Below are 72,089 nucleotides of genomic sequence, written 5' to 3'. Positions count from 1 at the left end.
TTGGCAAGCTGTTAAGCCAATGCCGAGCTGGTCCTTTAAGCTTGAGTGGGAGGTATTTGATGGCGTGGAAATCATCGTCGCGGGCCATGTGGATATGAAGGAGATAATCCTCGATCCATACCGCAGGATCTGTTGTGCCATCATATGATTCGATGTTTACGGGTTTGAAACCCTCGGGGATTTAATGATCCATTATTTTGTCTATAAAGCAGAGTGGGCATGCAGCGCCTCTGTACTGGGCTATATCGTGACATAGCTCCAATGAGCCTTGTCTGCTGTGTTCGGCCCCGCCGACTTTGAGGTCGGCGTGATGGTTACAGTCTCGAGCCGTGGGGCGCCCACACGATCCGTAGATCGATCTTGTTTGCCTTGACTTGTCCTCCAACATGTCTCGTAAGTCTGACGCATATTCCCGTGCCTTGGTACGGGGTGCGGCTTGAGTGGAGGGCCGAGAGGCCTCTCTGTCGCGACCACGAGGTGGTCGGTCGGCCGCATCAAGTGCTTCCTCCTCTAATTGGGGTAGAAACCTGCGCTTTGGGTAGCTCTTGGAGGGGCGTTCGAGTTTATGCTCTTCGGCCGCAAGGACTTCAGTCCATCTGTCGACTAGCAAATCTTGATCAGCCCTGAGCTGTTGCTGTTTTTTCTTGAGGCTTCTTGTCGTGGCCATAAGCCTGCGTTGAAAACGCTTTTGCTCGATGGGATCCTCTGGCACGATGAATTCATCGTCGTCGAGGCTTGCCTCGTCTTCGGAGGGAGGCATATAATTATCATCCTCGACCTCTCTGTCTGCCGCTCTCTCGTGAGGGCTGGTTTCTCCATCCTCCTGCGCTAAATCTTGCTGGAGGGGGTTTTCTTCGGTGCTTTCCGGAGTATTATTATCTCCCGTGCCGGAATCACCTTGTTTGTTTTGGCGGGATTTTGAGCGGCGCCGCTGACGCCGGCGCTTAGGCTGTTTCTTGGAGGGGTCATCCTCCGCTGTTCCATCGCCATCTCCCTCTTTTGGGGTGTCCACCATGTATATGTCATATGACGAGGTAGCTTTCCAGGGCCTAGTAGGCGCTGGTTCTTCATCATCTCCTTCATCGGCGTCCATACCGTCGATGTCTTCGGAGTCGAAGTCGAGCATGTCGGTTAAGTCGTCGACAGTGGCTACAAAGTGGGTGGTGGGTGGGATTTGAATTTCTTCATCATCCGTACCCCAACCTTGCTGACCGTAGTTCGGCCAGGGCTCTCCTGATAAAGAGAGAGACTTCAGTGACTTCAGGATATCGCTGAAAGGCGAATGCTGAAAGATGTCCGCGGCGGTGAACTCCATGATCGGCGCCCAATCGGATTCGATTGGGAGGGGCGCGGAGGGTTCAGAGTCCGGAGAGGAGTCCGGCTCCTTGGAGTCACGAGCCTCGCAGAGTACGGGGCTGGTGTTTGGCTCAATCGCCGTTGGGGTTGCAGCCCCCGAGGTGGCGTCCAACTGCCCATCCTCGATCGGCGCAGTTGGCTCCGAATTAAGGATCGGAGCCGATGCGGATGCGGCCTCCAGGGCACTGTTCGGCGGCAGAGCTAGATCATGCTCGTTGTGACAGTGCGGCGCGCTCGGTAGTGGCTCGAATCCGTCGAAGATCAAGTCCCCGCGAATGTCAGCCGTGTAGTTTAAACTTCCAAATCTGACTTGACGGCCAGGGGCGTAGCTTTCGATCTGCTCTAGACGGCCAAGTGAATGGGCCCGCAGTGCGAAGCCGCCGAAGACGAAGATCTGTCCGGGGAGGAAGGTCTCACCCTAGACTGCATCGCTATTGATGATCGTCGGAGCCATCGAGCCTGACGGCGACGACACAGAGGAACTCTCAATGAAAGCACCAATGTCAGTGTGAAAACCGGCGGATCTCGGGTAGGGGGTCCCGAATTGTGCGTCTAGGCCGGATGGTAACAGGAGACAAGGGACACGAAGTTTTACCCAGGTTCGGGCCCTCTCGATGGAGGTAAAACCCTACGTCCTGCTTGATTAATATTTATGATATGGGTAGTACAAGAGTAGATCTACCACAAGATCGAGGAGGCTAAACCCTAGAAGCTAGCCTATGGTATGATTGTTGATGTGTATGTTGTCCTACGGACTAAAACCCTCCGGTTTATATAGACACCGGATAGGGTTAGGGTTACATAGAGTCGGTTACAATGGTAGGAGATCTTCATATCCGTATCGCCAAGCTTGCCTTCCACGCCAAGGAAAGTCCCTTCCGGACACGGGACGGAGTCTTCAATCTTGTATCTTCATAGTCCAAGAGTCCGGCTGAAGGTATAGTCCGGCCATCCGGACACCCCCTAATCCAGGACTCCCTCAATGGGCCAAGGCCCATTCGGTGGTGAGGTGGACCGGTTGGGCTGCGATCTGGCATGGGAGGAGGCGCGCTGGGCCGGCCTGCCTTGGTTCAATCAGGGAAGGGTCAACGCGGCCCCGATGCAGCGGTTCGAGGTGAAGCACGACGCGGCTGGAGACGAAGCCTACAGGTGAAACAAACTCGATGCAGGTGAGCGACAGCGTCAACGCGAGCGGGAGGCAAGCGGTTGGGCGCCGAGCCGCCTACATCCGCGCAACGAGGAGGAGGGCGGGGCGTGGGCAAGCTCGTGCCCGAGCGCCTGAAGATGGCGCGGCGGCGAAGCTGCAAGGCCATGGCGCAGGGGACGATGGCGACAGGGGCTCGGCGAAGGACCTACAGGGTCACGGCGAGGAAAAATATTCAGAGAAGCCGTAGAGAAAGAGAGAAACACGGGAAGGGAAGCAGTGACAGGACTCCTGTGGCCTCGGACGAAAGCGACTGCCGGCGGCCGGACTCGTCCCAGAGACAGAGGAGGTGGAGGCGCTGGGCAAGAGTTGAGACACGGCGAGGTCAAGCTCGGGGATGAACCGCTCCGGTGATGAGGCAGGTCAGCAGGAGGAGGCGGTCCGGCGTGGTTCCGAAGGGCGGCGACGAGGACAAACGATGGTCGTGGTGTGGTGCTCCCTAAGGTGCTCCCATGGCCGTCCTGCACGCGAAAGAGAGAGGGCACTGAGAGATGAGCGGGGCAGGGGAAAAAGGAGCAGGGGTGCAAGACGACCTGCGAGAGGCGGCACCGCTTGCTGGTCTTCGGGTGGCACCTCCGGCCACGACAAGCACAGACGACGAGGGAGGTGAGGGCGAGCGAGGCTGAGGAAGAAGGAGGCGCTTGGCAGAAGAGCTCGTGGACGAGCTGCTCGCTGGGGTGAGGCCTTGGCTTCGAGCGGCTTGGGCCTGCCAGGATTTGTGTGGCGCGGAAAACACGGGAGGCGGTCAGGGAGATTAGATTGGGAGGAGGTCGCTAGTTGGATCGATGGGGATCCCGAGGTGGGAGTTGGTGAAGTGGTGGCGGCGGCGATGGGTGGATGGAACAGGGGCCTAAAATTTAGGGTTAGGGGCTATATATAGCAAGTAGGTGAAAGGAGAGGGAATTGGATCATCAGATCGAAATCCAACGGATGAGAATAAATGGGTTAGGAAAACCAAATGAGAAAACGGTGATGTTTTGTAGACGTTTGGGGATGATCCGGACCCAACGGTGACGACTGTTCGGGTCGGGTCCGGGACAACTCTCGGACGCGCGCAAGGGGCCGATGCACTGTGCAAGGAGGGGGTTTCGGGGCCTGGAGGTTGGTAGCGGACTGTGTAGAAAGCTTTGGGCTGAGAGAAGAGAAGAGAGAGAGACCCGGCGACTGTTTCCGGAGACCGAAAACGTCCAACGAAAAGACCGGTTATAATGCTGCTATAGTTATCCGTTGGGGCGTCAAACGGACTCCAAATGCGACGAAACTTGACAGGAGGTCTATCTACACTATAATAAGAGCACACGCCAACTTTCATCGCATTCTGAGAACATTTTTCGGCCACTTATAAAATAATATTTTGGACGTGCCGCGGGCGCGTGCAAGTGTGTCTGGGCTCGGAACGGACAACAGAAAGAATGGGGCGGCCGGGGCGGATGCAAGTTTTAAAAAAACATGATGATGCAATGCACATGATGACATGGCAAGATGCAACACGCAAGCAAAATACAAGGCAACAACAGAAAATAACTGGAAGACACCTGGCACAATGGTCTCAGGGCGTCACAGCGTTCCCTTTTTTTATTTGGCCTTTCTCTTTTTTTATTGGGACAATACTCTATGAATGATGATCATCACACTTCTATTTATTTACAACTCAATGATTACAACTCGATACTAGAACAAAGTATGACTCTATATGAATGCCTCCGGCGGTATACCGGGATAGCAATGATGCATGAGTGACTTATATGAAAGAATTATGAACGGTGGCTTTGCCACAACTAAAATGTCAACTACATGATCATGCGAAGTAATATGATAATGATGGAGCGTGTTATAGTAAACGGAACCATGGAAAGTTGCATGGAAATATATCTCGGAATGGCTATGGAAATGCCATGATAGGTAGCTATGGTGGCTGTTTTGAGGAAGGTATACGGTGGGTGTATGATACCGGCGAAAGGTGCGCGGTATTAGAGAGGCTAGCAATGGTGGAAGGGTGCGAGTGCGTATAATCCATGGACTCAACATTAGTCATAAAGAACTCACATACTTATTGCAAAAATCTATTAGTTATCAAAGAAAAGTACTACGTGCATGCTCCTAGGGGGATAGATTGGTAGGAAAAGACCATCGCTCGTCCCCGACCGCCACTCATAAGGAGGACAATCAATAAATACATCATGCTCCGACTTCTTAACATAACGGTTCACCATACGTGCATGCTACGAGAATCACAAACTTCAACACAAGCATTTTTCTCAAATTCACAACTACTCAACTAGCACGACTCTAATATCACCATCTCCATATCTCAAAACAATTATCAAGTTTCAAACTTCTCATAGTATTCAACACACTCATAAGAAAATTTTATTATTAATCTTGAATGCCTAACATAATTAAAGCAAATTACCATGCTGTTTTGTAGGACTCTAAAAATAATCTAAGTGAAGCATGAGAGAATAATGGTTTCTATAAAACAAACCTACCAACATGCTCTAAAAGATATAAGTGAAGCACTAGAGCAAAAACTATATAACTCAAAAGATATAAGTGAAGCACATAGAGTATTCTAACAATTTCCGAATCATGTGTGTCTATCTCTCAAAAAGTTGTGTGCAGCAAGGGATTGTGGAAAACTAACAAATAAAGACTCAAATAATACAAGACGCTCCAAACAAAACACATATCATGTGGTAAATAAAAATATAGCTCCAAGTAAAGTTACCGATAGAAGTAGACGAAAGAGGGGATGCCTTCCGGGGCATCCCCAAGCTTTGGCTTTTAGGTGTCCTTAGATTATCTTGGGGGTGCCATGGGCATCCCCAAGCTTAGGCTCTTGCCACTCCTTGTTCCATAATCCATCAAATCTTTTACCCAAAACTTGAAAACTTCAGAACACAAAACTTAAAGTAGAAAATCTCGTGAGCTCCGTTAGCGAAAGAAAACAAAACACCACTTCAAGGTACTGTAATGAACTTATTATTTATTTATATTGGTGTTAAACCTACTGTATTCCAACTTCTCTATGGTTTATAAACTATTTTACTAGCCATAGATTCATCAAAATAAGCAAACAACAGACGGAAAACAGAATCTGTCAAAAACAGAACAGTCTGTAGTAATCTGTAGCTAACGCAAGATCTGGAACCCCAAAAATTCTAAAATAAATTTCTTGACGTGAGGAATTTACCTATTAATCATCTGCAAAAATAATTAAATAAATATCATTTTCCAAATAAAAATGGCAGCAGTTCTCGTGAGCGATAAAGTTTCTGTTTTTTACAGCAAGATTAAAAAGACTTTCCCCAAGTCTTCCCAACGGTTCTACTTGGCACAAACACTAATTAAACACAAAAACACAACCAAAACATAGGCTAGGTAAATTATTTATTACTAATCAGGAGCAAAAATCAAGGAATAAAAATAAAATTGGGTTGCCTGCCAACAAGCGCCATCATTTAACACCCCTAGCTAGGCATAAAAGCGAAGATAGATCTAGGTATCTTTAGTTGGTAATTCTTTAATGAGACATCTATCACCCTTAAGAGTTTCTTTCCTTTTATCAACAATCAAACTTCTAGGCACAAAATCGAAACAATCATTAGTAGCAAACGGTTCCTTAATGATAGTAAAAAGACTAGGATGAATACTTATAGATTTGAGATCCGCAGTTTCTTTGCTAGAGGATTCACCCTTATTTTTAGGAACATACATAAGCTTGGAAATTTTAGTTGGAGGACTTGGGGTATTCTTTACGGAAGAAAAAGCGGTTCCCAAGTTGGTAATGATACCCTCAAGTTTATCGATTCTAGTGGAATCATGATTTATTCTTTCATTAACTATGGGTTCCTTCTCCTTAATATTTTTCAAAGTGACTCCTACTTTAGATCCATATTGACTAATTTGGTTGTGGATCTTTTTATCGAAATTTTCAATTAACTCTATGGTAGCAACTTTATTTTCAATAATTTCAAGCTTTTGCATTACATGCTCCAAAGTTAACATAGTTCCATTAACCAAAAGAGGGGTTGAGCCAAACAAATCTATCATAGCATTATAGGAATCAAAAGTTTGGCTACCCAATAAGTTCCCTCCGGTAATGGTATCAAGGACATATCAATGCTAAGGAATAGCACCTACATAAAAATTGCGAAGAAGAATAGTAGTAGATTGCTTCCTGGTGGATCTATTTTGAGCATTGCAAATTCTATACCAAGCGTATTTTAGGTTTTCTCCTTACCTTTGCTTAAAATTAAGAACTGCATTTTCGGGAGACAACGGAGAAGATAGGGGACTAGTCATAACGACAAGCAAGCAAACTAACACACAAGAAAATAAGAAACGGGCAAAAAGAGGCGAATAGAGAAAGAGAGGGAGGAAGGAGAGAGAGAGGGCGAATAAAATGGCAAGGGTGAAGTAGGGGAGAGGAAAACGAGAGGCAAATGGCAAATAACGTAATGCGGGAGATAAGGGTTTGTGATGGGTACTTGGTATGTTGACTTTTGCGTAGACTCCCTGGCAACGGCGCCAGAAATGGCTCATTGTCGGCAGTCCAAATCTTGACTTGACCTTGCGTAAGCCTCCCCGGCAATGGCGCCAGAAATCCTTCTTGCTACCTCTTGAGCACTGCGTTGGTTTTCCCTTGAAGAGGAAATGGTGATGCAGCAGAGTAGCGTAAGTATTTCCCTCAGTTTTTGAGAACCAAGGTATCAATCCAGTAGGAGGCCACACACGAGTCCCTCGCACATACACAAACAAATAAACTCCTCGCAACCAACGTGATAAAGGGGTTGTCAATCCCTTCACGGTCACCTACGAGAGTGAGATCTGATAGATATGATAAGATAATATTTTTGGTATTTTTATGATAAAGAGAAATAAAGATGCAAGTAAAATAAATGGCAAAGGAAATAACTAAGTATTGGAAGATTAATATGATGGAAAATAGACCCGGGGGCTATAGGTTTCACTAGAGGCTTCTCTCGAGAGCATAAGTATTATGGTGGGTGAACAAATTAATGTTGAGAAATTGACAGAATTGAGCATAGTTATGAGAATGTCTAGGTATGATCATGTATATAGGCATCATGTCCGAGAAAAGTAGACCAACTCCTGCCAGCATCTACTACTATTACTCCACACATCGACCGCTATCCAACATGCATCTAGAGTATTAAGTTCAAGAGAACAGAGTAATGCTTTAAGCAAGATGACATGATGTAGAGGGATAAACTCATGCAATATGATATAAACCCCATCTTGTTATCCTCGATGGCAACAATACAATATGTGCCTTGCTGCCCCTACTGTCACGGGGAAAGAACACCGCAAGATTGAACCCAAAGCTAAGCACTTCTCCCATTGCAAGAAAGATCAATCTAGTAGGCCAAACCAAACTGATAATTCGAAGAGACTTCCAAAGATAACCAATCATACATGAAAGAATTCAGAGAAGATTCAAATATTGTTCATAGATAAACATGATCATAAACCCACAATTCATCGATCTCAACAAACACACCGCAAAAGAAGATTACATTGAATAGATCTTCACAAGAGAGGGGAGAACTTTGTGTTTAGATCCAAAAAGAGAGAAGAAGCCATCAAGCTAATAACTATGGACCCGTAGGTCTGAAGTAAACTACTCACACTTCATCGGAGAGGCTATGGTGTTGATGTAGAAGCCCTCCGTGATCGATACCCCCTCTGGCGGAACTCCGGAAAAGGCTCCAAGATGGGATCTCGTGGATACAGAAAGTTACGACGATGGAATTAGGGTTTTGGCTCTGTATCTGGTAGTTTGGGGGTACGTAGGTATATATAGGAGGAAGGAGTACGTCGGTGGAGCAACGTGGGCCCCACGAGGGTGGAGGGCGTGATGTCTACTACACAACCTTCTTCTTGTAGATGTTGTTGGGCCTCCAAGTGCAGAGGTTTGTAGGACAATAACAAATTTCCCTCAAGTGGATGACCTAAGGTTTATCAATCGGTAGGAGGCGTAGGATGAAGATGGTCTCTCTCAAGCAACCCTGCAACCAAATAACAAAGAGTCTCTTGTGTCCCCAACACACCCAATACAATGGTAAGTTGTATAGGTGCACTAGTTCGGCGAAGAGATGGTGATACAAGTGGTATATGGATAGTAGATAATAGTTTTTGTAATCTGAAAATATAAAAACAGCAAGGTAACTAATGATAAAAGTGAGCGTAAACAGTATTGCAATGCGATGAAACAAGGCCTAGGGTTCATACTTTCACTAGTGCAAGTCCTCTAAACAATAATAACATAATTGGATCACATAACTATCCCTCAACATGCAACAAAGAGTCACTCCAAGGTCACTAATAGCGGAGAATGAATGAAGAGATTATGGTAGGGTACGAAACCACCTCAAAGTTATTCTTTCCAATCAATCCGTTGGGCTATTCCTATAAGTGTCACAAACAGCCCTTGAGTTCGTACTAGAATAACACCTTAATACACAAATCAACCAAAACCCTAATGTCATCTAGATACTCCAATGTCACCTCAAGTATCCGTGGGTATGATTATATGATATGCATCACACAATCTCAGATTCATCTATTCACCTAACACATAGAACCTCAAAGAGTGCCCCAAAGTTTCTACCGAAGAATCACGACCAAAACGTGTGCCAACCCCTATGCATAGGTTCATGGGCGGAACCCGCAAGTTGATCACCAAAACATACATCAAGTGAATCACGTGATATCCCATTGTCACCACAGATACGAACGGCAAGATATACATCAAGTATTCTCAAATCTTTAAAGACTCAATCCGATAAGATAACTTCGAAGGGGAAACTCAATCCATTACAAGAGAGTAGAGGGGGGAGAAAACATCATCAGATCCAACTATAATAGCAAAGCTCGCGATACATCAAGATCGTATCACCTCAAGAACACGAGAAAGAGAGATCAAACACATAGCTACTGGTACATACCCTCAGCCCCGAGGGAGAACTCCTCCCTCCCCGTCATGGAGAGCACCGGGATGATGAAGATGGCCACTGGAGAGGGATTCCCCCTCCAGCAGGGTGCCGGAACGGGTCTAGATTGGCTTTCGGTAGCTACGGAGGCTTCTGGCGGCGAAACTCCCGATCTATTGTGCTCCCGGATGTTTTTAGGGTATATGGAGATATATAGGCGGAAGAAGTACGTCAGGGGAGCCACGAGGGGCCCATGAGGGTGGAGGGCACGCCCCCCTACCTCGTGGCCTCCTCGAAGCTTCCCTTACGTGGACTCCAAGTCTTCTGGGCTTCTTCTGATCCAAAAATAAGTTCCGTGAAGTTTCAGGTCAATTGGACTCCGTTTGATTTTCCTTTTCTGTGATACTCTAAAACAAGGAAAAAACAGAAACTGGCACTAGGCTCTAGGTTAATAGGTTAGTCCCAAAAATCATATAAAATGGCATATAAATGCATATAAAACATCCAAGGTTGATAATATAATAGCATGGAACAATAAAAAATTGTAGATACGTTGGAGACGTATCAGCATCCCCAAGCTTAATTCCTGCTCGTCCTCGAGTAGGTAATGATAAAAATAGAATTTTTGATGTGGAATGCTACCTAACATATTTATCCATGTAGTTCTCTTTATTGTGGCAAGAATATTCACATCCATAAGATTCAAGACAAAAGTTTAATATTGACATAAAAACAATAATACTTAAAGCATACTAACTAAGCAATCATGTCTTCTCAAAATAACATGACCAAATAAAGCTATCCCTACAAAATCATATAGTCTGGCTATGCTCTATCTTCATCACACAAAATATTTAAATCATGCACAACCCCGATGACAAGCCAAGAAATTGTTTCATAATTTTGATGTTCTCAAACTTCTTCAATCTTCACGCAATACATGAGCGTGAGCCATGGATATAGCACTATATGTGGAATAGAAGGGTTGTTGTGGAGAAGACAACAAGGGAGAAGATAGTCTCACATAAACTAGGCGTATCAACGGGCTATGGAGATGCCCATCAATAGATATCAATGTGAGTGAGTAGGGATTGCCATGCAACGGATGCACTAGAGCTATAAATGTATGAAAGCTCAACAAAAGAAACTAAGTGGGTGTGCATCCAACTTGCTTGCTCACAAAGACCTAGGGCATTTTGAGGAAGCCCATAATTGGGATATACAAGCCAAGTTCAATAATGAAATATTCCCACTAGTATATGAAAGTGACAACATAGGAGACTCTCTATCATGAAGATCATGGTGATACTTTGAAGCACAAGTGTGGTAAAAGGATAGTAGCATTGCCCCTTCTCTCTTTTTCTCTCATTTTTTATTTATTTTTATTTTTTTATTTGGGCCTTTCTCTTTTTTTATGGCCTCTTTTATTTTTTTATTTGGGCTTCTTTGGCCTCTTTTATTTATTTATTTATTTTCGTCCGGAGTCTCATCCCGACTTGTGGGGGAGTCATAGTCTCCATCATCCTTTCCTCACTGGGGACAATGCTCTAATAGTGAAGATCATCACACTTTTATTTACTTACAACTCAAGAATTACAACTCGATACTTAGAACAAGATATGACTCTATATGAATGCCTCCGGAGGTGTACCGGGATGTGCAATGATGCATGAGTGACATGTTTGAAAGAATTATGAACGGTGGCTTTGCCACAAATACGATGTCAACTACATGATCATGCAAGCAATATGGCAATGATGGAGTGTGTCATAATAAACGGAACGGTGGAAAGTTGCATGGCAATATATCTCGGAATGGCTATGGAAATGCCATAATAGGTAGGTATAGTGGCTGTTTTGAGGAAGGTATATGGTGGGTGTATGATACCGGTGAAAGGTGCGCGGCATTAGAGAGGCTAGCAAAGGTGGAAGGGTGAGAGTGCGTATAATCCATGGACTCAACATTAGTCATAAAGAACTCACATACTTATTGCAAAAATCTATTAGTTATTGAAACAAAGTACTACGCGCATGCTCCTAGGGGGATAGATTGGTAGGAAAAGACCATCGCTCGTCCCCGACAGTCACTCATAAGGAAGACAATCAATAAATAATCATGCTCCGACTTCATCACATAATGATTCACCATACGTGCATGCTACGGGAATCACAAACTTTAACACAAGTATCTCTCAAATTCACAACTACTCAACTAGCATGACTCTAATATCACCATCTCCATAACTCAAAACAATCATAAGGAATCAAACTTCTCATAGTATTCAATGCACTTTATATGAAAGCTTTTATTATATCCCTCTTGGATGCCCATCATATTACGACTAGTTTCATAACCAAAGCAAACTACAATGATGTTCTAAAGACTCTCAAAATAATATAAGTGAAGCACAAGAGTTCATCTATTTCTGTAAAATAAAACCACCACCGTGCTCTAAAAAGATATAAGTGAAGCACTAGAGCAAACGACAAACTACTCCAAAAGATATAAGTGAAGATCAATGAGTAGTCGAATAATTATGCAACTATGTGAAGACTCTCTAACATTTAATAATTTAAGATCTTGGTATTTTATTCAAACATCAAGAAAAACTAAATAAAATAAAATGACGCTCCAAGCAAAACACATATCATGTGGCGAATAAAAATATAGCTCCAAGTAAAGTTACCGATGAACGAAGACGAAAGAGGGGATGCCTTCCGGGGCATCCCCAAGCTTAGGCTTTTGGTTGTCCTTGAATATTACCTTGGGGTGCCTTGGGCATCCCCAAGCTTAGGCTCTTGCCACTCCTTATTCCATAGTCCATCGAATCTTTACCCAAAACTTGAAAACTTCACAACACAGAACTTAAGAGAAAACTCGTAAGCTCCGTTAGTATAAGAAAACAAATCACCACTTAGGTACTGTTGTGAACTCATTATTTATTTATATTGGTGTTATATCTACTGTATTCCAACTTCTCTATGGTTCATACCCTCCGATACTACTCATAGATTCATCGAAATAAGCAAACAACACATGGAAAACAGAATCTGTCAAAAACAGAATAGTCTGTAGTAATCTGTATCAAACGTATACTTCTGGAACTCATAAAATTATAAAATAAATTTTTGGACCTGAGTAATTTGTCTATTAATCATTTTCAAAAATAATTAACTAAATATCACTCTCCAATAAAAAATGGCAGCAATTCTCGTGAGCGCTAAAGTTTCTATTTTTTACAGCATGATCGCAAAGACTTTCCCCAAGTCTTCCCAAAGGTTCTACTTGGCACAAACACTAATTAAAAGCATAAAACCACATCTAAACAGAGGCTATATGAATTATTTATTACTAAACAGGAGCAAAAAGCAAGGAACAAAAATAAAGTTATGTTGCCTCCCAACAAGCGCTATCGTTTAACGCCCCTAGCTAGGCATGATGATTTCAATGATGCTCACATAAAAGATAAGAATTGTAACATAAAGAGAGCATCATGAAGAATATGACTAGCACATTTAAGCATACTTCCTATGCATAGGGATTTTGTGAGCAAAAAACTTATGGGAACAATAATCAACTAGCATAGAAGGGCAAAACAAGCATAACTTTGAAACTTTAAGCACATAGAGAGGAAACTTGATATTATTGCAATTCCTATAAGCATATATTCCTCCCTCATAATAATTTTCAGTAGCATCATGAATGAATTAAACAATATAACCAGCACTTAAAGTATTCTTTTCATGATCTACAAGCATAGAAAATTTACTACTCTCCACATAAGCAAAAAATTTCTCAATCGGAATAGTGTGAGTATCATAAGAGACTTGAATACTATAAATTGTTTCCACATTATAGGAGTAATGTTCAGAAAAAGGGTAATCATAATCATGACAAGTTTTATAAATATAATCATCTCTAATTTTTATAGCATAAGTGTCGTCACAATAATCATCATAAGTAGGATGCATGCTATCGTCATAATAAATTTGCATATCAAAACTTGGGAGACTAAAAATATCATATTCATTAAACATAGATTCCCCAAGCTTGGGACTAACATTAATTGCAGAAAATATATTATCAAAAACATAATCTTCATCAAACATAGCATCCCCAAGCTTGGGCCTTTTCATATCATAAGCATAATCACTCTCATCATTAATAGTATGGATAGCACCAATAGTATAGCAATTATCATATTCTTCCAAGCAAGTGCCAAAAAGATTTTCAAGATCATAAGAAGCATCATTATCTTCCACAATTATATTTTCATGAGGCACAATAGTAATAGGAGCAGCATTATTTGAGAGAGATATCTTTTTACCTCTCTTTCTTTTTCTTTTCTTCTTCTTCAACACATCGTGTGTGGGTTCAATGCTCTTTTTGGAGCTCCTTATTAATGAGATTGGTTGAATAGAAGGCTCCTCCTCATTACCTGATTCATCATAAGAAATAATAGGAGGGTATTGGGAAGTCTCTTCCCTTTCATTAGTATTCTATTCATCTTCTATTTGTTTTCTTTTCTTTATGTAATTGGCAATATAAGGATTTTCAATACAATTCACCACACAATACACATAAATTTTCTCTAGATAAAAATCAAGAAATCTATCAAGATTAAACTTTGGAATGCCCTCAGTTATACGTTTCATTTCCTCATACCCCAAAAGAAGACTAACCTCTTTATGATGCTCAATGGTAATCAAATTATCACAATTTTTGGATACGATTCGGTCATGAAACAATTTGCATTGGAGATTTAAATGACCATGTTCATTTCAAAGTTCACAAGGGGCGCAAAAAATATTGAATTTTTCAGCACAATCATCAAGACTTTCTTGCAACAATTTAGTTTCTAAATACTTATGCCTCTTGCAATACCTATCTTCCTTATTTGGTGTGTACTTGCAAACCCAATGCACTCCACAAAAATTGACATGTTTATAGGAGAAATTTTCATCATAACTAGTGCAATCATCATTAGTACCATCGATATTCAAGGAGTTCATACTAACAACATTGCAATCATGCTCATCATTCAAAGATTTAGTGCCAAACATTTTAATGCATTCTTCTTCTAACACTTTGGCACAATTTTCCTTTGCATCATACTCACGAAAGATATTAAAAAGATGAAGCATATGACGAAGACTCAATTCCATTTTTTTATAGTTTTCTTTTATAGACTAAACTAGTGATAAAACAAGAAACTAAAAGACTCGATTGCAAGATCTAAATATATACCTTCAAGCGCTAACCTCCCCGGCAACGGCGCCAAAAAAGAGCTTGATGTCTACTACACAACCTTCTTCTTGTAGACGTTGTTGGGCCTCCAAGTGCAGAGGTTTGTAGGACAGTAGCAAATTTCCCTCAAGTGGATGACCTAAGTGTTGGGGAACGTAGTAATTTCAAAAAATTTCCTACGCACACGCAAGATCATGGTGATGCATAGCAACGAGAGGGGAGAGTGTTGTCTACGTACCCACGCAGACCGACTGCGGAAGCGTTGACACAACGTAGAGGAAGTAGTCGTACGTCTTCCCGATCCGACCGATCCAAGCACCGTTACTCCGGCACCTCCGAGTTCTTAGCACACGTACAGCTCGATGACGCTCCCCGGGCTCCGATCCAGCAAAGCTTCGGGGATGAGTTCCGTCAGCACGACGGCGTGGTGATGATGATGATGTTCTACCGACGCAGGGCTTCGCCTAAGCACTACAACGGTATGACCGAGGTGGAATATGGTGGCAGGGGGCACCGCACACGGCTAAGGAACGATCACGAGGATCAACTTGTGTGTTCTAGGGTGCCCCCTGCCCCCGTATATAAAGGAGCAAGGGGGAGACCGGCCGGCCTATGGGGCGCGCCAAGGGAGGGGGAGTCCTCCTCCTAGTGGGAGTAGGACTCCCCTTTCCTAGTCCAACTAGGAGACTTGGGGGGGAAGGAAAGAGAGGGAGAGGGAGAGGGAAAGGGGGGCCGCGCCCTCCCCTCCTAGTCCAATTCGGACTCCCTTGAGGGGGGGGCGCCACCTCTTGGGCTGCTGCCCTCTCTCTCCCCTCAGGCCCAATAAGGCCCATTACTTCCCCGGGGGGGGTCCGGTAACCCCTCCGGCACTCCGGTTTTCTCCGAAATCACCCGGAACGCTTCCGGTGTCCGAATATAGCCGTCCAATATATCAATCTTTATGTCTCGACCATTTCGAGACTCCTTGTCATGTCCGTGATCACATCCGGGACTCTTAACTAACTTCGGTACATCAAAATGCATAAACTCATAATAACTGTCATCGTAACGTTAAGCGTGCGGACCCTACGGTTCGAGAACAATGTAGACATGACCGAGACACATCTCCGGTCAATAACCAATAGCGGGACCTGGATGCCCATATTGGCTCCTACATATTCTACGAAGATCTTTATCGGTCAGACCGCATAACAACATACGTTGTTCCCTTTGTCATCGGTACGTTACTTGCCCGAGATTCGATCGTCGATATCCAATACCTAGTTCAATCTCGTTACCGGCAAGTCCCTTTACTCATTCCGTAATACATCATCTCACAACTAACATATTAGTTGTAATGCTTGCAAGGCTTATGTGATGTGCATTACCGAGAGGGCCCAGAGATACCTCTCCGACAATCGGAGTGACAAATCCTAATCTCGAAATACGCCAACCCAACATCTACCTTTGGAGACACCTGTAGTACTCCTTTATAATCACCCAGTTACGTTGTGACGTTTGGTAGCACCGAAAGTGTTCCTCTGGTAAACGGGGGTTGCATAATCTCATAGTCATAGGAACATGTATAAGTTATGAAGAAAGCAATAGCAACATACTAAACGATCGGGTGCTAAGCTAATGGAATGGGTCATGTCAATCAGATCATTCAACTAATGATGTGATCCCATTAATCAAATAACAACTATTTTGTCTATGGTTAGGAAACATAACCATCTTTGATTAATGAGCTAGTCTAGTAGAGGCATACTAGTGACACTCTGTTTGTCTATGTATTCACACATGCATTATGTTTCCGGTTAATACAATTCTAGCATGAATAATAAACATTTATCATGATATAAGGAAATAAATAATAACTTTATTATTGCCTCTAGGGCATATTTCCTTCAGTCTCCCACTTGCACTAGAGTCAATAATCTAGATTACACCGTAATGATTCCAACACCCATGGAGCCTTGGTGCTGATCATGTTTTGCTCGTGGAAGAGGCTTGGTCAACGGGTTTGCAACATTCAGATCCGTATGTATCTTGCAAATCTCTATGTCTCCCACCTGGACTAGATCCCAGATGGAATTGAAGCGTCTCTTGATGTGCTTGGTTCTCTTGTGAAATCTGGATTCCTTTGCCAAGGCAATTGCACCAGTATTGTCACAAAAGATTTTCATTGGACCCGATGCACTAGGTATGACACCTAGATCGGATATGAACTCCTTCATCCAGACTCCTTCATTTGCTGCTTCCGAAGCAGCTATGTATTCCGCTTCACATGTAGATCCCGCTACGACGCTTTGTTTAGAACTGCACCAACTGACAGCTCCACCGTTTAATGTAAACACGTATCCGTTTTGCGATTTAGAATCGTCCGGATCAGTGTCAAAGCTTGCATCAACGTAACCTTTTACGATGAGCTCTTTGTCACCTCCATATATGAGAAACATATCCTTAGTCCTTTTTAGGTATTTCAGGATGTTCTTGACCGCTGTCCAGTGATCCATTCCTGGATTACTTTGGTACCTCCCTGCTAAACTTATAGCAAGGCACATGTCAGGTCTGGTACACAGCATTGCATACATGATAGAGCCTATGGCTGAAGCATAGGGAACATCTTTCATTTTCTCTCTATCTTCTATAGTGGTCGGGCTTTGAGTCTTACTCAATTTCACACCTTGTAACACAGGCAAGAACCCTTTCTTTGCTTGATCCATTTTGAACTTTTTCAAAACTTTGTCAAGGTATGTGCTTTGTGAAAGTCCAATTAGGCGTCTTGATCTATCTCTATAGATCTTAATGCCTAATATATAAGCAGCTTCACCGAGGTCTTTCATTGAAAAACTCTTATTCAAGTATCCCTTTATGCTATCCAGAAATTCTATATCATTTCCAATCAGTAATATGTCATCTACATATAATATCAGAAATGCTACAGAGCTCCCACTCACTTTCTTGTAAATACAGGCTTCTCCAAAAGTCTGTATAAAACCAAATGCTTTGATCACACTATCAAAGCATTTATTCCAACTCCGAGAGGCTTGCACCAGTCCATAAATGGATCGCTGGAGCTTGCATACTTTGTTAGCTCCCTTTGGATCGACAAAACCTTCTGGTTGCATCATATACAACTCTTCTTCCAGAAATCCATTCAGGAATGCAGTTTTGACATCCATCTGCCAAATTTCATAATCATAAAATGCGGTAATTGCTAACATGATTCGGACAGACTTAAGCATCGCTACGGGTGAGAAGGTCTCATCGTAGTCAATCCCTTGAACTTGTCGAAAACCTTTTGCGACAAGTCGAGCTTTATAGACAGTAATGTTACCGTCAGCGTCAGTCTTCTTCTTGAAGATCCATTTATTCTCAATTTCTTGCTGATCATTGGGCAAGTCAACCAAAGTCCATCCTTTGTTCTCATACATGGATCCCATCTCAGATTTCATGGCTTCAAGCCATTTTGCGGAATCTGGGCTCACCATCGCTTCTTCATAGTTCGTAGGTTCATCATGATCTAGTAGCATGACTTCCAGAACAGGATTACCGTACCACTCTGGTGCGGATCTCATTATGGTTGATCTACGAAGTTCAGTAGTATCTTGATCTAAAGTTTCATGATCATCATCATTAGCTTCCTCACTAACTGGTGTAGGTGTCACTGAAATAGTTTTCTGTGATGTACTACTTTCCAATAAGGGAGCAGGTACAGTTACCTCGTCAAGTTCTACTTTCCTCCCACTCACTTCTTTCGAGAGAAACTCCTTTTCTAGAAAGGATCCATTCTGAGCAACGAATGTATTGCCTTCGGATCTGTGATAGAAGGTGTACCCAACAGTCTCCTTTGGGTATCCTATGAAGACACATTTCTCCGATTTGGGTTCGAGCTTATGAGGTTGAAGCTTTTTCACATAAGCATCGCAGCCCCAAACTTTAAGAAACGACAACTTTGGTTTCTTGCCAAACCATAGTTCATAAGGCGTCGTCTCAACGGATTTTGATGGTGCACTATTTAACGTGAATGCGGCCGTCTCTAGAGCATAACCCCAAAACGATAGCGGTAAATCTGTAAGAGACATCATAGATCGTACCATATCTAATAAAGTACGATTACGACGTTCGGACACACCATTACGCTGTGGTGTTCCGGGTGGCGTGAGTTGCGAAACTATTCCACAATTTTTCAAATGTACACCAAACTCGTAACTCAAATATTCTCCTCCACGATCAGATCGTAGAAACTTTATTTTCTTGTTACGATGATTTTCAACTTCACTCTGAAATTCTTTGAACTTTTCAAATGTTTCAGACTTATGTTTCATTAAGTAGATATACCCATATCTGCTTAAATCATCTTTGAAGGTGAGAAAATAACGATATCCGCCACGAGCCTCAATATTCATTCGACCACATACATCGGTATGTATGATTTCCAACAAATCTGTTGCTCTCTCCATAGTACCGGAGAACGGTGTTTTGGTCATCTTGCCCATGAGGCACGGTTCGCAAGTACCAAGTGATTCATAATCAAGTGGTTCCAAAAGTCCATCAGTATGGAGTTTCTTCATGCGCTTTACACCGATATGACCTAAACGACAGTGCCACAAATAAGTTGCACTTTCATTATCAACTCTGCATCTTTTGGCTTCAACATTATGAATATGTGTATCACTACTGTCAAGATTCATCAAAAATAGACCACTCTTCAAAGGTGCATGACCATAAAAGATATTACTCATATAAATAGAACAACCATTATTCTCTGATTTAAATGAATAACCGTCTCGCATCAAACAAGATCCAGATATAATGTTCATGCTCAACGCTGGCACCAAATAACAATTATTTAGGTCTAATATTAATCCCGAAGGTAGATGTAGAGGTAGCGTGCCGACCGCGATCACATCGACTTTGGAACCATTTCCCACGCGCATCGTCACCTCGTCCTTTGCTAGTGTCCGCTTATTCCGTAGTCCCTGTTTCGAGTTGCAAATATTAGCAACAGAACCAGTATCAAATACCCAGGTGCTACTGCGAGCTCTAGTAAGGTACACATCAATAACATGTATATCACATATACCTTTGTTCACCTTGCCATCCTTCTTATCCGCCAAATACTTGGGGCAGTTCCGCTTCCAGTGACCAGTCTGCTTGTAGTAGAAGCACTCAGTTTCAGGCTTAGATCCAGACTTGGGTTTCTTCTCTTGAGTAGCAACTTGCTTGCCGTTCTTTTTGAAGTTCCCCTTCTTCTTCCCTTTGCCCTTTTTCTTGAAACTAGTGGTCTTGTTGACCATCAACACTTGATGCTCCTTCTTGATTTCTACCTCCACGGCTTTCAGCATTGCGAAGAGCTCGGGAATAGTCTTATTCATCCCTTGCATATTATAGTTCATCACGAAGCTCTTGTAGCTTGGTGGCAGTGATTGGAGAATTCTGTCAATGACGCAATCATCTGGAAGATTAACTCCCAATTGAATCAAGTGATTATTATACCCAGACATTTTGAGTATATGCTCACTGACAGAACTGTTCTCCATCTTGCAGCTATAGAACTTATTGGAGACTTCATATCTCTCAATCCGGGCATTTGCTTGAAATATTAACTTCAACTCCTGGAACATCTCATATGCTCCATGACGTTCAAAACGTCGTTGAAGTCCCGATTCTAAGCCGTAAAGCATGGCACACTGAACTATCGAGTAGTCATCAGCTTTGCTCTGCCAGACGTTCATAACATCTAGTGTTGCTCCAGCAGCAGGCCTGGCACCCAGCGGTGCTTCCAGGACGTAATTCTTCTGTGCAGCAATGAGGATAATCCTCAAGTTACGGACCCAGTCCGTGTAATTGCTACCATCATCTTTCAACTTTGCTTTCTCAAGGAACGCATTAAAATTCAACGGAACAACAACACGAGCCATCTATCTACAATCAACATAAACATGCAAGATACTATCAGGGACTAAGTTCATGATAAATTTAAGTTCAATTAATCAAATTTAAAGAACTCCCACTTAGCCAGACATCCCTCTAATCCTCTAAGTGATCACGTGATCCAAATCAACTAAACCATAACCGATCATCACGTGAGATGGAGTAGTTTTCAATGGTGAACATCGTTATGTTGATCATATCTACTATATGATTCACGCTCGACCTTTCGGTCTCCGTGTTCTGAGGCCATATCTGCATATGCTAGGCTCGTCAAGTTTAACCTGAGTATTCTGCGTGTGCAAAAACTGGCTTGCACCCGTTGTAGATGGACGTAGAGCTTATCACACCCGATCATCATGTGGTGTCTGGGCACGGCGAACTTTGGCAACGGTGCATACTCAGGGAGAACACTTCTTGATAATTTAGTGAGAGATCATCTTATAATGCTACCGTCAATCAAAGCAAGATAAGATGCATAAAAGATAAACATCACATGCAATCAATATAAGTGATATGATATGGCCATCATCATCTTGTGCCTGTGATCTCCATCTCCGAAGCACCGTCATGATCACCATCGTCACCGGCGCGACACCTTGATCTCCATCGTAGCATCGTTGTCGTCTCGCCAATCTTATGCTTCCACGACTATCGCTACCGCTTAGTGATAAAGTAAAGCATTACATCGCGATTGCATTGCATACAATAAAGCGACAACCATATGGCTCCTGCCAGTTGCCGATAACTCGGTTACAAAACATGATCATCTCATACAATAAAATTTAGCATCATGCCTTGACCATATCACATCACAACATGCCCTGCAAAAACAAGTTAGACGTCCTCTACTTTGTTGTTGCAAGTTTTATGTGGCTGCTACGGGCTTAAGTCAGAACCAATCTCACATACGCATCAAAACCACAAAGATAGTTTGTCAATTTGACTCCGTTTTAACCTTTGCAAGGACCGGGCGTAGCCACACTCGGTTCAACTAAAGTTGGAGAGACTGTCGCCCGCAAGCCACCTATGTGCAAAGCACGTCGGAAGAACCGGTCTCGCGTAAGCGTACGCGTAATGTCGGTCCGGGTCGTCTCGTCCAACAATACTGCCGAACCAAAGTATGACATGCTGGTAGGCAGTATGACTTATATCGCCCACAACTAACTTGTGTTCTACTCGTGCATATAACATCAAACCATAAAACCTAGGCTCTGATACCACTGTTGGGGAACGTAGTAATTTCAAAAAAATTCCTACGCACACGCAAGATCATGGTGATGCATAGCAACGAGAGGGGAGAGTGTTGTCTATGTACCCACGGCAGACCGACTGCGGAAGCGTTGACACAACGTAGAGGAAGTAGTCGTACGTCTTCCCGATCCGACCGATCCAAGCACCGTTACTCCGGCACCTCCGAGTTCTTAGCACACGTACAGCTCGATGACGCTCCCCGGGCTCCGATCCAGCAAAGCTTCGGGGATGAGTTCCGTCAGCACGACGGCGTGGTGACGATGATGATGTTCTACCAATGCAGGGCTTCGCCTAAGCACTACAACGGTATGACCGAGGTGGAATATGGTGGCAGGGGGCACCGCACACGGCTAAGGAACGATCACGAGGATCAACTTGTGTGTTCTAGGGTGCCCCCTGCCCCCGTATATAAAGGAGCAAGGGGGAGACCGGCCGGCCTATGGGGCGCGCCAAGGGAGGGGGAGTCCTCCTCCTAGTGGGAGTAGGACTCCCCTTTCCTAGTCCAACTAGGAGACTTGGGGGGGAAGGAAAGAGAGGGAGAGGGAGAGGGAAAGGGGGGCCGCGCCCTCCCCTCCTAGTCCAATTCGGACTCCCTTGAGGGGGGGCGCCACCTCTTGGGCTGCTGCCCTCTCTCTCCCCTCAGGCCCAATAAGGCCCATTACTTCCCCGGGGGGGGTCCGGTAACCCCTCCGGCACTCCGGTTTTCTCCGAAATCACCCGGAACGCTTCCGGTGTCCGAATATAGCCGTCCAATATATCAATCTTTATGTCTCGACCATTTCGAGACTCCTTGTCATGTCCGTGATCACATCCGGGACTCTTAACTAACTTCGGTACATCAAAATGCATAAACTCATAATAACTGTCATCGTAACGTTAAGCGTGCGGACCCTACGGTTCGAGAACAATGTAGACATGACCGAGACACATCTCCGGTCAATAACCAATAGCGGGACCTGGATGCCCATATTGGCTCCTACATATTCTACGAAGATCTTTATCGGTCAGACCGCATAACAACATACGTTGTTCCCTTTGTCATCGGTACGTTACTTGCCCGAGATTCGATCGTCGATATCCAATACCTAGTTCAATCTCGTTACCGGCAAGTCCCTTTACTCATTCCGTAATACATCATCTCACAACTAACATATTAGTTGTAATGCTTGCAAGGCTTATGTGATGTGCATTACCGAGAGGGCCCAGAGATACCTCTCCGACAATCGGAGTGACAAATCCTAATCTCGAAATACGCCAACCCAACATCTACCTTTGGAGACACCTGTAGTACTCCTTTATAATCACCCAGTTACGTTGTGACGTTTGGTAGCACCGAAAGTGTTCCTCTGGTAAACGGGGGTTGCATAATCTCATAGTCATAGGAACATGTATAAGTTATGAAGAAAGCAATAGCAACATACTAAACGATCGGGTGCTAAGCTAATGGAATGGGTCATGTCAATCAGATCATTCAACTAATGATGTGATCCCATTAATCAAATAACAACTATTTTGTCTATGGTTAGGAAACATAACCATCTTTGATTAATGAGCTAGTCTAGTAGAGGCATACTAGTGACACTCTGTTTGTCTATGTATTCACACATGCATTATGTTTCCGGTTAATACAATTCTAGCATGAATAATAAACATTTATCATGATATAAGGAAATAAATAATAACTTTATTATTGCCTCTAGGGCATATTTCCTTCACTAAGGTTTATAAATTCGTAGGAGGCGTAGGATGAAGATGGTCTCTCTCAAGCAACCGTGCAACCAAATAACAAAGAGTCTCTTGTGTCCCCAACACACCCAATACAATGGTAAGTTGTATAGGTGCACTAGTTCGGCGAAGAGATGGTGATACAAGTGGTATATGGATAGTAGATAATAGTTTTTGTAATATGAAAATATAAAAACAGCAAGGTAACTAATGATAAAAGTGAGCATAAACGGTATTGCAATGCGTTGAAACAAGGCCTAGGGTTCATACTTTCACCAGTGCAAGTCCTCTCAACAATAATAACATAATTGGATCACATAACTATCCCTCAACATGCAACAAAGAGTCACTCCAAGGTCACTAATAGTGGAGAACGAACGAAGAGATTATGGTAGGGTACGAAACCACCTCAAAGTTATTCTTTCCAATCAATCCGTTGGGCTATTCCTATAAGTGTCACAAACAACCCTAGAGTTCGTACTAGAATAACACCTTAAGAGACAAATCAACCAAAACCCTAATGTCATCTAGATACTCCAATGTCACCTCAAGTATCCGTGGGTATGATTATACGATATGCATCACACAATCTCAGATTCATCTATTCAACTAACACATAGAACCTCAAAGAGTGCCCCAAAGTTTCTACCGGAGAATCACAACGAAAACGTGTGCCAACCCCTATGCATAGGTTCATGGGCGGAACCCGCAAGTTGATCACCAAAACATACATCAAGTGAATCACATGATATCACATTGTCACCACAGATACGCACGACAAGACATACATCAAGTGTTCTCAAATCTTTAAAGACTCAATCCGATAAGATAACTTCGAAGGGGAAACTCAATCCATTACAAGAGAGTAGAGGGGGGAGAAAACATCATAAGATCCAACTATAATTGCAAAGCTCGCGATACATCAAGATCGTATCACCTCAAGAACACGAGAAAGAGAGATCAAACACATAGCTACTGGTACATACCCTCAGCCCCGAGGGAGAACTACTCCCTCCCCGTCATGGAGAGCACCGGGATGATGAATATGGCCACCGGAGAGGGATTCCCCCTCCGGCAGGGTGCCGGAATGGGTCTAGATTGGCTTTCGGTAGCTACGGAGGCTTCTGGCGGCGAAACTCCCGATCTATTGTGCTCCCGGATGTTTTTAGGGTATATGGAGATATATAGGTGGAAGAAGTACATCAGGGGAGCCACCAAGGGCCCACGAGGGTGGAGGGCGCGCCCAAGGGGGGTGGGCGCGCCCCCTACCTCGTGGCCTCCTCGAAGCTTCCCTTACGTGGACTCCAAGTCTTCTGGGCTTCTTCTGATCCAAAAATAAGTTCCGTGAAGTTTCAGGTCAATTGGACTCCGTCTGATTTTCGTTTTCTGCGATACTCTAAAACAAGGAAAAAATAGAAACTGGCACTGGGCTCTAGGTTAATAGGTTAGTCCCAAAAATCATATAAAATGGCATATAAATGCATATAAAACATCCATGGTTGATAATATAATAGCATGGAACAATCAAAAATTATAGATACGTTGGAGACGTATCAGGGCACGCCAGGGGGGGGGGTAGGCGGCGCCCCCTACCTCGTGCCTTCCTGGTTGATTTCTTGACGTAGGGTCCAAGTCCTCTGGATCATGTTCGTTCCGAAAATCACGTTCCCGAAGGTTTCATTTTGTTTGGACTCCGTTTGATATTCTTTTTCTATGAAACTCTGAAATAGGCAAAAACATCAATTTTGGGCCGGGCCTCAGGTTAATAGGTTAGTCCCAAAAATAATATAAAGTGTATAATAAAGCCCAGTAATGTCCAAAACAGGATATAATATAGCATGGAACAATCAAAAATTATAGATACGTTGGAGACGTATCATTGTTGTCCTTTGGTGCCCATCATTGAGCGCGCGCATGGATCACACCATAGGGTTAGTTGTATGTTGATAGGACTATGTATTGGAGGGCAAGAGTGACAGAAGCTTCAACCTAGCATAGAAATTGATGCATACAGGATTGAATGGGGACCAATATATCTTCATGCTATGGTTGGGTTTTACCTTAATGAATGTTAGTAGTTGCAGATGCTTGCTAATAGTTCCAATCATAAGTGCATAGAATTCCAAGTCAGGGATGACATGCTAGCAGTGGCCTCTCCCACATAAAACTTGCTATCGGTCTAGTAAAGTAGTCAATTGCTTAGGGACAATTTCGCAACTCCTACCACCACTTTTCCACACTCTCTATACTAACTTTATTTCTTCTTTACCTAAACAGCCCCTACATTTTATTTACGCGCTCTTTATTATCTTGCAAACCTATCCAAAAACACCTACAAAGTACTTCTAGTTTCATACTTGTTCTAGGTAAAGCGAACGTTAAGCGTGCGTAGAGTTGTATCGGTGGTCGATAGAATTTGAGGGAATATTTGTTCTACCTTTAGATCCTCGTTGGGTTCGACACTCTTACTTATCGAAAGAGGCTACAATTGATCCCCTATACTTGTGGGTTATCAAGACCTTTTTCTGGCGCCGTTGCCAGGGAGTTATAGCGTGGGGTGAATATTCTCATGTGTGCTTGTTTGCTTTATCACTAAGTAATTTTTATTTGCTATTCTAAGTTGTTCTCTATCTTTAGTTATGGATATGGAGCACGAAATACCAAAAAAATTAGGTGTACATGCTACTCATGGAGATGGGGAACCTCCTAAAACCCTCGATGCTGGTTATGTGAAAAATATTATGTACTACTTTGATAATCCTGAGAAAACCCCATTCAATTATGTAATGGGAGACACGTTGGATAAATTTGAATACTTTAGGGATTATCGCTTGACTCAAAAAGAGAAACTATTATGGGATCAAATTCATATGTTGCATTGGTATGCTCGGGAACTATGCTTGAGATATGATTATACTTGTTGCTCTAGGATGAAGGCTCCACACCTTCCCTTTTCATGTAAATTTAATGATGATAAAACCTTGGCTCTTATGCTAATGGTATATATGACTACTATGATGTGGAACAAATAGAAGAATTTGTTGCTTTTATGGGTGCTTATGAAATTGAATCTTTGTTTAAAGAGTGTGAAAATTTTGATGATTCAGTTTATAGACCTGAAAATTTAGCTATCGTTAAATATTGCTATGAGAATTATGAATTCAATTCCGATATTGATGATTTTATTGAGAGAGTCTCCACTGTCCAAGAAGAGACTAATATTTTGCAGGAGTCTATGGAAGAAGAAATTAATGACATTGTGGGCTCATCGGATGAAAAAGATGAGGAGGAGAGCGAAGAACAAAAGGAGGAAGAGCGGATTGATCACCCGTGCCCACCTTCTAATGAGAGTAACTCTTCAACTCATGCATTGTTTAATTTCCCTTCGTGCTTACTGAAGGATGATTGCTATGATAACTATTATGATCCCGTTGATTCTTTTGAAATATCCCCTTTTGATGATGCTTGCTGCTTGTGGCCAAGATGCCAATATGAATTATGCTTACGGAGATGAACTTTCTATAGTTCCTTATGTTAAACATGAAATTGTTGCTATTGCACCCACGCATGATAGTCCTATTATCCTTTTGAATTCTCCCGACTACACTATATCGGAGAAGTTTACTCTTGTTAAGGATTATATTGATGGGTTGCGTTTTACTACTACACATTATGATTTTGATAGATATAATATGCATGTGCTTGCTGCTCCTACTTGCAATTATTATGAGAGAGGAACTATATCTCCACCTCTCTATGTTTCCCACACAATAAAATTGCAAGAAACTGCTTATGTTATGTATTGGCCTTTACTTGATGTGCATGAATTGTTCTTGTATGACATGCCGATGCATAGGAAGAGAGTTAGACTCCGTCATTACATGATTTATGTTACTTTGTGCTCACTACTAAATTACAAATCATTTTTAATTAAAATTGGCTTTGATATACCTTGGGATCCGGGTGGATCCATTACTTGAGCACTACATGCCCAGCTTAATGGCTTTAAATAAAGCGCTACCAGGGAGACAACCCGGAAGTTTTAGAGAGTCATTTAATTCTTTTGTGTGCTTTTATAAGGTTTAAAAATAAAAATAATGTTCCAAGATTTTCCTTTAGGATGTTTACTTTGTTTGTTGGTTTGTACGGTGCAGGACAGAAACTTTGGCTGTAGTGCGCGATTTTACATTTTTTACTGGAACGACAAACGGTTCTGAAACTTTTTTTCGCTGTCTTTATATACAAATTTTTTATTTTTCCTAATTTTGGTAGAATTTTTGGAGTACTAGGGGTATGGTGAATGTTCAGATTACTACAGACTGTCCTGTTTAAGACAGATTCTGTTTTTGATGCATAGTTTGCTTGTTTTGATGAAACTATCGATTTATATCAGTGGATTAAGCCATGGAAAAGTTATATTACAGTAGATACAATGCAAAAAAAATATGAATTGGTTTGCAACAGTACTTAGAGTAGTGATTTGCTTCATTATACTAACGGATCTTACTGAGTTTTCTGTTGAGTTTTGTGTGGATGAAGTGTTCAAAGATCGAGGATGTCTCGATGTGGGGAGAAGAAGGAGAGGCAAGAGCTCAAGCTTGGGGATGCCCAAGGCACCCCAAGTAAATATTCAAGGAGACTCAAGCGTCTAAACTTGGGGATGCACCGGAAGGCATCCCATCTTTCTTCAACAAGTATCAGTATGTTTTCGGATTCGTTTCGTTCATGCGATATGTGCAAATCTTGGAGCGTCTTTTACATTTAGTTTTAATTTTTCTTTTATGCACCATGCTGGTATGAGATAGTCCTTGGTTGATTTATAGAATGCTCTTTACACTTCACTTAAATCTTTTGAGTATGGCTTTATAGAATGCTTCATGTGCTTCGCTTATATCATTTGAAGTTTGGATTGCCTGTTTCTCTTCACATAGAAAACCGCCATTTGTAGAATGCTCTTTTGCTTCACTTATATTTGTTAGAGCGTGGGCATATCTTTTGTAGAAATAATTAAACTCTCTTGCTTCACTTATATCTATTTAGAGAGATGACATGAACTGGTCATTCACATGGTTAGTCATAAAATCCTACATAAAACTTGTAGATCACTGAATATGGTATGTTTGATTCCTTGCAATAGTTTTGCGATATAAAGGTGGTGATATTAGAGTAGGTCTAGTTGAGTAATTGTGAAATTGATAAATACCTGTGTTGAGGTTTGCAAGTCTTGTAGCATGCACGTATGGTGAACCGTTATGTAACGAAGTTGGACCATGAGGTATTTATTGATTGTCTTCCTTATGAGTGGCGGTCGGGGACGAGCGATGGTCTTTTCCTACCAATCTATCCCCCTAGGGGCATGCGTAGTAGTACTTTGCTTCGAGGACTAATAAAATTTTGCAATAAGTATATGAGTTCTTTATGACTAATGTGAGTCCATGGATTATACGCACTCTCACCCTTCCATCATTGCTAGCCTCTTTGGTACCGTGCATTGCCCTTTCTCACCTAGAGAGTTGGTGCAAACTTCACCGGTGCATCCAAACCCTGTGATACGATACGCTCTATCACACATAAACCTCCTTATATCTTCCTCAAAACAACCACCATACCTACCTATCATGGCATTTCCATAGCCATTCCGAGATATATTGCCATGCAACTTCCATCATCATCATATACATGACTTGAGCGTTTATTGTCATATTTCTTTGCATGATCGTAAGATAGCTAGCATGATGTTTTCATGGCTTGTCCATTTTTTTGATGTCATTGCTACGCTAGATCATTGCACATCCCGGTATACCGCCGGAGGCATTCATATAGAGTCATATCTTTGTTCTAGTATCGAGTTGTAAGTAAATAAAAGTGTGATGATCATCATTATTAGAGCATTGCCCCAGTGAGGAAAGGATGATGGAGACTATGATTCCCCCACAAGTCGGGATGAGACTCCGGACTTCAAATAAAAAAAAGAGAGGCCAAAGAAGCCCACCAAAAAAAAGAAAAAAAAAGAAAAAAATGAGAGAAAAAGAGAGAAGGGGCAATGTTACTATCCTTTTACCACACTTGTGCTTCAGAGTAGCACCATGTTCTTCATATAGAGAGTCTCTTGAGTTATCACTTTCATATACTAGTGGGAATTTTCATTATAGAACTTGGCTTGTATATTCCAATGATGGGCTTCCTCAAATGCCCTAGGTCTTCATGAGCAATCAAGTTGGATGCACACCCACTTAGTTTCAGTTTGAGCTTTCATACACTTATAGCTCTAGTGCATCTGTTGCATGGCAATCCCTACTCCTCACATTGACATCAATCGATGGGCATCTCCGTAGCCCATTGATTAGCCGCGTTGATGTGAGACTTTCTCCCTTTTGTCTTCTCACACAAACCTCCATCATCATATTCCATTCCACCCATAGTGCTATGTCCATGGCTTGCACTCATGTATTGCGTGAGGGTTGAAAAGGCTGAAGCACGTTAAAAAGTATGAACCAATTGCTCGGCTTCTCATCGGGGTTGTGAATGATTTGAATGCTTTGTGTGGTGAAGATGGAGCATAGCCAGACTATATGATTTTGTAGGGATGAGCTTTCTTTGGCTATGTTATTTTGATAAGATATAATTGTTTGGTTAGTATGCTTGAAGTATTATTGTCTTAATGTCAAATGATAGACTATTTCTTTGAATCACTCGTGTCTTAATATTCATGCCATGATTAGATTACATGATCAAGATTATGCTAGGTAGCATTCCACATCAAAAATTATCTTTTTTATCATTTACCTACTCGAGGACGAGCAAGAATTAAGCTTGGGGATGCTGATGCGTCTCCGTCGTATCTATAATTTTTGATTGTTCCATGCCAATATTATACAACTTTTATATACTTTTGGCAACTTTTTATACTATTTTTGGAACTAACATATTGATCCAGTGCCCAGTGCCAGTTCCTGTTTATTGCATGTTTTTTGTTTCGCAGAATATCCATATCAAACGGAGTCCAAACGGGATAAAAACGGCCAGAGAATATTTTTGGAATATTTGTGAAATATGTGAAGAAAAATTAACGCGAGAAGGTGCCCGAGGGGGCCACGAGGCAGGGGGCGCGCCTGCCCCCCTGGGCGCGCCCCTGACCCTCATGGGCCCCCGTAAGGCGGTTGCTGCTCTTCTTTGGCTGCAGGAAAGCTAATTTTCGGAGAAAAATCTAGGCGAAGGTTTCAATCCAATCGGAGTTACGGATCTCCGGATATATAAGAAACGGTGAAAGGGCGGAATCCCGAGCGCAGAAACAGAGGGAGACAGAGAGACAGATCCAATCTCGGAGGGGCTCTCGCCCCTCCCATGCCATGGAGGCCATAGACCAGAGGGGAAACCCTTCTACCATCTAGGGAGAAGGTCAAGGAAGAAGAAGAAGGAGGAGGAGGAGGGGGGCTCTCCCCCCCTCGCTTCCGGTGGCGCCGGAACACCGCCGGGGGCCATCATCATCACCGCAATCTACACCAACACCTCTGCCATCTTCACCAACATCTCCATCACCTTCCCCCCTCTATCTACAGCGGTCCACTCTCTCACAACCCGATGTACCCTCTACTTGAACATGGTGCTTTATGCTTCATATTATTATCCAATGATGTGTTGCCATCCTATGATGTCTGAGTAGATTTTCGTTGTCCTATCGATGGTTGATGAATTACCATGATTGATTTAATTTGCTTGTGGTTATGTTGTTGTCCTTTGGTGCCCATCATTGAGTGCGCACGTGGATCACACCATAGGGTTAGTTGTATGTTGATAGGACTATGTATTGGAGGGCAAGAGTGACAGAAGCTTCAACCTAGCATAGAAATTGATGCATACAGGATTGAAGGGGGACCAATATATCTTAATGCTATGGTTGGGTTTTACCTTAATGAACATTAGTAGTTGCGGATGCTTGCTAATAGTTCCAATCATAAGTGCATAGAATTCCAAGTCAAGGATGACATGCTAGCAGTGGCCTCTCCCACATAAAACTTGCTATCGGTCTAGTAAAGTAGTCAATTGCTTAGGGACAATTTCGCAACTCCTACCACCACTTTTCCACACTCGCTATACTAACTTTATTGCTTCTTTACCTAAACAGCCCCTACTTTTTATTTACACGCTCTTTATTATCTTGCAAACCTATCCAAAAACACCTACAAAGTACTTCTAGTTTCATACTTGTTGTAGATAAAGCAAACATTAAGCGTGCGTAGAGTTGTATCGGTGGTCGATAGAACTTGAGGGAATATTTGTTCTACCTTTAGCTCCTTGTTGGGTTCGACACTCTTACTTATCGAAAGAGGCTACAATTGATCCCCTATACTTGTGGGTTATCAGTCATCATCCCGAGTACATGCGCCAGCTCAGGTCTTAGGACATAGAACGTATGTTGTACTAGAGACTCACAGATGACATGTCGCCGCGTCTCATAGTTGGGTCTGTCCGACTCGAACCTTATCTTAACTCGGATCCGACTACATCGAATCCGACTAGATCCTTCTGAGTCCATATTATCCGGTTAGTATCCAATGCTCCATGGCTAGTGAGACCAAGCCATCGACCGTGTCATATGCTAGTCTAGTCGGCTGCGCGTCCACACAGCCCTTTCGACTAGGGACCTTTTAGGACGTTCATCATACAATGCATAGTCTCACAAACAAGTCACGTACTTACTGATACACATCATTGATAATGTCCAAGGACTATCTTTATTCATAAACACATAGGAAATATCATCATACATGCACGGGTACAACGACGTCCTAAACAAACGGTTTAAGACCCCTTTCCGCGACGGCATTTGGAACCGTCGCCAAGTGAGTGTGGGCGATAGGGGGGTCCTTCCCACACGACCCAGAAATCGTCGGGGATAGGCCCTCCTGGGACCCAGGCTGGGGCCGTGTGCGATCGGGTGAGGCATGGAAACCCAATCATTTCCGTAGGTATGTACGTCCCACACGGTGAATACCAGAAATCATTTCCGTAGGTATGTACATCCCACACGGTGAATCCCAGAAATCATTTTCATAGGTATGTACATCCCAGACGGTGAATCCCTGAAATCATTTCCGTAGGTATGTACATCCCACACGGTGAATCTCAGAAAATCATTTCCGTAGGTATGTACATCCCACACAGTTCTTTGTGTGGAAATGGTTTTGCAAGGTGGCATAACGCAAACAGTTCACTGCCGGAAGCCGTGTGTGATTGTTAGTTAATCGAACACTCCTACTTTCTAGAAAGCGTGCGGGTTGTTTGAGTTCATCGCCCACAGTGCTGTCTGAGTAACCGTTTGCAATAGAAAACCCCAATAAGTAGGGTAATTAGCCTATTATTGATAATCCATGTACTAATCAAACTGATATTTCTTATAAAACATGCCAGATATTTCATATCCTTATAAAAGCAACCAGGATTTCATAATCGAATTACATCAGTTAGCTTCGTCACTCAGTTACGCCATTACACAACAACACCAAGTTTCACATGCAACATCAAAAACCTTTGGAAAGTCGCATCATACACGGTAAATAGACAGATGAATCTCATCTGGGAAACTGCAGAAGCGGAAGGCAAATATTGAGCCTTCGGTGATGTTGAATGTCCTCACAACTTTAGGCCAGTGGCTATGGATAATTGCCCGCCCAAACTTCGTCCTCTTCAGCAAGACTTCAATATTGTACCGTGGGTGTTGAATGAATACCTTCCTCACCTCTTGACCATGCAGGTGGTTTGAGAGGTAATCATCGGTGAACTGCTTTGAAAAGTACTGAAAACAAAGCTATGCATAAATCGTTGTTGTAAATTTTGAAGTGGCGCAAGGGGTAAAAACAAGGTAAAAGAGTTGGTACCATCTTATAGTTGACTGATGTCTTCTTCATTGTGCAAACAAAGATCTTGCCATTATTCGTCGCAAGTTTCTTCATCCTAACAATCTTTCTAAGTTTCTTGACTTGACTGATATTCATGGACATCTCATTTCCCCATATGCAAAAAGGGTCGAACAGTGGGTCTAAGCCTCTGACAGCAGGACCTACATGTGACCAAATTGTAAGAAACCTAAATATTAGAATGATTCCTGCAACTGCCCAATAATGCGATATTACCAAAGGAACCTACTTGAACAAACCTCGATGGTAAACCGCATTGTCTCCCATTGTTTCCCTGCAACACACATAAGGAAGATCTTGATCAGGTTAACTGAGAGTTGCCATACTATCAGTAGAATATGTATTGAGTACAGCCAAATTCGATTGGTGTCACATGCATGACAATACGAAATCGTACCCACAACAAATGAAAATCAAATTGCAGAACTGAACCAAATAGTTAAATGGACAGTAGACCAAATGAACCAAAATAGTTAACTGAGCACGAAATTGCAGAATAGAAACATGTACTAGAAGATTAGACAGTTAACAAAACAAAGAATGCTTGAGAACAGTACTACGAAATGTAGAAATTGTTGGACCAAAGTGTTAACTAAACATTACATTTCAGAGGACCAAACTGTTAACTAAACATCAGATTGCATATTAACATTACAAAGGAAAATCACTAGAAGGCACTGGCGGTGGCCTCAAGAAAACATCACGAACTATATTTTAAAGTAGACAACCGCATGGAGGTGTCGACGATGGCCTCGAAGACGAGGTCCTCCTCCAAGATCTGGCGGTCGACACACATGGCAGCCATAGCGACCTCGTTCGCGCCCGTGGCTGCATGCTACCCAGCTCCACGTTATACTGCGTGTAAAATGGTTGTGGGCGGCGCTTAATTGGAGGAGGAGGGCAGTGATTTCGGTGGAAGGTGTCGCTCCGTCAGTCGGGGCATGTGGGACGGGAAAGGAGGAGGATGGTGTGGGTGGGGTGTGGATTACCTGGCCATATCGACGAGGCCGCGCAGCAAGAAGAAGGGTCGGAGGCGAGGAGGCGGCGCTACAAGAAGAAGGGTCGCCGGTGCTGTAAGAACAAGGGTCGCCGGCAAGGAGGCTGAGTTACTAGTAAGCAGCAGTGAAGGTTTGAACTTGGAAAGCATGGAGGAACAGTGGAAATGTGGCTTTTGGTAGGAGGGAGGGGCGGGGAGATAGATATTTCCGCGGTGGCAAAAAAATTTCGCTCGGTGCCGCGAGAAACTGGCGCGCAAGTGTGGTTCAAGCGGGGGCGGTGAACTGTAGACGACGAAGTTTCCTGCGTAAGCCAGACAAGACGGTGCGCCAAGATATTTTATATTGCATCCCACACGATTCTTTCTAGTAAACTATTTGTGGTATACCTGTTTTTTTCATTATGTTTTGAAAAACAAAATGGTGTTACGGAGGGAAAGGATGGTGTTTGAATTGCTAGAAAATTTATTTACAGTGAACATGCAACTAGTACATGAGTGTCGTGTTTAAATTTGAAATTATTCCGGGTTCGTTTGGCATTTTTATGCATTAATTGAGTTTTCCGGCATTTAATGTGTATAATTCAAATTTAAACTACAAGCACATGCTCCAATGCATCAAAGTTTGCTGAAAAATCACATGTGTGTCTTTGGGTGAATTTATAAGTCCCATGCAAGAAATGAGAATAAAATTCAAACATTTGGGTGTCGTGGCTCGGCCGGAATGATTGAAAAACTTGGTATTTTAATTCCTGTAAATCCAAAACACGGCTAAAAATCATGAAAATTGGCAAGGTGTCATGACATGGCACCAACAGGCTGCAGTAATTTTTTTGGCCGAATTGGGACAATCTTTGGTGTAAGATTCTTGCAAACCGAAGCTTCCCTCGAGAAGGCTCTTGGTTCCGAGAGGGAACGTGTCATCTCCGTGTGCGAAACGACATACGTACACTACCTTCTCCCGCCTTAATTTTTGTACACTAGCAGATTAGACCAAATAGAAGTATCGTGCTAAATTTTGGAATTATTTCGTGTTTGTTTAGCCTTTTTATGCATTAATTGAGTTTCTGGGCATTTAATGTGCATAATTCAAATTTGAACTATAAGCACGTGCTCCGGTGCATCAAAGTTGTTTGAAAAATCACATGTGTGTCTTTGGGTGAATTTCTAAGTCCCATGCAAGAGACGGGAGTGAAATTCAAACATCTGGGCGTCGTGGCTCGGCCTGAAAGATTGAAAAACTTGGTTTTTTTAATTCCTGTAAATCCAAAACACGCCTGAAAATCATGAAACTTGGCATGGTGTCATGACATGGCAACAATGTGCTGCGGTAATTTCTTTGGCCGAATTAGGACAAGCTTTGGTGTAGGCTTATTGCAAACCGGAGCTTCCCTCAAGAAGGCTCCTGGTTCTGAGAGGGAACATGTCACCTCCATGTGTGAAACGACATACGTACACTGCCTTCTCCTGCCTTAATTTTTTTACACAGGCATATTAGACCAAATAGAAGTATCATGCTAAATTTTGGAATTATTTCGTGTTTGTTTGGCCTTTTTTATACATTAATTGAGTTTCTGCACATTTAATGTGTATAATTCAAATTTGAACTACAAGCACGTGCTCCTGTGCGCCAAAGTTGTTTGAAAACCACATGTGTGTCCTTGGGTGAAATTCTAGGTCCCATGCAAGAGATGGGAGTGAAATTCAAACATCTGGGCGTCGTGGCTCGGCCAGAAAAATTGAGAAACTTGGTTTTTAATTCCTGTAATTCCAAAACATGCCTGAAAATCATGAAACTTGGCATGGCCTCATGACATGGCACCAACATGCTATGATAATTTTTTTGGCCGAATTGGGACTAGCTTTGGTGTAAGCTTTTTGCAAACCAGAGCTTCCCTCAAGAAGGCTCGTGGTTCTGAGAGGGAACGTGTCACCGCCATGTGCAAAACGATATACGCACACTGCCTTCTCCCGCCTTATTTGTTTACACAGGCAAATTAGACCAAATGGAAGTACCGTGCAAAATTTTGGAATTATTCCGGGTTCGTTTGGCCTTTTTAATACATTAATTGAGTTTCTGGGCATTTAACATGCATAATTCAAATTTGAACAACAAGCACATGCTCCAGTGCACCAAAGATATTTGAAAAATCACATGTGTGTCCTTGGATGAATTTCTAAGTCCCATGCAAGAGATGGGAGTGAAATTCAAACATCTGGGCGTCGTGGCTCGGACGGAAAAATTGAGAAACTTGGTTTTTTAATTCCTGTAATTCCAAAACACGCCTGAAAATCATGAAAGTTGGCATGGTCTCATGACATGGCACCAACATACTGCGGTAATATTTTTGGCCGAGTTGGGACAAGCTTTGGTGTAAGCTTGTTGCAAACCGGAGCTTCCCTCAAGAAGGCTCGTGATTCCGAGAGGGAACGTGTCACCGCCGTGTGCAAAACGACATACGTACACTGCCTTCTCCCGCCTTATTTTTTTACACAGCCAGATTAGACCAAATAGAATTACCGTGTTAAATTTTGAAATTATTTTGGATTAGTTTGGCCTTTTTAATACATTAATTGAGTTTCTGGGTATTTAATGTGCATAATTCAAATTTGAACTATAAGCACAGGCTCCAGTGCACCAAAGTTGTTTGAAAAATCGCATGTGTGTCCTTGGGTGAATTTTTAGGTCCCATGCAAGAGATAAGAGTGAAATTCAAACATCTGAGCATCGTGGCTCAGCCGGAAAGATTGAGAAACTTCATTTTTTAATTCCTGTAATTTCAAAACATGTCTGAAAATCATGAAACTTGGCATTGTGTCATGACATGACACCAACATGCTGCGGTAATTTTTTTGGCCGAATTGGGACTAGCTTTGGTGTAAGCTTCTTGCAAACCGGAGCTTCCCTCAAGAAGGCTCGTGGTTCTGAGAGGGAATGTGTCACCTCCATGTGCGAAACGACATACGTACACTGCCCTGTTCCGCCTTAATTTTTTTACACAGCCAAATTAGACCAAATAGAAGTACCATGCTAAATTTTGGAATTATTCCCAGCTCGTTTGACCTTTTTTATATATTAATTGAGTTTCTGGGTATTTAATGTGCATAATTCAAATTTGAACTACAAGCACATGCTCCAGTGTACCAAAGTTGTTTGAAAAATCACATGTGTGTCCTTGGGTGAATTTCTAGGTCCCACGTAAGTGATGAGAGTGAAATTCAAACATCTGGGCGTTGTGGCTCGGCCGGAAAGATTGAGAAACTTGTTTTTAATTCCTGTAATTCCAAAACACGCATGAAAATCATGAAACTTGGCATGGTCTCATGACATGGCACCAACATGCTGTTGTAATTTTTCTATCCGATTTGTGAAGGCGTGCACATTAACAATCAACAAAGTCATTTTGGAACAAGTGCTATCACGTTACAAATCGGAGACACACGTATTATTGAAACCATGGGCGTTCGACTTACCAATTACGTACGGCCACACATCCCCTTTTTTATTGGTTAGGAGGTGCCGTGCGGGGTAGCTATTTGAGTACGGGAGGCGTGCGATCAGACCCCTGCGCGTGCTCATTGGGAGGAGAGCCCTTTTGACCGCTACCCGCCGCACACCTCCCTCCCAACGTCTTCATTAATGGCGCCCGAGCACCTGTTCTACGGTGTGGCTATATGTCTCACTGGACTGAGATTTAAGAGAGAAAAATGAAAATCTGAAAAGAAAGTTTTGCACGGATCTTGATGTAAGATCCGACGGACCTATATAGCATCGACTGTGACTTATAGCAAGCATTTGTGTTGAGGTAATATCACCAGGAGTTATAGAACTTGTGCTCGATATTCAGTTTGGTGTTAAAACTTTAAAAATACGAATTTGTGGTCATCCAACTTGCGTTTTCATGCAAATACGGCCACTTTGCTCGTATCCACCCGTATGATCGCGCATGTGGCGCGCTAGCCTGACAGAAGTCCACCCGTCAGTGACCAGGAGTGCACAAGGCGTTGGGTGACCCTAGCGTGCCGGTTTATTAAATCAAAAATGCCCTCGCAATTTATTTAACTACGCAAAAGCCCTCAAATATGAAAAACTGTTGGGTTTGATGATGTTCGAACCAACTACCTGTTAATTAAACACTTAGAAGTACATCCACCGCACCAGTCCCGAATCACGTTTAACATGCACAAGTAAGATTTATTTAATTACATATACAAAAACATATCAAGTTTGTCTTGGTCAATCTGGTTTTCTAGGCATCCCCGGTCAATCAGATAAATAAGCCCACATGTCTAACTGGGTAATTTAGGGGTAGGGCCACTAGTCAGGGATACGAAAAATGGGTTAGGCTAACCTGGTAATTAAGGCTAATCTACATAGGGCCCACCTGTCAGTGGGCTAATCAAAAGTTTATAACCCGGGCGCATGATAATTATGTAGAAAAAAGGTCCTGATGGATTTGCTCGACCTCGAGCGTGGAAGCGCAGGAGCAAACGACCACACCAAGTACGTGTCAGTGTCTATTAAGAAACACCACTTAGTTTTATATTTGAACCACAACAACTACTTGTATTCAAGTTTTCTCCAGGGCAGTATTTCTGATAACCGACCTGTTACCAGAAATTTCGATGGTCCCGTGAAAAATTTGTTATTGTGCAAAAATTTAAATTTAAACGACAGAAATGATGCCATAAATTATATCTTTCGTATGCATACAATGTAATAATAACACAGTTAGCTCAATGGTATGGTATGTGGTTCTATTTCGTGTATTGTTTTTTTACATTATTCATGCTCATTTTTGAAAAAGTTTGGTCTCGATGCTGCAACAATAAGTTGAACTTGCGACCTTCTATAAGAGGAGTCGAGCTGGCGACTGTAATAGGATGCACTTATTTAAATTATTTGTTAAACTGAATATATTTAGGCATTAAAATATTTGAATTTAAAATTTCATTTCAAGGTTTGGACCAAAAAAACTGGAATTCCCGAGATATTTTGAAACCTAGATTTTTCGGCCTCTTCTGAAAAAAAGGTAATTAAGAAAGATATCGCTCATGGAAAAGTTTTATACGTTATGGGTTAAACATTACACATTTTATGTGATTTTTTCAAATCCGAATTCCAGTTGAATTTTGTTGGCGACAAAAACAAAGATTTTTCAGAAACCGGTTTCTGTCCGAAGCCGGGAAAAAAAGGAATGTAGAAAAAAAGAATCTGCGTCCAACATATAACCGAGCCTATCTCTTTACACGCATCATGAATACGTAATTAGTGCAGTGGTTCACTACTGCATGCGTGTATACGAGGTCGGGCGTGGCCTCTTTTCTTGACGGGAGATCGGGCTTGACCATTTTATTGTCAATTCTCCCACCAACTAGCGCTCACCCATACGTGTTATTGATGGGATTCCGCTTAATTAAATACAGAATGAGGGGTACTTCTGCAGGAAAAAAAATACACGCGAGCTATTTCACTCACTAACAATGGGTCACAGTCATGCTGCCGTGCCATATAAGCGCATGATATGTTTGTATATGAGCGAAGTGACTGTATTTACACGAGAACACAAGTTGAATGATCATAAATTCATATTTTTAAAGTTTTAGCATCAAACTGAACATCTAACACAAATTTAATGACTCCCCGTGATATTATCTCCATGATAAATATAAGGATGATGACATTGGATAATAATTGTCTTACATATTTATAAACATAATTAAAAAAAGCCACATGCGGCAACGCCCGATATACACAAGGGCAGAAGAAGAAGGAAGATAACTAGTCTCCATGGAAGGCGACGACGAGCTCTTTCTTGTCCTCAAGATGCTGGTTGAGAGTATCCACAGATTCCTCCACCCGCCTTCTGCGCTCGATGCACAACATGACATTCTCGTCCATAAGTTTCTCGACGATGACGCCGGTCCTCTTCAATAAGGCAGTGGTCTACTCCTGCTGCTCCGCACTTCCGACGATCTTCGCTCTCAGTAGGTCGCGCTCGGCCCGGAGCTTCGCATTGCTCTGATTTAGTTGTCGGATGACATCCGGTAGAGTGTTCAAACGAGGCTTGAGGGTCATCCTGCAACCTCGCCCACCTGGAGATCTGATCCATTTGCCTAAGGATGAGGGCACGCATGCGCCTATAAGAGTCCTCGCCTGCCCGCGAGGCATTTTCCCAGGCCGCCGCGACGCGGGAGGACATCTCTGCTGCATCCGCCGCGCGGCGGGACATCTCTTCTGCTTACGCGGCACGGCCGGACCAGTCTGCTGCATCGACGGTGTGGCGGGTCCTCTGTGCTGCTTCGGCAGCGCGACGGGACCTCTCTGCTGCTACGGTCGTGCGACGGGACATGTTGGCTGCTTTCGCGGCGAGGCGGGACATCTCTCGTGCTCCCGTTTCCAGGCTCACCTCTCCCTGGTGGCAATCTCTCGACCTAGAACTCACGCTAGCCATGGCGGACACAAGAGAACGATGATGAATGACTTGTTTGTTTTTGACTTTTTGTGGATGAGGAGTTGAGGAGGAATACGCGGTCATCTTGGAGTAGTAGTATTTATAACCATGTAGTAATACACTCCTAAGTGGGAAATCGTTTAGGTTTTGATCGGTGTGAACAGGTTTGTAATTTGGAATATGACGGGACGCATGCTCAAAAATTACTGACGGTTATAAGTGCGGCACTATTCCCAGAAGGCGTAACGTGGGCACGTATGCCTTCTCGGTCGCGTACGTGACATTTGCACCATAGGATGCACCGCAATAGGCAATGTCAGCACACTGCAGTAGTGATGATTGCCTCTAGGGAATATGTCCAACAAGAACTACCGGATCCAATCTAGACACCATCTCGGATAGGGTTCACCACCTCCATTGGTGCCTCTCCGATGATGCGTGAGTAGTTCTTTGTAGACCTTCGGGTCCATAGTTAGTAGCTAGATGGCTTCCTTTCTCTCTCTCTCTCTCTCTCTCTCTCTCTCTCTCTCTTTCTCTCTCTCTTGATTCTCAATACAATGGTCTCTTGAAGATCCATATGATGTAACTCTTTTTGCGGTGTGTTTGTTTGGATCAATGAACTTTGAGTTTATGATCAGATCTATCTTTTTATATCCATGAAATTATTTGAGTTTTTTTATCTCTTTTATGCATGATCTCTTATAGCCTCGTATTTCTTCTCCGATATTTGGGTCTTGTTTGGCCAACTTGATCTATTTATCTTGCAATGGGAAGATGTGCTTTGTAGTGGGTTCGATTTTACGGTGCTTGATCCCAGTGACAGAATGGGAACCGACACGTATGTATCGTTGCTACTAAGGATAAAACGATGAGGTCTATCTCTACATAGATAGATCTTGTCTACATCATGTCATCGTTCTTATTGCATTACTCTGTTTTTTCATGAACTTAATACACTAGATGCATGCTGGATAGCGGTCGATGTGTGGAGTAATAGTAGTAGATGCAGACAGGAGTCGGTCTACTAATCTTGGACATGATGCCTATATAATGATCATTGCCTGGATATCGTCATGAGTATTTGAAGTTCTATCAATTGCCCAACAGTAATTTGTTCACCCACCGTTTGCTATTTTTCTCGAGAGAACCCACTAGTGAAACCTACGGCCACCGGGGCTCTTTCTCATATATTTGCCTTTGCGATATATTTTTCTTTGCGTTTATTTTCAGATCTACTAAACCAAAAACCCAAAAATACCTTGCTGCAATTTATCCTTATTTATTTTATTTGGTGTTCGATCTATCAATCTACTACAAATTTACCTCATGTCCGTTTGCCTATCTTGAGGCACCGTACCCCGGAAGGGATTGACAACCCCTTTAACACGTTGGGTTGCGAGAAGTTGTTATTTGTGTGCAGGTGCTGTTTACGTTGTGTTGCTTGGTTCTCCTACTGGTTCAATAACTTTGGTTTCATATCTGAGAGAAATACTTGCCGCCGCTGTGCTGCATCATCCCTTCCTCTTTAGGAAAATACCGACGTAGCTTCAAGCGACATCAGAGGGGCGATGACATGGTGGGCCTTTGGCTCGCTTTAGTGTTTGTACTTGTCGCTAGGTGGTCTATGCACATGAATGAACAGATCAGAAGTGTTTTCGAAAAAAAGACCGAGGCAAAACACAGTGAGCAACTGCCTTTGTCATGAGGATGCTTGTAGTCTTCACTAGAGAAAGTGAGCTCAACGTGAGGCCATCGTGCCGAGGACGTCATGCAATTCTCTCAAAATAAAATAAACCAGGCTGCATGACTTGTGTGTGACTGAAGAAGGAGCAGAGAAGTATATTATCTGCACCATGTTCCTCTTTTGCAGTTTTTTATGTGTGGCGATTATGAGCGAGCGCGACGATAGAGATTGAGCATCGTGTATAGAGGCGGAGGATATAAACATATAGCGAACACAACAGATCATCCAACATTGCAAGATTTGAATAATGAGGATTGCCGGATTAGAAAATTTAATCTAAATTTTCTTTTAGTGGTAGGCGCTCATCCAGTTAATAAAAAGTCAGAGTGTGATGATTTCATCAATTTTAATAAACGCCGACTCTTTTTATGAAGATGCTCGGAATAGGGTGCACGTGAATATGAATGATGCGTCTATGTGAGTATCTGTATTTTTCTTCAATAAAAAATTAATCCAACTTGATAGAGATTGACAAATAGGGAGTACAAGCAGGATTGGACGAGACTGGATTGCAGCCTGTAGGGTAGTGGGGATTTGAAAAGAGTTTGCTTGCTGCTCTTTGTGTCTATGGCGGTTCCAAAGATGAAGGTGAAGTAAACGGATAAGACATCTACCAAATCGTTTTTTACTAGTAATAGTAAAAAAGGAATCTAATAAATAGAAAAAAAAAGACCCCCTTATCGTCCCCACCTTCTTCTCTTCCTCGATAACTTGTTGTACTTCTCCATCGCTTCTTCCCCCGGGAAGAAAGGAACCGCCATGGCGGAGGAGTGCTGCAGCGCGGACCTGCTGGAGTGGATCGGCCCTGACGTCTCAGCATGCGTCTTCGGCCGCCTTGACCACCCCGCCGACCTCGTCCGCGCCGCCGCTGTCTCCAGAACCTGGCGCAGATGCGGTGAGCGATTCTCGCCCTCCTCTCCGATGGATGTCGATTCTAATATATACCATCGCGCGCCCTGATTTCCCCTCCTCTACGCAGTGGTCGAGAGCGGCTTGAGCAAGAGCCTTTGCCTGCGGCTGTGCCCCGAGGTCGCCACCGTCGCCGCGGCGGCAGAGGTGGCCAGATCGCCGCCTTCAACCGCCGCCCATGAATCAGGCCACGAGAGGGACTACAGGATATACTCCAACCTCGCCGGCGCCTACGTCTCCGACTCCGCCGCCAAGCCCTCCGCGGAATGCATCTTGGACTGCATCGGGGCCTCCAGCACCGACGACTTCCCAGCAGAGACCATGGAAAACACCCTCGACGAGGAGGAGATTATCAATTTCCGCCCGTCCTATTGGTCGAGCGGCGGGGCGGACGACCCGGAGGCGCCGGAGAGCCTTACCTACAGGCTCAACTCTGACATCTGCATTGTCGATGAGATTCGGGTGCGGCCGTACCAAGGTGCGTTATTATTGATTGATTTAGCCTGTGTGGTATTGTAATGAGATTGCTCGACCTCTTTCATAGTGCACACCATTACTTGTTTGCTTGATTGATTAGGTTAAATATAGTCCCAAATTAGTTGAGGATCCCAAGGCACTGCAAATTTCTGTCTTGGTTAGATTTCTCCTGTCAGGTGATTGATCGATAGTATTCATATGCCCCCTTGCTTCGAATTGCCAGCCTTTTTTCAGGATGGTGACCCTATATACTCTTCAAAGGTGGTGCGATTTCGGATGGGCCATTACAAGCTTCCGCGAGGATCAGAGACGTTTGTAATGGATGATTATGAGAATAAGATGGTAAATGCTGATGAAAAATACATGTGGACTTACACTTCGCCAGAGTTCCCTATGTTACAGGTAAGTTGGTGCATCCTTTTATTGTTGACATATATCTACAGATCGATGGGAAAATTCTACCATGAGACTTTGCATAGTTACTTTTTTCAGTCAAAGAACTCTTATACTCCACTTTGCCAGAATTTCTCATGTTTAGGACAAACAATGAGTCAGTAGTTTGTGATTACGAGATCCACTAATATGATGTAATCTTTTTAGTTCTCCTAGCCATGCTCTAGCAAATTAGCATGTTGGTTGATATTGGATATAGCGATGACCTTATGATACCATCTATTTGTGGTGTGATAGAAAAACGAACTACAATCCTTCAAGCTCCCACGCCCCGTCCTTTGCATTGGTGGTGTGGTGATGATTGAACTCTTGGGCAGAGTACAGAAACAAGAAGCAGATGATAGGTACTACATATGGTAAGTTGAATATGGCATGATTAGCTTTTGCAAAAAATGGCATGATGATCCAAATTCAGAGGCTTGATGTAACTCCAGTCTCAGGCTGCTAGTGGAAATGCAAAGCTTAATACTCGTTCACTGCACCATGAAGAATGAATTTGTGCACGTCAGGAACTTATTTCTATTAAATAATGATTGTCTGCAACTTTGTCCTCACACTTCATCATGGTGCATATATGTTTTTGTGGTGCTTGTACTGTAGCATTTAGAAGATGCACTTGTCAGTTTCTTGCATAATATTATAAAGTGTTAATCTGAATCCTGTAGTAAAGTTTGCTCAATTTAGGTCCTTCTCCTCGCATACTCGCTCCTTTTAGGTTTACAAGGCCTGCATGCATTTTGAGATTTATTTTGACTGTCAATTAGACCAATAGTATATGAGTTGTGTGCCATTAAAATTATATCGTTAAATCTTTTTTGGAATGCAAATTCGATGATACATTTATTATGGCATATGACTAATATTTTGGTAGTGAAATTGCTGGTCAAAGTTGGCCTCAAAATGCGTATGAGCCTTGTAAACCCGAAATGATGTAAATTAGAAATGCTGAAACATCGGTATCTTTTCTCCCTTTTGCATGTAACAGCGTTTGCCATGCTGAAGTGATGGGGCGTTCACTCTCACCACTTTTCATGGTTGAAATCTCGGATCCTGAAGGTTATTCAATCCTCAAGTACTTACCGGGTGCCAAAGACCTATCCATCGATGACTTTTTGCAAGATGATACCAAAGACTCGCCGGAGTGGCACTATCTTGTTGGTAGATACAGGCAGATGAATCACAGAGCAGTAGTAGTGAGTGCACTTTTGGAGCCTGTACATTACATGCATGATGTAGGTGGCATCTCAGACGATGATCATGAAGATGATGTAGGTGGCATCTCAGACGATGATCATGAGGATGATGTAGGTGGCATCTCAGACGATGATTATCTTGAGTAGATTTGCGTGCTGGACTGCAGCTACAACTCTGCCGTGGTTTTACTCTTTGTAGTTTAGCGAACACCTCTGAACTCTGCAAGCCTTTGTTGCAAACATTTCTGAAGCCTCGGTTCTTGAACCTAGAGGACCTGATCCAGACAAGTTGCTCTTACGGTCTGCAACTCTGCTCAAGCTTGCTCGTGTTTTCTCTTGTGTTTTTGTTTAGTGGTGAGTATTTGTCATATATTACTCTTCAAATAAATGCCGTTTGCGGATGGATTACTGAATCTTATGGCACACTATGAATTCATGATATTGTAGACTTACTGTATATATATGCTGAATGCATTCTAATCGTCGTGGAGTTGCATCTCCAGCATTGAGCGTTTACCCTTTGAGCTTGCCTGGGACTCAGGCTTATGGAACCTTTGGGGACTACCGGGTGGAACCTTGATGTGTTGATGTGACCGCAAGACCATGGCATCTGAGAAGCATGGGTCATTATGCCATCAATCACCATGTTGGTATCCTGGTAAGTCTTGAACGAGACTATAGATTGGATTTCCATATTTGTGCATGCTTGGATCGTAATCTGGCGTTGCATGTCCACAACCAGTCCCTTTAGATATATATTTAACATTTCAAAAACCTTAGTTTGCATGTGAATGTCAACATGGCAGAGGAAAATAACTCGCATGGCCACTATCTATCACACAAGGATATCCTTTTATCCGAGTATGAACCAGGGAAGTGCTCCATCACATTTATGCTTCATCATGGACGGCCCAAACTGAAGCTTTCTTCATACATGAGACGGATATTTCCTTCTATAACTTCTCCATATCATCTTTCCCCAAAAAATAAGGTTAGTTTCTTAGTGAAGAGTCACTGTCTCATATGCATACTACAGATAAATGTGGCGCCAGTTTGCCTTGAAAGTATCACCTTCATCTTCTCTGAATTAGTCCTGGCTCTGGCCGCCGAACATTTGCATTATCATGCTGTGAGGCGTAAACCTGGAAATGCTGGTGTTTGTTGTTCTTCAGGCATAGTTTAACCAGAGATATCATTAGCATTTCAGTGCCCAGTTCAGTCATGGTAGAATCTGCAAAGCCTTTAATTATATTACAGTTACCGGATTCCATTGTAGTATATCTTGCCATTTCTTCTATTTGCAATCTGTATTGCGTCCCACAATGGCAGATCTTGCCAATTCCATCAGTTTACCTATCTGCGCGCTGCTGATGCCGTACTGCACCTGCTGTTCGCTCTCTGCTGCTGGCAATTCTGGAAGGCGTGCGGATCATGGTGAATGGAGAGGGTTTTAATTTGGTAGGAACGCTTCCTTCTGTTGCACAGGGCACCTAAATGATACTCCCTCCGTCCCATATATAATATAAGAGCGCTTTTGACACTAATGAGTGTCAAAAGCGCTCATATATTATGGGATGGAGAGAGTAGGAATAATGCAACGACGACAGTTTATCGTGCTTGCCTTGTTGAACAATGCTGACAAGCTCGGTTACTGTATCTAACTTAATTTTGGAGCAGTGTTTAAGGAGGCACACGCTGCAGCCTGCTTGCAAAACATCTACCGAATTTATACTGTGCTAGTTGAGTGATGAAGAGTGACTCTTTTATGCACTGTAGAACACAAAAGGTGTTTCCTGTTGGGTTGGAACACACTGCTATATAGGCTGCGGTGTGGCCCTTGCCCAACATGAATTGGCCGCGCAACATGAATTTACGATTTGCGTGTTGAGATATTACGTACGTCCGGTGGCAGATAAAGCCACCACTCTAAAGAGTCAAGAGTGCTGTGACATTCCTATTGCCAATTTCGCCAACTCTCCACACAACAATTTCTCATCCCTAATCATCCGCGCTCACGAAACCCATTTCACCAGAGAACAAATTAAGCCAACATCGAAGGTTCGTTCCATGTGACGGAGAACTCACAGCCAGGCTTTAGAGCATCTACAGCCGGACTTGTCAAATCCGGCCTCTCAAACACTCTGTGGAGGCGTCCGGATGCATCCGCGGGCACTGATCGGGCACCCCTCAAATGTTGCGCTGCACATCCACATACCGCAAATTCTGATCCTCAAATCCATACAATCCATGCACGTCGATCATACGATACAAATTGTCCAAATGCTAGAGTTTGAAACAAAGCAAAGCAAAGCAAATCATAGTTCAACAAACCGGATATGGCAAAATGAAATCAATGTCCGAGCGTGACGGATGGCTTCGGATCACTGGCTCGGCACCTGCTCCGAGCAGAAGGCGTCCTGCTTCAGGTGGGATGCGTCCTGCTCTGCCTGCACCCGGACTGCCTGCTCCGCCTGCATCCGGGCCGCCTCCTCCGACTGCATCCGAGCCGCGACTACCCTTGCCGCGGAGGAGACAGCTACTCCACCACGTCTGAACCTTCCTGTGTCGTCGCCTCCCTCTCTCGCTGTCGGCGTCGCCGCAACTTGCGGGCGACGTGCTCCGCCTGGCAAGTCGCCGCCGCCGACACCATGTCTCCCACAGACGAGGCGGACTGCGTCTTCGTCGCGACGGTGTGGGTCGGTGTCGGTGTCAAAACCGGCGGATCTCGGGTAGGGGGTCCCGAACTGTGCGTTTAAGGCGGATGGTAACAGGAGGCAGGGAACACGATGTTTTACCCAGGTTCGGGCCCTCTTGATGGAGGTAAAACCCTACGTCCTGCTTGATTTATTCTTGATGATATGAATATTACAAGAGTTGATCTACCACAAGATCGGAGAGGCTAAACCCTAGAAGCTAGCCTATGGTATGATTGTATGTTGTCCTACGGACTAAAACCATCCGGTTTATATAGGCACCTGAGGGGGTTAGGGTTACACAAGGTCGGTTACAAAGAAGGAGATATCCATATCCGTACTGCCTAGCTTGCCTTCCACGCCAAGTAGAGTCCCATCCGGACATGAGACGAAGTCTTTAATCTTGTATCTTCATAGTCCAACAGTCCGGCCAAAGGATAGAGTCCGGCTGTCCGGAGACCCCCTAATTCCGGACTCCCTCAATAGCCCCTGAACCAGGCTTCAATGACGACGAGTCCGGCGCGCAGTATTGTCTTCGGCATTACAAGGCGGGTTCCTCCTCCGAATACACCCCGGATGAATTTGAATACAAGGATAGTGTCCGACCCTGCAAAATAAGTTCCACATACCACCGTAGAGAGAATAATATTTCCACAAATCTGATCTGCTGACACGTTTCGGCAACATGACGTTATGTCATGGCCCGGTGATTATTCGAACCGTTTCCTTTAACTAGCTTCGCACATAACGCGAGGCAGTTTCCTGACACGTCTTGTCAAAGCAGGGATCGTGTCCCCCTTATTACGGGATTCTCATCAATACGGGCGTGGGTAACCCAACCGCGCCATCGATTACGGTGCTTGGGGAATAAGCGAGTTTTACCAGGCTAGTGGGGGCGCATGGTTTCGGCCGCCCTTATAAAGCGATAAGGTTTAACCTTCTTCTACCCACGCCTTCTTCCTCCTTGCCCATCCGTTCTTGCGCACTCGAGCTCCAACGCCCAAGTCCACATCCTTCCCCTCAACCTTCTCCAAACATGTCCGGAGCGGGGGCAAATGGTTGGCTTCCTCCATTACGGAGGGGCACATCAAAAAGTTGCGCGGCGCCGGATACCTGCTCGCAAATATCGCGCATCGGCTGCCTGCTGTGGGGCAGATCGTCCCTACCCCGAAACCTCATGAAAGGGTAGTTTTCCTTCACCACTTCCTAAGCAGACTGGGGTTTCCCCTTCATCCATTCGTCCGTGGCCTCATGTTCTACTACGGGCTGGACTTTCATGATCTGGCCCCGAACTTCATCCTCAACATTTCGGCGTTCATCGTCGTCTGTGAGGCTTTCCTTCACGCCCGGCCCCACTTCGGCCTGTGGATGAAGAGCTTTAACATCAAGCCGAAGGTGGTGGGAGGCAAGCAAGCAGAATGCGGCGGAGCCATGGTGGGCAAGATGCCCAATGTCACATGGCTTGAGGGCTCCTTCGTGGAGACCATAAAGGGGTGGCAGTCGGCCTGGTTCTACATCACCGAGCCACGCGACACCAAATGGGCGGCGGCCCCCGAGTTTCGATCCGGATTCCCTACACGGCTCACTTCCTGGAAAGAGAAGGGCTTGTCGTGGGGTTCGTCGATGGAGCTGGACGGACTCCAGAAATATATCCGGAGTATGGCAAGCAAGAAGCTCAAGCTTGTCAACATAGTCCAGGTCATGCTCATCCGCCGGATCCCCCCGTGTCAACAACGGGATTTCAACTTGTGGGAGTTCGACCCGGCTCAGCATCAGACTCTGAGCGAGCTCTTTGATACGACGCACAAGGACGTCTGGAGGGTGATGTTCAAGGGCACCGAGGTCCCTCCCCCTCTCGCCGAGGACCGCGGGCTAAGCGCAAAGCGCCTAGCGCGTTCGGTGAGTTCTATACATCAGTAGGATATTTACTTCCCATTACTTAACCATGTGCAAGGTTTGAGCTCCCATGCCTTTGACAGGACTGGGTGGAAACATCAGGGCAGATTAACTGTCCGGCCCCTCTGCCCGAAGACACTGCGGACGCTCTCCTGACGGAGATGCTGACTCCGGCACCTTACACGGTGCCGGAGAAGACCAAGAAGGCCAAGGGAACCCGAAAGAGTTCCCGGCGCCAGGTGATATCGAACTCATCGTCGGATGACTCCTCGGTGCACTCCTCCCACGAAGACGAGGAGGAAGATGAAGACGCTCCCCCTCCAGTCGGGGGAGACAAGAAAAGGAAGGCCGCCCAACTGGGGGGGCCGAAGGGTCCAAGAAGGGAAGGACTCTCCTTCCGAACAGTTCCACCACCGCCGCCGAAGGTGAAGACGAGTGGCTGCCCAGGGCCAAGCCCCTAGCGAAGTCGTAAGTACTCGGATACCAGAGTAACTCATAGCATTCCTTTGCCGCACTGCTTCCCCTAACGCCGAATTGTGATTATGCAGACCGCCCCGGGCCAGTATCGACGTAGCCTCGTCGGACGGCTCCCTGGGCTCGTCGGATATGGATAGCGATCCACTTCCGACCGCTACCTCCCCCGGCCCTACGGACAACGCCGAGGTGTTGTCTTAAGAGGCACCGGGTCGAGGGGAGACAATCCCGGAGGCGCCTCAAGGCGACCTTCCGGACTCCGGGAGCAGAAGGAGCAAGGCTCCTGAGGGCTCCGAGTTCGGCCCTCAGTCGAACACCGCGCCGGAACCTCCAGTGGTTCCGAACTCGGGCAGGCGACCTCCTTCCAAGAGGGGCAAGACGCCTGTGCCAGTGACCTCTGTCCATCCAGAGGCACCGGACAATCTGTTGGGAGCGCTTCGCAGCGCTTCCATCGACGAGGAGCACCGCACTATTATGAGTGCGGTAGTCCAGAAGGTTCAGTCCGCCAAGAGCGGACTGACTGAAGCCTGTGCCAGCCTTCTAACAGGCTTTGAGGTAAGTTTTTGAAATATAGGAAAAATATTACCGCATAGACAGTAGCCCCTGATGCTCTGTTCGGTGTTCACAAAGAAAAGCCGAACAGAGGATCGAACAATATCGCAGGAGTCTACTATAAGTGTGTCTATATGCGTATGCAGGCTTCGCTGTTGGCCTCTGCCGCACTGACTGTAGAGGTCGCCGCACTGAAGCAGGACCTCAAAGGGTCCAAGGAAGAGCTCGGCCTTGCCAAGAGGCAGCTCGAGGAGAACAAAGGTAAGTAGTACCTAGTCTATGGATATATATAAAAAGAATACGATTGCAAAATGACAGGATCATCGTAAATTTGCCAGGGGCCACGACCGAGGTGGCGACCCTGAAGCAAGCGCTGTCCGAGGCCGAAGACAAAGCGGCCAAGGAGCACACCGAGTGGGAAAGGCATGAGGCACGGGTGGGCGAGGTGCATCAAGAGCTCCACGCTCTCGTGACGAAGCACGAGGCGCTAGAGCTTGACTTGAAGACGCGAGAGTCCGAGCTTGCCACGACCCTTGAGAGTGCAAAGAGTGTCAAGGCCGAAGCCCAAAAGGCCCTCCAGGAGATTGATGCGATGAAGAAGATAGCGACAGGTAAGGCATTCTATATGCAAAGCAAGCATGTGAAAGTAAATTACCTGTTACTTACCCGAATCCGGAGCTCTCCAGGAGCATTCGCATATTTCCCCCGCAGCGTATCGGATGCTGTGAAATTTTACTGGGCCGAGGAGGGAAGCTCAACGGAGAAGCTGTTCTGGTCTCAGTATACTGGGACCGAACACCCGGTGCCTATAAGCGACCAGCTAAAGCAGCTGGTCGAGCTACACAAGGCGGCCGAACAGGCCATGAAGGGCTTTATAGTCCGGATGTGGCCTGGCGACGCCCTTCCCAACAACTACTTCGGCCTGGTGAGGCGGCATGTGGATGCCTGCCCACGGCTGGAAGTCATCAAGCGGTCCGTTTGCATCGAAGGTGCACGCCGGGCTTTCGCCCGTGTGAAGGTGCAATGGGCCAAGCTAGACGCCGTGAAGCTGATCAAGGAAGGGCCGCCGGAGGGCAAGGAGCATCGCCACCCCGAGATGTACTATGAGGGTGTCCTGAAGGGTGCCCGTCTTGTAGCGGACGAGTGTACCAAAGATATAATATTTGAGTAAACCCGCTCGTGTAATCCTGTATTCATGAAAACGTGTTCATATGCGCTATGCAACGCTTGTTTGAATTTAAAATATTACCTTCTGTTTGGCTGTTTATCAAATCTGAGAGATGGCTAGTCGTCGGCTTCTGCCCCCATGCCACGAGTGCTGGGGTGTTCGGGATAAACCTGAGCACTCTTGTTCCCATTTTTGGGTCCTTCGAGGGAGGTGCTCAGCACAACGAACAAGGCAATCAGACTATAATGCGTTATTGTAGGATCGAAAGTATGTCTAGAGGGGGGTGATTAGACTACTTGACCAAATAAAAACTTAACCTTTTCCCAATTTTAGTTCTTGGCAGATTTTAGCTAATTTAGGACAAGTCAAGCAATCATCACATAATTCAAGCAAGCATGCAAAGAGTATATAGGCAGCGGAAAGTAAAGCATGCAACTTGCAAGAATGTAAAGGGAAGGGTTTGGAGAATTCAAACGCAATTGGAGACACGGATGTTTTTCTCGTGGTCCGGATAGGTGGTGCTATCCTACATCCACGTTGATGGAGACTTCAACCCACGAAGGGTAACGGTTGCGCGAGTCCACACAGGGCTCCACCCAAGGGTAACAGTTGCGCGAGTCCACACAGGGCTCCACCCACGAAGGGTCCACGAAGAAGCAACCACCCACAAAGGGTCCACGAAGAAGCAACCTTGTCTATCCCACCATGGCCATCGCCCACACAGGACTTGCCTCACTAGCGGTAGATCTTTACGAAGTAGGCGATCTCCTTGCCCTTACAAACTCCTTGGTTCAACTCCACAATCTTGTCGGAGGCTCCCAAGTGACACCTAGCCAATCTAGGAGACACCACTCTCCAAGAAGTAACAAATGGTGTGTAGGTAATGAACTCCTTACTCTTGTGCTTCAAATGATAGTCTCCCCAACACTCAACTCTCTCTCATAGGATTTGGATTTGGTGGAAAGAAGATTTGAGTGGAAAGCAACTTGGGAAGGCTAGAGATCAAGATTCATATGGTAGGAATGGAATGTCTTAGTCTCAACACATGAGTAGGTGGTTCTCTCTCAGAACATATGAGTTGGAATGGTGTATGTGTTCTGATGGCTCTCTCCATGAATGAAGAGGGGGTGGAGGGGTATATATAGCCTCCACACAAAATCCAACCGTTACACACAGTTTTCCAATCTCGGTGGGACCGAATCAACAAACTCGGTCGGACCGAAAATGTAAACCTAGTGACCGTTAGAGATTTTCGGTGGGACTGACATGCAACTCGGTAGGACCGATATGGTTAGGGTTTGGGCATAACGTAATCTCGGTGAGACCGATTACACAAACTCGGTGAGACCGAATTTGGTAATTAGCTAACCAGAGAGTTGGTCAGGCAAACTCGGTGGGACCGATTTGCTTTTTCGGTGAGACCGAAAAGTTACAAAGGGGAAACACTGAATTTACATTGCAATCTCAGTGGGACCGATTCGCTCTTTTAGTGAGACCGAAAAGTTACGAAAGGGAAACAGAGAGTTTGCAACCCCATCTCGGTGAGATCGAGATCCCTATCGGTAGGACCGAATTGCTAGGGTTTGGCAGTGGCTTATGACAAATGAAAACTCGGTGGCGCTGGATAGGAAGAATCGGTAGGACCGAGTTTGGCTTAGGGTTTAGGTCAAATGTGGATATGGGAAAGTAGTTGAGGGTTTTTGGAGCATATCACTAAGCACATGAAGCAAGAGGCTCATTAAGCAACACCTCATCCCTCCTTGATAGTATTGGCTTTTCCTAAAGACTCAATGTGATCTTGGATCACTAAAATATAAATGAAGAGTCTTGAGCTTTTGCGCTTGAGCCAATCCTTTTTCCTTAGCATTTTGAGGGTTCCACTTTCACATCCATGCCATGCCAATCATTGAGCTTTCCTGAAATAATCATCTTGGAATAGCATTAGCTCAATGAGCTATATGTTGTTATGAATTACCAAAACCACCTAGGGATAGTTGCACTTTCAATCTCCCCCTTTTTGGTAATTGATGACAACATATAGATCAAAGCTTCGACAAATGATAATAAACATGAAATATATCGTCGCTTTGAGAAGTATGTGATAAGTAAGAGCTCCCCCTAAATTTGTGCATATTTAAAATTTGCTTTGGACTGCAAATGCACAAGGAGTTAGAGTCATGGGTTACTCTTCCATGTCACACACATCTTGGTGGAGCGCTTAAAATGATAAGAATGAAATACATGCACTCATCACCAAGAATAGTGAATGATCACATAAGATAGATAAGATAATAGCATTAAGCAAACATTAAGTGTAGCTTATGATCAAACACATGATCATCAATGTCTCACAAATAATGACGTAGTATCTCAAGCACTCAAAAGCAAACAAGTTCGAAAAACCACTGAAAAACCACCAAATAAAGCAAGAGAGAAAAGCAACACTCTCTCTCTCGAAGCCTATGATCTATACATCTTCTCCCCCTTTGGCAACAAGTTACCAAAAAGTTACTAGAAAATGCATAGTACTAGATCGACGCTCAGGCTTGATCTTCAGGTGGTGGTGGAGTCCGGATCACTCCAAGGACGAAGGCTTCTGTAGACGCTGAAGTAGACGCTGGAGTTGGAGCTGAAGTAGATGCTGGAGCTGGTGGAACTGAGGCTGTAGCTGGTGCTGAAGTGGTGGCTCTTGTGTCAGCAACTGGCACGGCAGATGACCTCGGACCTCGTGGCACTCTGGCAAAGGCATGAGTGGTAGTCCTGCCTCTCCTCTCCTGCATATCATCTTGGAGCTGCTCCACTGCAGTCTGAATCTCCGTTACCTTGACATCCAAGTCATAGAACTTTTGTTCCATGATTCTCTCTAGGCTTGCCTGGTTTTGAGTTAGGGTGGCTAGTCCTTGCTCAATCCGCAGGGTGGATGCAATCAGGTAACCAAGCTGCTCTTGTTTGGTCTTCAAGAAATACTCAGATGCCTCCTCTTGAGTTGGCATCTTGGCGGCTTTCTCCTTCCTTGCCTTCTCCTTCTTTGCGTATGCTTGGGCAGATGATGGCTCGTTCTCAGTCATGACAACTTGGTTATCCTCAAAATCTGGACGGATGGGCAGGTGTTCCTTGTCCAATAAATATATGCCCGTGCCCATCTTGGAGTTAATGAGCTCCTGGATCTGAGGGGCATATCCGCAACTCCTCTTCTGATCTGCTGCAGTCCTTTTGATAGTTTCCACTATGAGGCTCATCACCTTGAACTTCTGAGGCACATCAAATACATGTAGCAAGTTGATCGCATGGCCTCTGATCATCTTGTGATCACCTGACTTGGGCAACAAGGTGTGCCTCAAGATTCAATTGATGGTTGGCGGTCCTGACAGAAGATAGTGCACTGAGTCAAATTTGAAAGTGTCAAGTGCCTCATTTGGAATTTCCTTATACATATTGGACATAGAGTTATGGTCCATCTTCTTCTTGGCATATATATCCAAGTCATCATCATGCTCCTCTGGGGCATTAATGATCTGTGCCCACTCAGCAACTGTGGATTGGTACCTTGTACCCTCAGACATCCATGTGATCCTCCCATATGGATAAGAATGTGCCGTGGAGTAGAACTGCATTATAAGCTCCTCATTCCACTTTGTGAGCTTCTGCCCAACAAAGTCAGCTACTCCACAAGCAATGAAGCTGTCTTGCACTCCAGGATAGTGCTCCTCATTGTCCTTGATGTACTGCCAGTCAACCCATCTCATATCACATACAATGGGCTTCTTATCTAGCAGCACAGTCTCATAGAAATCTTGCTGCTCCTTGGTGTGAAATCTGTAGTCCACAGCAGTCCTTCTCCTTGAAGCATATGGGTCTGCTTCTCTCCACTTCCTCAGCCCTGAATCCCTCCTAAGCTTCATGTCCTCAGCCATAGGATGAGCATCGTTGTGGTCTGGGATCTTGGGCTTGAGCTTTCTCAGAACATTCTCTTCCTCTTCTTCAGCAACAGTCTCAGGCACTGGGGCCTTGTTCTTCTCAGCTACAGGAATGCTCCTTGTATTCCTCTTGGGTGCAGACTTGGGCTTGGAGGCAGCTTTGGGCTTAGATGCAGTAGCCCCTGATCTTATGGCATCACCCATCAGCTTGGGTGCCTTGGGTGCTGGTGCAGCTACCTCTTCTTCCTCTTCCTCTTCCATGATGGAAGCCTTTCCTAGCACTCTGGCTATGGTCTTCTTGACCCTTTCCTTTCTTTTCTTTCCCTCAGCAGCAAATGGCTCTTTAGGTGCAGGCTTCTCAGTTGAAGTTCTTGCCTTAGACATGGGCTGCCTGCCTGCTGGCCTTTTGATTTTCAGGCCTGGCTTTGTGCCTTGAGCTGGCTCAACTCTCTTGGAAGTGGCCTCTTCCTCTGCCACATAATCTTCATCCTCGGAGTCTGAAGTTTTCTTCTTCCTCTGTCTCGTGGCAGCTTTTGGCAAGTTGCTAGGGGTGCTCCTGCTGCCCTCATCTGAAGAACTTGAGGGACTAGTGCCCTCACTCATCACCACTTGCTGTTCTGACAGATTCTGGCTATCACTTTGATCAGACATGCTGCAAAATCTGACTGCTGACCCTGTGAATAGGTTATAGATGAGATAGAGTGGATGAGCATCAAAAAATGCAGAGATTTTTGCAAAAGAATGATCCAAAAAAACTTAGTTTTAGTTTCCCACTGAAATCATCTCGGATCTACCGATTTTCAAACTCGGTGATACCGAAGCAGTTTTGGAACCTAAACTAGTGAACTCGGTTGGACCGAGTCACAGTTCGGTGGCACCGAGACTGCTAGGGTTTCACAGAGTTCCAAAATCGGTCACACCGATAAGTAATTCTCGGTCAGACCGAGTCTCACTTGTGCAATGGCATAAGCCAAATCGGTGGGACCGAGTTTTTCAACTCGGTGGGTCCGAGATGGTTTCGGCGGAAACCTAAACCTAGAATTTTCGAATCAAACCTAATCTATGAGTTCATTGACTGGATAGAAGTTTATCAAACATGGCTAGAATCAATATGATCACAATGTGCTAGGAATCAGATTGGGGAATAGCACAAAGATCGAGTCCATACCCTAGTTCGGCGGAGACTCGCTACGGCGGCAACGGCGGGGCAGAATTCCCGTTGACGGCGACAGAGACCAGCGGCTGGAGGCGGCTGGCGGCGAGGAGATGATCCGGAGACCACGTTGGCAGAGCAGGCTATCACGCGGGCGAAGGGGTTCGGAGAAATTTCCAAAATTTTGCCCGTGAATATATATAGCCCGACCCTGTCGGTGTGACCGAGTGGAACAACTCGGTGGCACCGAGATTCATAACTGCGTGCAGTTACTGAAACTCGGTGTGACCGAAATGTTCAAATCGGTTGCACCGAGATCGAAAACCTAGATCAACTTAATGATCTCGGTAGGACCGAAAGTGGGGTATCGGTCAGACCGAGAATCATAAAGAGGTTTTGGAAGTTTAAGTCTATGACGAATCGGGGACTCCAAGCGCTCCTCACACAGAGTGGTTCGAATCTGACTTGATCAAATTTTGTGATGCAGCATGAATAGAGTTTGAGACGAGAAAAGCATAGATAGCTAGAGGAGGTTCTTAGGCATTCTTGTCCATCCACTTGGCAGAAGAAGATAAAACCCAACAATCAAAACAACAAGTGGATGTCCTCGAATGAGTAAAATATGCAACCAGCATGCTCACACAATAAGATGGCAAATGAAATATGTGACAAGGCATGCACAACCAATTCTAGCATCTATCAAGCAATTTGCGATGACAAGGTCATCTATATATGAGTATATTGACTTAGGAGTCAAGTGAGAACACTTGATCATAGGTCATACTCATCGTTTAAGCTCAAGTGGGGTTACCACTTTTACATAAAGCATTGTTGTGTTCACATCTTTAGAGTTGCTTTAGCTCAAGTCTTAGAGTAAAGCTCCCCCTAGATGTGATATCCCCCCTAAGAGGGATGAACTAACCTTGGGTTTTGTCGATGATGACTTCATATAGATGTTGAAGATGTGGATGCTCAATGTTGATGTAGATCACTTGGAGCTATCCATTTGAGTGAATTGCACTTTCAATACCTACATGGGTTAGTCCCACAAGGAACAAACAAGGATATCCATAGACATAGAGTGATACACACAAAATATGATGTCCATGAAAACTTTTAGGTTACCTTGTCCCTTGTCTTACCAACAAGAGGGTTTGTGACTCCTTGAACTAGTGCAAGATGTGGAAGTTGATTGCACTTGTTCTTGCCAAAATGATAAGAGTGAAGTATGTTGGCGGAGTCACCCTCAAGAACTCTCTAGTTCTTCTTCTTTTGGATCCACATCATCTTGATGGGAATCCTTGGAGTTGCAGTCGTACTTGATGAAGTGGAACTTGAAGTAGTCTTGGGAATCCACTTGAATAAGGTCTTAGGAGCTTCTTCAAATGCGTCAATTTCTTCTTGAAGCTTGTCCTTGCCTTTTTGCTTGTAGTCTTGTGGTGGAAGATCATCTTGAGCTTGTGTCCCCTTGAAAGAAGTATCATACTTCTCTTGTTGAGGAACAAACTTTGTCTTGGGGTATTGATCTTCTTCCCACTCAACTCCATTGGCATTGAACTTTCGTTCAAAACCAACACCTTGATTCTTCCGGTGCATTCCTTGCTTCTGCACAATTTCCTCGAATTTCTTACTCCCGGCAAGGCTTTTGTACACTCCTTTCTCTATAATTCCCTTCAATAAACTATTTTCTTGCTCAAGTGTAACTTGGCTAAGAGAATCATTAGTGGAATCAAGAGAACTACTAGAAGCAACAATATTGGATTTAGCATGATCATTGTTGCTGTTAGAGGAAGAATCTTTCTTGTTCTTGTTACTAGACTTGACTTGAGGCATGTAAGTGGATAAGAGTAAACGCTTGGCAATGTAAGAAGAGCTTTTCTTGCGGAGATCATCATTGATTGCTTTTAAGAACTCATGCTCTTGCTCAAGATTGAGCTTCTCAAAGCGTAATTTCTCATGAGCTCTTAAAAGTTCTTGATGATCTTCGAAGATAATTTCATGAGCTAACTTAAGAGTGTTTAGTTCTTTAGTTAGAGCCTCAATCTTCTCCTTATCATTGTCATTCGTTTTATCTTGATTAGCATGTTTAATTGACGTTTCATCATAGTATTCATCACTAGAGTTGTCAACAAGCAAATCATCACCTAACAAGTCATCTTCATCACTATTGAAATCAACATACTCGGGGTGTGTTACCTTAGGACCTTTGGCCATGAAGCATCTTCCAATTCCTTCATTTGGTGAGTCAAATATGTCGTAGGAGTTGGTTGACACAAGTGCTAGACCGGCAACACCTTCATCTTGAGTATCTTCGGAGTCGGAGTGATAACTTCTCTCGGAGTGGCTGTTGGAGTCGGAGCCGGATACCCATTCACCAACATGAGCTTGATGTCTTCGTCTTGTGTAGCTCCTTGATGATTTTTCCTTCCTTTCCGAATCCTTGCTTCTCCGTGAGTATCTTCGTTCATAACGATCATCTCTACTCCTTCTCTCTCTTGGTGGTGATTCTTTGCTTCTTCTTCTTGGAGAATCTTCTCTTCTCTTGTAGGGAGCCGTACACTCATTGGAATAGTGTCTGGGTCTTCCACAATTGTAGCAGTTTCGCTCTCGACTAGAAGATCTTGTTGGAAATATGCCCTAGAGGCAATAATAAAAGCATTATTATTATATTTCCTTGTTCATGATAATTGTCTTTATTCATGCTATAATTGTGTTATCCGGAAATCGTAATACATGTGTGAATAATAGACATCAACATGTCCCTAGTAAGCCTCTAGTTGACTAGCTCGTTGATCAACAGATAGTCATGGTTTCCTGACTATGGACATTGGATGTCATTGATAACGAGATCACATCATTAGGAGAATGATGTGATGGACAAGACCCAATCCTAAACATAGCACAAGGTCATATAGTTCGTTTGCTAGAGTTTTCCAATGTCAAGTATCTTTTCCTTAGACCATGAGATCGTGTAACTCCCGGATACCGTAGGAGTGCTTTGGGTGTACCAAACGTCACAACGTAACTGGGTGACTATAAAGGTATACTACGGGTATCTCTGAAAGTGTCTGTTGGGTTGACACGGATCAAGACTGGGATTTGTCACTCCGTATGACAGAGAGGTATCACTGGGCCCACTCGGTAATGCATCATCATAATGAGCTCAAAGTGACCAAGTGTCTGGTCACGGGATCATGCATTACGGTACGAGTAAAGTGACTTGCCGGTAACGAGATTGAACGAGGTATTGGGATACCGACGATCGAATCTCGGGCAAGTAACATACCGATTGACAAAGGGAATTGTATACGGGGTTGCTTGAATCCCCGACATCGTGGTTCATCCGATGAGATCATCGAGGAGCATGTGGGAGCCAACATGGGTATCCAGATCCCGCTGTTGGTTATTGGCCGGAGAGCGATCTCGGTCATGTCTACATGTCTCCCGAACCCGTAGGGTCTACACACTTAAGGTTCGGTGACGCTAGGGTTGTAGGGATATGTATATGCAGTAACCCGAATGTTGTTCGGAGTCCCGGATGAGATCCCGGACGTCACGAGGAGTTCCGGAATGGTCCGGAGGTAAAGAATTATATATAGGAAGTACTATTTCGGGCATCAGGACAAGTTTCGGGGTCACCGGTATTGTACCGGGACCACCGGAAGGGTCCCGGGGGTCCACCGGGTGGGGCCACCTGCCCCGGGGGGCCACATGGGCTGTAGGGGGTGCGCCTTGGCCTATATGGGCCAAGGGCACCAGCCCAAGAGGCCCATGCACCTAGGGTTCAAGAAGGGAAGAGTCCCAAAGGGGGAAGGCACCTCCTAGGTGCCTTGGGGAGGAGGGATTCCTCCCCTTGGCCGCACCCCCCTAGGAGATTGGATCTCCTAGGGCCGGCGCCCCCCCTTGGCCCTCCTATATATAGTGGGGAGATGGAGGACTTCTTACCCCACGCCTTTGGTGCCTCCCTCTCCCTCTCCAACACCTCCTCCTCCTCCATAGAGCTTGGCGAAGCCCTGCCGGAGTACTGCAGCTCCACCACCACCGCGCCGTCGTGCTGCTGCTGGAGCCATCTTCCTCAACCTCTCCTTCCCCTTTCTGGATCAAGAAGGAGGAGACGTTACGCTGACCGTACGTGTGTTGAACGCGGAGGTGCCGTCCGTTCGGCGCTAGGATCTCCGGTGATTCGGATCACGTCGAGTACGACTCCCTCATCCCCGTTCTTTGAACGCTTCCGCTCGCGATCTACTAGGTACGTAGATGCACCCAATCACTCGTTGCTAGATGAACTCATAGATGGATCTTGGTGAAACCGTAGGAAAATTTTTGTTTTCTGCAACGTTCCCCAACAGATCTTTTGTCATTGTAGGACCTTGACTTGAAGCTTCTATCTTTGCTTCTACTCTTGTAGAACTTGTTGAAGTTCTTCACCATTAAGCTCAATTCTTCATTGAAGTCTTGTTTCTCACTTGATGATGTAGGGGCTTCACATGAGGCTTTATAGGCACCACTTGATTTGTTGTGAAGTTCCTCTTTATCCTTAAGTGACATCTCATGAGCAACAATTCTTCCAATCACCTCCGTTGGCTTGAGATCTTTGTAATTTGGCATCATTTGGATCAATGTGCACACGGTATCATATTTTCCATCCAAGGCTCTTAGAATCTTCTTGATGATGAATCTATCGGTCATCTCTTCACTTCCTAAGTCGGCAATCTCATTTGTGATGAGAGCAAGCCTAGAGTACATTTCAGCGACACCTTCACCATCCTTCATCTTGAACTTGTCAAGTTGGCTTTGAAGCACATCCAACTTGGATTCCTTGACGGAGTCGGTACCTTCATGCATATCAATCAAAGTGTCCCAAATTTCCTTTGCATTCTCAAGACGGCTGATTTTGTTGAATTCTTCGGGGCACAATCCGTTGAAGAGAATATCACAAGCTTGAGCATTGTATTGCAACATCTTCAACTCATCCGCGGTAGCTTCACGGTTTGGTTCTCTCCCATCAAAGAAGTCACCTTGCAAGCCAACACACACAATAGCCCAAACGGCGGGGTTATGTCCAAGAATATGCATTTTCATTTTATGCTTCCAACTAGCAAAATTAGTACCATCAAAGTAAGGACCTCTACGGTGATAATTTCCCTCGCTAGACGCCATACTCTCCTAGGTTATGAAACCAAGGCTATGACCACCAAAGCTATGGAGATCAAAGCAAATGGAGACCAAAGCTCTGATACCACTTATAGGATCGAAAGTATGTCTAGAGGGGGGTGATTAGACTACTTGACCAAATAAAAACTTAACCTTTTCCCAATTTTAGTTCTTGGCAGATTTTAGCTAATTTAGGACAAGTCAAGCAATCATCACATAATTCAAGCAAGCATGCAAAGAGTATATAGGCAGCGGAAAGTAAAGCATGCAACTTGCAAGAATGTAAAGGGAAGGGTTTGGAGAATTCAAACGCAATTGGAGACATGGATGTTTTTCTCGTGGTTCGGATAGGTGGTGCTATCCTACATCCACGTTGATGGAGACTTCAACCCATGAAGGGTAACGGTTGCGTGAGTCCACACAGGGCTCCACCCAAGGGTAACGGTTGCGCGAGTCCACACAGGGCTCCACCCACGAAGGGTCCACGAAGAAGCAACCACCCACAAAGGGTCCACGAAGAAGCAACCTTGTCTATCTCACCATGGCCATCGCCCACACAGGACTTGCCTCACTAGCGGTAGATCTTCACGAAGTAGGCGATCTCCTTGCCCTTACAAACTCCTTGGTTCAACTCCACAATCTTGTCGGAGGCTCCCAAGTGACACCTAGCCAATCTAGGAGACACCACTCTCCAAGAAGTAACAAATGGTGTGTAGGTAATGAACTCCTTGCTCTTGTGCTTCAAATGATAGTCTCCCCAACACTCAACTCTCTCTCATAGGATTTGGATTTGGTGGAAAGAAGATTTGAGTGGAAAGCAACTTGGGAAGGCTAGAGATCAAGATTCATATGGTAGGAATGGAATGTCCTTGTCTCAACACATGAGTAGGTGGTTCTCTCTCAAAACATATGAGTTGGAATGGTGTATGTGTTCTGATGGCTCTCTCCATGAATGAAGAGGGGGTGGAGGGGTATATATAGCCTCCACACAAAATCCAACCATTAGACACAGTTTTCCAATCTCGGTGGGATCGAATCAACAAACTCGGTCGGACCGAAAATGTAAACCTAGTGACCGTTAGAGATTTTCGGTGGGACTGACATGCAACTTGGTAGGACCGATATGGTTAGGGTTTGGGCATAACGTAATCTCGGTGAGACCGATTACACAAACTTGGTGAGACCGAATTTGGTAATTAGCTAACCAGAGAGTTGGTCAGGCAAACTCGGTGGGACCGATTTGCTCTTTCGGTGAGACCGAAAAGTTACAAAGGGGAAACACTGAATTTACATTGCAATCTCGGTGGGACCGATTCGCTCTTTCAGTGAGATCGAAAAGTTACGAAAGGGAAACAGAGAGTTTGCAACCCCATCTCGGTGAGACCGAGATCCCTATCGGTAGGACCGAATTGCTAGGGTTTGGCAGTGGCTTATGACAAATGAAAACTCGGTGGCGCCGGATAGGAAGAATTGGCAGGACCGAGTTTGGTTTAGGGTTTAGGTCAAATGTGGATATGGAAAAGTAGTTGAGGGTTTTTGGAGCATATCACTAAGCACATGAAGCAAGAGGCTCATTAAGCAACACCTCATCCCTCCTTGATAGTATTGGCTTTTCCTAAAGACTCAATGTGATCTTGGATCACTAAAATATAAAATGAAGAGTCTTGAGCTTTAGAGCTTGAGCCAATCCTTTTTCCTTAGCATTTTGAGGGTTCCACTTTCACATCCATGCCATGCCAATCATTGAGCTTTCCTGAAATAATCATCTTGGAATAGCATTAGCTCAATGAGCTATATGTTGTTATGAATTACCAAAACCACCTAGGGATAGTTGCAATTTCAGTTATCACTCTCACTTAGCCATATAATTCTATAATTTTAAATTTTGGCGAAGCCCCTAGTGTTCGGAAGACCGAATTCGAGGCGCGATACACGCTTAAGCCGGACATGGCCGACTCCTCGCTCTAAGCGGCATAAGTCTTTAAGGACTTGAAAACCTCTCGAACAGCGACCCGTCTCTCGCCTTATCATGACAGTTAGTTTTAGCTTTCTCTACTGAGGTGCTTAGCCCAGCAGAACCGGGGCACAATCGCAGTAGTTCTCCCAGTGCTACCTTAGATGATATAGCGGAATGTAAGGTACCAAAACATGGGAGCCGGGCAAACCCAACTATTGACCCAAGACATGATTCGGAGCTGATGCATATAATGCTATAAGTTCGGGGTGCCGCACTGTTGAAAGTGTTCGGACTTCTCACGCCGTATTGTGGGGTATGCTTAAGCCCCTAGCGTATTGGCCGTACCAGATTGTACGGGTGCTGGGTGTCATGAATAAACATATATATATATATATATAAAGAAAAATGCAATAATAGTCTTAATGCTATGCATTGTTTATTCAAAAAGGTGCGTTAAAGCAAAATGATACAGGTAGTGCAATAAGCAAAAAGTAGGACTATGTCCCCTCCAAGGGCGAGCTGAAGAATAGTATTAAAGCAAGTATTACACTCGTTATCGTAATCCACCTGGGAGTTCCGTGGTGTGACGCAGCTTTCTGCCTTCTTGGTTGCTGCATCATATGTTCGGCAATCATGCTGCCGGACAGGGTTTCCAGAGATTAAAGTCCTCAAAAGAGAAAAATAACAAAATGGGAAGCCCCTAGTGCGGTTTAAGCCACGTCTTGGGGCGTGCCGTAGTCATGCCCCCCTCCCCGCCTGTGCCCATGGTATTTTTAATGCGTAATTATGTACGCGTGGCACGAAGTTCACCGTTTGGCTTGGGCCGGGGTGGGGGTCGCATTGCTATGCGAGCTTGGAACGTGCCAGCCGGTCCTGTTGCCGATTACTCCAGGCGCGCTTGAATATGTTCGGGTCTATAAATGCCGAGCTAGTGGATTGCCGTAAGAGGCTGCTTTGCGCCTCTGCTGTGAGGGCCGCAATGTGCTCCTCCGTTCGGAGATAGCGCTCTTGTCGGGGGTTTGGTGCGACATATGCCAATGGATGGCTTATCATGGTGGGGGCGAGTAGAACGTCGCCGGTGCCTGGAAACGGGATGAGGCGAAGACATGCTCGCCGGCAAACCTTACCCAGCTTCGGGGCTCTCCGGGGAGATAATACCCCTACTGCTGCTCTGTGGGGTCTCCGCATGATCACTATAGCCAAGTGTTTACACCGTTGCTCCTTGAGCTGTTTCTAGTGGTAGAAGAGGGCAAGGCTAGCTCTCTCCTTCTATCTGGTATGGTCTAGAACTACCGGGATCCAACCCCTTGCATGGGTGCCCTGGGGGTTTATATAGGCCTACCCCCCAGGGGTACAATGGTAACTCGACTGGGCACGGGCCCCGCCGTCAGTGCCTCCGACCTCCGACTTCTCCGCCGACTGGTGGGGCCCGCCGACTGGTGAGCCCCGCCGACTGGTCTGGTACGGAGCCGACAGGCAGCGTCCGTCGCGGGCGGGTCTTGCCGGCCGCTGATTACTGTAGCCGTGTTTCTGATGACGCAAGCTTGGTCATGGGGTCGTGGCAACAGCCCCGCCGCCTGGCGGGCGATCACTGTGGCCACTCCCCATCTCATCTTGATTAATGGCGCGTGGGCCCCGGGGGAGGGCTCGGCCGACTCCCCCGGGCCGACTCCCGACAGGTCCGACTGGCGGTTCTCCCGCCGTCTCCCGATGTCTTGCTGACTAGTGGGCCCTGCTGCCTCCAGGCCGTACAGACAAGCCGTCGTGGGAGCAGGACTTGGTACTGTGGTGCTGATGTCAGGGCCGGCCGGGCAACAGTGCCACACCGCACGGAGATCTTCCCGGGTACGGCGTGCTGTGGCCATGCCTGCCCTTGGTAAGGGGCGGGGAGTGGGCTTCACTGTAGCCACGCCCCTGCGCCGTCCCCTTCGATGAGGTCGTGGGTTTGCTGGAGTCGCCGGCCGACTCCCCAAAGCCGGCTTCTTTGGAAGTCGTCCCTGGAACTCGGCCGTGAGCAGGCAGTCGGCCGCCCTGCCGTTGACTCCTCAGGAGACGGCTCTTCGCCCTGGGGTCTTGAGAGGCGCAGCCTGCCCCGATGTCCTGAAAGGTCATGGGACTTGGGTTAGCCTACCCGTGGCCCATTACTCCGACAGTAGTCCCTGAAGCTGGTGAGGCGCCACGGACGATCGGCCGAGAAGCCTCAGCAGTTTCTCTTTCCGGGTGCTCAACACATGGTCTTGATTGACTTTTGCCGGGCCGTCTAGAAGGAGTCGGACTTGCTCAACTCGGACTTCGCTCAATTTCGACTTGCTTGGTATCTCGAACGCCGCGGTGGGATTTTAAGTGGCGTGCTAGCGAAGCCTCCAGGTCGCCACCCGTTCATGGCCTGTCATGCGGGGGCACGTGGCTAGGCCGTCCTGCCAGTCCATGCGCGCGACAGGACAGGTGTAACACCCCGGATGTAACTTTCCCAATTTGTACTCCAACTCTTGCCGTTTCCGGCGTTAAGATATATTTATTTCCTCGGGTTCGGGTTTTTGTCTCCGTGTGTTGTTGTCTTCGTCATGCATCTCATATCATGTCATCATGTGCATTGCATTTGCATACGTGTTCATCTCATGCATTCGAGCATTTTCCCCGTTGTCCGTTTTGCATTCCGGTGCTTCGTTCTCCTCCGGTGGTCATTTCTAGCTTCTTTCGTGTGTGGGGATTAAACGTTTCCGGATTGGACCGAGACTTGCCAAGCGGCCTTGGTTTACTACCGGTAGACCGCCTGTCAAGTTTCGTATCATTTGGGTTTCGTTTGATATTCCAACCGGTTAACCGAGGGACCAAAAAGGCCTCGTGTGTGTTGCAGCCCAACACCCCTCCAATTTGGCCCAAAACCCACCAAACTCTGCTCCATCATCTAGAGCGTTCGATCACGATCGCGTGGCCGAAAACCGCACCTCATTTGGACTCTCCTAGCTCCACTTATGCCTATAAATAGCCCCCCCCCCCCCGTTTTCGGATCATCTCCTCCTACGAAACCCTAGCCAAAAAAAAGGATCCCCGCGCCGGCAGGACACGTCCGATCCGACCGGACGTATCGCCGCAGCCAACCCGCCGTTGCCACGTGGCCTCTGCCACCTACCGCGCCGCCGGCCCGGGAGGCCCACGCCCGGCCCCCGACTCCGCCACCACGGGCCGCCGCCTCGCGCTCGTCTCCGCCGCCAGCGCCCGCCTCCTCCGCCCTCTTCCTCGCGCCCGGTGGCCGGAGCCACCGCGCCGCCTCTCCGGTGCCACCGCGCTGCCTCGCCAACTTCGGCCGTCGCCGGCCTCGTCTTCTACACCGGCGGCCGCCGCCGCCCGCCGCCTCGGGCCACCGCTCCGCCCCGAGCCGGCCGGCCGCCGCCCCGGCCTCTCCTCCACTCCGGCGAGCTCCCCACGCCCGGCCTCCTCCTCTCCAAGTCCGACAGCTACAGTAACGGCGGCGAACCTCGGGAACCGCGCCAGATCCAGATATGGAAAAAAATCACCTCGGTTGACTTTTCTTCCCCGAATCCTAATTTTTGTGCATACTTTGACCGGTGATATCTCTGCATCCGTAGCTTCGATTTGGACATATAGTATATCAAAATGTTCGTCTCGACGAGTACATCATTTCATTCCATTGCATTATTTTCATTTGAGCTCATCTTGATGCACGAAATGCTACTAGAAGGAGGCTTCGTGAGATATTTGTCAGATCTGCTAGTTCATCTTAGACTTTTGTCATTTTTGCCATGATTATTGTGTGCATGCTATGCCTGTGAGTCCTTCATATGTTTTGTTAATGATTTTGTCTTCTTTCCAGAGGTGCAACCCATGCATTTTTAGGATGTGTGTGGTGACTTGTGCAAGCTTGCAAAGTGAGGCACCCGGTAAATCTGTTTTCAGGGACTTAGTAGTTTTCACTAAGTCTGGGATTATTTAGTTCATGATGGCATATGTTCAGCTTGTTTCCTAGTGATCCGTGCCTCTTTTGAGGATGATCAGTAAAGGAGTTTTGTTAATCATGTTATGCTCTATACATCCATGTCTTTACTTTCAATTATGGAGCAACCTAGCTTGAGTCAATCAAGCTCTACTTTTGCTTCATTGTGAATCTGGGCAGATCGTCAACTTGTTTGCGATTTTGCCGATGCTATTGTAGTTGATCCGTGCATGCTATGCCATTGTTCTTGCCATTTCTAGCTAGCATTTTGTGCCTTCTTAAAGGATGTATGCTTGTTTTGCCATGAATTGCACCGTGGTGAGTGCATCGAGCTCGTTTACATGCCTTCGTGAGTTATATTTCAGCATGTCTCAGTTTTCACTAAGTCTGAAAAACTGATTGTGTTTTAGCTATATTCGTGTGCCCGTTAGTATATTTTGTGAACCCTTTTGGCCCCAGGTCACTTTGGGTCTTTTGTTAAGCTTGCTGAGTAGCTCCATGCCATGTTCTTACTTATCTTAATCAGGTCATGTATCATGTTGTTTTGCTGCTCCGAAGAGGGCTTCATGATCTGAAATTTCAGACAAGTGTTAATTTCACTAAGTCTGGAATCTGTTTTGCATTTGCGTTTTTGCCATGCTTGTTTGAACCTCATAATGGATGAATTGGCCGTGGCTCAGTGCTAGTATTTTGTTAAGCATCTTGTGTGCATCCCTGCCATGCATTTTGTTGTCATGTTTGGGTGCTGTAGCATGTTCATCTCATTGCATTTAGATGCCTACTTGCTGTAAATCGCAGACCGGTGTCATTTTTGAAACACTTGCCATTTCCAAACCGTAACTCCGATTCCAATGATCTTTATATCGTTTTCAAGCGATTTCATCTCATCTTTCCAGTGGCACCCTTGGAATTCCAAGTTGAGGCCAGGTTCATGCATTTCCTGTCATATCTTGCATTTTGCATCTCGCATCGCATCCCGCATAGCATATCATCATTTCATCATATTGCTTGGTCTTGCACGTGGTTGATTGTATCCTTGTTGCTTGTTTGTCTTGTTGGGTAGAGCCGGGAGACGAGTTCGCTACCGAGGAGCCCGTTGAGTTTGCTTGTAAGGATCCAGTCAACTCTGACAACTGTGCAGGCAAGATGATCATACCCTCGAAATCACTACTATCTTTGCTATGCTAGTTTGCTCGCTCTTGCTATGCCAATGCTACGATGCCTACCTTTTGCTTGTCAGCCTCCCAATTGCCATGTTGAACCTCTAACCCACCATGTCCTAGCAAACCGTTGATTGGCTATGTTACCGCTTTGCTCAGCCCCTCTTATAGTGTTGCTAGTTGCAGGTGAAGATTGGAGGCGTTCCTTGTTGGAACATTTATTTACTTGTTGGGATACCATTATATTGCTATGTTATCTTAATGTATCTATATACTTGGTAAAGGGTGGAAGGCTCGGCCTCTCGCCTAGTGTTTTGTTCCACTCTTGCCGCCCTAGTTTCCGTCATATCGGTGTTATGTTCCCGGATTTTGCGTTCCTTACGTGGTTGAGTTATAATGGGAACCCCTTGATATTTCGCCTTGATTAAATCTTTTCCAGCAATGCCCAACATTGGTTTTACCATTCGCCACCTAGCCTTTTCTTTCCCTTGGGTTCTACAGACTCAAGGGTCATCTTGTTTTAACCCCCCCCCCTGTTTTAACCCCCCCCCCCCCCCCCCCCCCGGGCCAGTGCTCCTCTGAGTGTTGGTCCACCTGTCAGCTGCCGGTGGTCACCAGGGGCAACTCTGGGCTGGCCTACCCGTACCTAAGACAATCTGAGTGTGCCCTGAGAAAGAGATATGTGCAGCTCCTATCGGGATTTGTCGGCACATTCGGGCGGTGTTGCTGGTCTTGTTTTAACCTGTCGAAGTGTCTTGAGTTGATACCGAGTCTGATCGGAACGTCTTGGGAGGAGGTCTATTCCTTCGTTGACCGTGAGAGCTTGTCATGGGCTAATTTGGGACTCCCCTGCAGGGATTGAACTTTTGAAAGCCATGCCCGCGGTTATGGGCAGATGGGAATTTGTTAATATTCGATTGTAGATAACTTGAACCTTAATTAATTAAAATGAATCAACTGAGTGTGTTACCGTGATGGCCTCTTCTCGGCGGAGTCCGGGAAGTGGACACGGTGTTGGAGTAATGTTTGCGCAGGTTGCTCTCTAGATTCTCGCTCGCGCTTTGCCTCCTCTTCTCGCTCTCTTTTGCGTATAAGTTAGCCACCATATATGCTAGTCGCTTGCTGCAGTTCCACATATATTGCCTTACCCTTCCTATAAGCTTAAATAGTCTTGATCGCGAGGGTGCGAGATTGCTGAGTCCCTGTGGCTCACAGATACTATAACTCCAGATGCAGGTCCAGGTGATTCCGCTCCTGGTGATGAGTACGAGCTCAAGTGGGAGTTCGACGAAGACTCTCAGCGTTACTACGTGTCTTTTCCCGATGATCAGTAGTGGTGCCTAGTTGGGGTCTGATTCGGGGCCTTGTCGCATGTTGGGTTCTTTTCTATTTTGGCGCCGTAGTCGGGCCATGAGTGTTTGTATGATGGATGTTATTTATGTACTTTGTTGTGACGTGGCGAGTGTAAGCCAACTATGTACCTCCCCCTTTTATTATATATTACATGGGATGTTGTGATGATTGCCTAACTTGCAACATTGCTTTCAATGCGGTTATGTCTCTAAGTCGTGCCTCGACACGTGGGAGCTATAGCCGCATCGAGGGCGCCTCGGCGCCTGAGCGAATCCGCTGCGGCCCCGGTGGACGGTTGGGATTCCCGTGGAGTTACTGCGCGCAGTAACTTTACGTGGATCGTGGGGGTCGTGGGGTTGTAGGCGTAGTAAATCCCCACGTCCGCCCCCTTGGCTTCGCAGCCCACAGGGCTATAAGTAGGGGGAAGAGGGGGGCACGCGCGCCCCTCCTTCCCACTACCCCTCGCTCTCTTCCTCCTTGCTGCTCCTCGCTCTCCTCCTCCTTGCTGCCCCTCGCTCTCCTCCTTGCTCCGCCGCACGCCCAAGCTCCGGCGAACGCCGCGGTGACAGCTCGCGATGAGTTCCTCCTCTGCTGCCGCGCCTCCCCCAGTGCGTTCCGGCACCTGGGACGGTTCCGAGGTTCACGAAGACCACATTGAGTTCCTCCGCCGGACCCGTCGGCTTCCCGGCGAGGATCGCGTGCAGGTGCGTCTTGCGCCGGGGGGGGGGAGATTTCCCTCGCCCCACAGGAGGGCGAGCGGGTCATCTTCCGCTCGCACTGCCTGCGCGGGCTGGGGTTGCCGGCGAGCAGCTTTTTCCGGTCTTTTTTGGAGTTCTACGGCCTCCAGCCGCACCACC

General features: G+C 45.2%; 1 protein-coding gene across 4 annotated transcripts; it reads left to right on the top strand.

The window, feature by feature from the left end:
- The first annotated feature begins 43,437 nt into the window (after nt 1-43,437).
- On the top strand, nt 43,438-47,006 carry LOC125517245 (F-box protein At4g00755-like). Of its 4 annotated transcripts, none has more exons than XR_007287496.1 (7): nt 43,438-43,663; nt 43,748-44,155; nt 44,378-44,556; nt 44,845-44,963; nt 45,593-46,154; nt 46,304-46,458; nt 46,607-47,006. XR_007287496.1 is itself a non-coding variant. In XM_048682423.1 (5 exons), the coding sequence occupies exons 1-5, from the start codon at nt 43,528-43,530 to the stop codon at nt 45,945-45,947; spliced, it is 1,197 nt and encodes a 398-aa protein (XP_048538380.1). In that variant the 5' UTR covers nt 43,438-43,527; the 3' UTR covers nt 45,948-46,213. The 4 variants fall into 4 exon arrangements, 1 of the variants encoding a protein (XP_048538380.1); XR_007287498.1 differs by having other exon boundaries at nt 46,581-47,006; XR_007287497.1 differs by having other exon boundaries at nt 46,248-46,458.
- Nucleotides 47,007-72,089: the final 25,083 nt, after the last annotated feature.

Source organism: Triticum urartu, chromosome 6, assembly GCF_003073215.2.
Source record: "Triticum urartu cultivar G1812 chromosome 6, Tu2.1, whole genome shotgun sequence".
NCBI classification, from domain to species: Eukaryota; Viridiplantae; Streptophyta; class Magnoliopsida; order Poales; family Poaceae; genus Triticum; species Triticum urartu.
This window is presented reverse-complemented; position numbering and strand designations above follow the sequence as displayed.

What these genes read in the sequence shown, in the direction of transcription:
- LOC125517245 (XM_048682423.1), top strand. Translation starts at nt 43,528, where the DNA reads ATGGCGGAGGAGTGCTGCAGCGCGGACCTGCTGGAGTGGATCGGCCCT. An exon ending in TCGGGTGCGGCCGTACCAAG is followed by an intron (nt 44,156 to 44,377) that starts GTGCGTTATTAT and finishes TCGAATTGCCAG; the next exon opens with CCTTTTTTCAGGATGGTGAC. An exon ending in GATGATAGGTACTACATATG is followed by an intron (nt 44,964 to 45,592) that starts GTAAGTTGAATA and finishes TGCATGTAACAG; the next exon opens with CGTTTGCCATGCTGAAGTGA.